General features: G+C 40.0%; 1 protein-coding gene across 1 annotated transcript; it reads right to left on the minus strand.

Moving 5' to 3' along the window:
• Positions 1 to 3565: 3565 nt before the first annotated feature.
• Positions 3566 to 49748, minus strand: FAM83B (family with sequence similarity 83 member B). The gene is made up of 4 exons (XM_068410611.1): positions 49305 to 49748; positions 16990 to 17154; positions 8500 to 8624; positions 3566 to 6395 (listed from the first exon to the last, which is right to left on the minus strand). The coding sequence occupies exons 1-4, from the start codon at positions 49746 to 49748 to the stop codon at positions 4046 to 4048; spliced, it is 3084 nt and encodes a 1027-aa protein (XP_068266712.1). The 3' UTR covers positions 3566 to 4045.
• Between the last annotated feature and the right edge of the window lie 22341 nt (positions 49749 to 72089).

Below are 72089 nucleotides of genomic sequence, written 5' to 3' on the forward strand. Positions count from 1 at the left end.
AAAAAAAAAATCTTTATCGTACAGCTTAGTGGAGCCATTTTATTTTTACATTGTCTTGCAACAGATTTTGGTGTTATTTTTCTTACGACTTCTTTTATAAATGACAACATTTCCTAATACATTTCCGAAAGCTAAAAAATGGTCAAACAGTTTTTTCTCTGAATAGTAATTTTTCACCTATGAATGCACAAACATCTATTGACTGATAAGCTGCTTTTTCTCTCAAGGTTTGTAACAAATACTACTACCTTCATGTATTAGACAGCTGGAAATTTAATTTTTCTTAATTTTTAATCTTTCTTTACATCTAGTTCATGTTTGCTGGCATGAATAAAGAGTGCAGTGCAAGCTGATTAATAAGAGAACAACCTACATTTTGCAATCTGAGAGGCAGTAAAAACTGTTTATTCCAAGGCTGAAGAAATGAAGCAACTGATTCACTGGGTATTATGACCGTAGGTAGGGGTGGTTTATTTACGACATGAATTGAATGGGCACCGTATGAGGTGCCTGTATCTCCCGGCTGCACTGCCCTCCGCTGATGATGGTGCTCCCAAGGGCCATGCTCAGCACTGCAGGACTCTGATCAGCGTTCGCACAGCCACCCTCCTGTATCTATTATGGTGCTAGTGGAGTTTTATTTAATATGGAAATGACATGTAATTTTTTATGGGTTTCACAACTCCCAAGCCATTTGGCCAAATGACCATCATGCACGGCAACAGCTACTATTTCACAGCCTTACAAAACTGGGAGTGCGTTGGGCGTGTGTAGGGTGCAACAAACTCTCAATGTGCAGAGCACATTTAGGGCACATTGAACGAAATGCGTCTCGGTGGAAAAGCAGAAAGATCAAGATAAGCTTTAGGAAAAGGAAGTTCAAAAATCTATTTTTCCCTCCAGAAACATGCATATCATTCTTTGCTGATGCAGTTATCTTTTTCCCCCATACTTTTCCTTTCTATTTTGTGAACAGCTGGATTCCCACAGAGACACGAGGCAAATCCAACAGGACTGGGTGAGCATTGTTTCCCACCTTTAAGACACAATTCTGAAGGGAGCAAAATAACAGTTGGTCCTTGCACCACCTGTGGAGCTCCCCAGTGCGTTCCCCCACCTCCAAAGCTGCAGTTGCAGGCAGGGCATTGGGCTGCTCTTCCCGTGGTGTCAAGCCCTGTGCCCCCCAACCAGCACTGGGTCTTGTAACATTTCTAAAATAGTGGTGTCAGTACATTAAGTGTCTGATCCTACTTCCACTGAGGTCCGTGGTGGTCTTCTGCCTTCATTTCAATTAACCTCGGATCAGGCCTTAATGTAGCAACATTCTTATGGGGGATCTCTGAGGAGAGATCTGAAAATGAAAAAAAAAAGCAAGTTCTACAGTGATTTTTTTTTTTTTTGCATTATTAAGTCCATAAGCAGGCTCTTCACTGAAGGCTCTTAATCTTCTGTGTAGGTACAAAATTGCAGTATATGTCTATAAACACAGATGACTTTGTAAATTAAAATATCTGCCTTCTCAGGGTTCTCTAATTAGCAATCTACTGTGAAAAATACAGTAAAATATTTCCAAACTGTATCAAAATAGATTTCCCAAAGTCTACTACAAAATGGAAAGCACTGTCACTTCAAGAGTTGCCCCAAGACCCTTGTTCTCCCTCTCCCAAACATAGTACTGCCTAAAAGTGTATGTCAGAGCTCATAAGAGTACAGGGAAAACTAATGATCCTCCTAAAAACTACTCGCACTGTTTTTAGCACCACCTGCATCTTGATTAAGTTCCTTTGCTGCAGTGTTAATTTACGTACCATCCTGAATAACTGTCTGCCCTGCTAAAAAATATTGATTTATAAAAAGTACAGTACTGCATTGCTGTTGGCTGCATAGCTGTGGAAGTATGTTCTGCCTATATTTAAAATATGCCTGGAGCACTAAGGAGACACTCCTTGCCTTGGGTCTGAAAATGCTACCTCTGTCGGGACAGAGTATTTCAGTATAAATGTTCATTTCGGAAAAATACCAACTATGGCATTTGAGCAAGGAGCAAACAAAGTGACCAGTATTCATCAAGAAATTAATAAAATCTCTTCCATCGTCACAGGTAAAGGGGAGACCTAAATACGCAGCAAAGGATTGAGATGTAAGGCTTTGCCACTTGCATAAATAAATAACATCCCCACAACGAAACAGTTATTGCTATGATGCATCAACCTAATAAGGTTGCCTGATAAACAGTTTGAACAAAAATCTGACACTGCTTCACTGAAATCACAGATAATAATTATGGTGAGTTCACAGGAGCTAGAGCAGATTCTGGGTGAGAAGTAGATTTCTGTATAAAATCTCTTCCCAGGGCCACAGGTAGAAGAGACAAATGAACTCGTTCCAGCTGGTACATGAAATGCCTTTTTGGTGTTTCTTTCTAAAGAATAAAGCCAAGACCTTCCTAGCGAGACTCCTCCATAGAATGCTGTAGGACTTTCAGGTCTAAGAGTGAAGTGGTCTCCTAAAACATGCTCCTGAAACATGAAGACCCTTTATAAGGATTATAAGCTTTCATTAATGAATTTTCCCAGTTTCTGAATTTCGAACAAAACTGTTGCAGAGCATCTTGCAGCTAAATGGTTATGGCATTCTCCTAAGAGACAAACTCCACATCCAGGAGGGCGTGAGCCAGCTGGATGTTCTGGCTGCACATTGCAGATGAGAAGTGGATGCCATGCTGCTGCCCAAACACTCTGCCTGTGTTTTTTGTAAGCACTAACCTGGCATAGGCACTTAGTATCAGGACATTTTTTGACTAAGAGGCTCGGATGAACAAAATGTGCCCCTAAGACTGCAGTTAGATGCCTAAATACCTTCATTAAGGTTAAACACTTGCTACTATCATCCTTCACTGATACTTTCTTTGGCTTAGGAGAGGTGCCTTATTGTTTGATGTAGTGACTTCTACGAATCTCATTTTTAGATGCCTAATTGCTCCCGGCCTTGTAATATTCATCCGGACATAAGGCAGCATTCCAGGGTTGAGCTTGCAATCTTCTTTGCCTAGTCTAAGCACTTGCAACATTATTTAAAAAATGAGGTTATTAAAGCCAGAGTTGCAAATATACCTGGCAACATTTAAAACAGACTGTTGCACGTGAAACTCAAAAACTTAACTGCAAAATGAAAGTCCATGGACAACTTTTTTTTTTTAAACACCAAACAGAAAAATGTAACCAAAAGCTATTTTTAGAATACATTACAGAATACTGGCATGTTATACAAATGTAATTAACCCACTGAAATTTAAACTAGTTGTAAATTATGCTCAAGGCACCTTTTTTATAAACAGTTTTTTTAACGTTCATCCCACATTCACACTAGTTTAACCATGTAAACACATCTGTGAAAGCTCAGATTAAGGTCACTTTAAGATCTGTGTGCCAAATACTTTAAAAAAATATCGTATTACACGGAAAATTCAATAAAGTAAGACAGATCCACCTCCTGCCCAAACAGTTCGATAGATGCTATGGGGTAAATTATTAACAAGATGAAGCCTAAAAGAGGTTTTCAAAACTTGGTTTAAAGATAAGTAACATGTAATGCATTAACATTTGTGTTTATCATTTGAAAGTGTTCATAAATGCTGAAAAAATGCAAGCCACTATTCCTTGTGCTATCTTATTTTTAATGGGCAAATCTTTGGAAATAGTATTACTTCAAGTTTAAAAACATCCTCCATCTTTTTTTCCCCACACTTAATCTTACAATATGCTAGTACGTACCTTCTTCACAAGGTAAATGTATAAAATTAATCTTACAATATAAACATTATAAACAACTCCCTTGAGACGTTGTCTGGATGCAGAATGTCAGTAAAGACTTAAGTATAACAATTCTAGGATAATTATGTAAAAATATGTACATTCATTCCAACGTCCTAGACCCAAGAGGAAACCCAAGTAAGCTTTACAAAAGTTGCCCATCAGTCTTGTCCAGTCAAGATTATGTCCAGCTTTGCTACTCTTGCTATGTTTCAACATAATCAGACAAAGTTTTACTTGCTTTTGTGTAGGAAGTTCCCAAACTTTTGCATAAATCCTCTCAGCTTATTTTCATTAGGCTGCAATGGATGGTACACAGTTGAGTTGTAGCTGACCATGTGATTACTCCTGCCATAATTATTCCCTAAGGTCTTGGTTTTGATATCTGAGAGATGTGAACTGCTGTTGGGTGCATTTCCGGCAGGTTGGTTAGCGTTTTCCATCTTACAGAATGGCTCAAAGCGGCTATAAACACGCCTTTCACTCAAACGAGGTCTTAGCTCCTCTTGGCGTTTTGAGCATGCCAGCTGTGGCGTCACTGAACTCGCTCTTTGAATAGCAGAAACAGGGGCACCTTCGGGGGTAGTATTTGTGGTAATTTCTTTTACGTCTTGATACTGAATCTGTTCTGTATTAAATCTTGGGGTAGATGCATCTCCTGCAGTTTCTATGAACTTACTTTCAAGGGGACACAAGAGAGGACACTTTCTATTGCTTTCATCAGATGGAGGTTTTTGAGGTTTTGGTGACTTTGGAGACTTTGTTGGGCTCCCAGTGACATCTTCTTTACTTCTGTTCAAGCTACCTTGAGAATTTGATGATGTGTTTCTCTTTCTCCTCGGGGAAGAATCTGTCTTATTCTCAGAAATCTTTGGGTTTTGATTCTCTTCTTCAGACACCAACGTGTCAGAACTACTACACATTCTGTAAAAGGCAGGACCTTTGTGTTTTGACAAGTTTTCCTTCTTGTCTGGTGTGAGATTAAGAAGTGACCGCAATTTCTGGGATCCTTTCTTTAGAAAACTTGGGGAATTCTTACTTTCTTTCTTTGATGCGCAATCCTTAATAGACTCCTCTTTGCTAGCTTCAGTGAGAGCAGCCATAGAGATTGCCTTGCTAGCAGTTGGGCTCTTTAGCTCTCCTTTGAGGTCCTTTTCCTCCTGTGGCAAGTGGTTGGTTACACTGTGCAAACTTTTAGAGCTCTTCAGCGTGTCTTCTGGAAGTTTCGGACTAACTGGCTGCTTAAGTCTATGCCTAGTCAATGTGCTGTAAACGTAACTGGATGCATGTTTGTTAGCACCAGGGTCTAATATGGACTTTGAATTAAACATGGGGAAACTTCTCCTTTTTAGTATATTTTCATTTTGAAGGTTCCTCAAATTTTCTGCATGTTTGTCTGCACACAGTGTTGTGTACAAGTAGAGAGATGAGTCGCCTGTTGCATTTGAATTTACACTAGGTTTTGTATTGTCTGCAATATGAATTCTGTGGTTTTTTGGTGCATCTGATTTAAGTGGGATGTTTGTGCTAAGCTCTTCTAAAATATTATCTGTTCCATTTTCCACACTTCGAGCATGATTAGATGTCCCTTTAGGTGTTGCACTTCCCTCTGACCCAATTATAGTTGAATTTGAAGAACTCGCACAGCTGCTTACTTCCTGCTGTTCAGGTAAAGTTGGCTGAAACACCAATGATGATCGTAAGCGAGAATGAGAATACAGCGCGTGAGCTTTAATATTTTCAGCTGTGTCATAGCCATCATATCTGTCACCCAAGGCCGACCCATTAGACTCTACTGGATAATCTGAATGATCATTCAAATATGACTTAATTCGCCAGTTACGTAGGAATGATTTCGTTGTGTGTTCGAGGGTCGGCATCCTTTGCTGCAGATGGCGGATATGATTATCTGTCCCATTAAAAGACCTCCGTACAATTGAATTTCTTTCTGCAAGATTTAACTTTGGTCGTGAAAACTGATCGGCAAAACTTTGCTGGGGTGTGTTGTAGTTATTTGTATATCCTCCTCGTAATGAAGAAACAATACTAAGGCTATCAGATGGCATTTTCCATGTATTTGATGGATTGTTGGCTCTATTAATAGCCCTGTTGAGCAATAGGTAAGGTGTCCTTTCTGACTTCTCCCCAGCGTAACTATGTCTCTTCCAGTGCTCATTTTTTTCACTAGGTTGATACTGCTGGATTGGATTTTGCATATTAAAACCTGGATGAAATGGTTGTTTATTGTAGGCTTGATTTCTCAAGCCATATTTATCTATTTCATTTACTGCATATCTTCCACGAGTTTTCCAACAAACAGCATCTATCTTGTGAACCTTGTCTTGTCTACCAAAAACGTTTCTTTGGCTAGAAACTGAAGCCAAGGAAGACACCGAGTGTTGGTATGTATCATTATCCCAGAGCGTCCTGCGACTGTTTACCCGCACTAATTCTGGGGCAAAAGAACTAGGAACAGAAGAACGAGCATACAGTGTCCTGAACTCTTCATCAAAGGATTCAACCAGCTGTCCTGTGATAACTTGAACCATACTGAGGTTGGTTTTTTCAAATGACCACATAAAGCTGAAAGAAGAACAAATGACCATTAGAAACGGTTCTTTTGAACTAAAGTATTACAGTGGCCCTTCTTGATAAGAAAGCTTTCACACAAACCTGAGTTTTGTACAAATAGTTTCTAAATAAATAAATAAATTGTGGTCATGATTCATGGAATTTGGATTTGGAAGGTCTAATCCAATACCAGTCGAACTCAGCTGGAGACTTTCCACTGCTTTCAGTGTGAGCAGAAATGAGTCTATAACTACTTAACTGCCCTTATAAAATGTGGATATTGCAAAAAAGTATTCACAAATGTAGAACAGTGGAGTACAAATACCTAATGGTGCAAAATTACCTCTACAAAGACTATGCCAGGATTGAATAGTCCCACTGTATTTACTTGAGTTAGAGAATGCTAATGTGTGGTTACGTTGTGAAAAAAATGCATTTGAAATAATATGCAGAACTGCTTCAACAGTTCTGAATGTACTTCACTCTAAACACATCTTCAAAAAGATGCACCTCAGAATTGTTAAAAAGTTTACATTTTCTGCTATGCACACCAGACTGGGTATGAACAGTTCTTTTAATTGCAATGATGACATTCTGATGAATGAATTTTTCCTCTTTTCTATTGTACTTAGAAAGGCTGAATACATGCTCAAAGGTAAGTAGCTATAGCTACTTTACAGCTACAAAAAGAGGTAAAACACATTAATATGTACCTTAAGGATGTTTCAACAAGACTAATACCATGATGTCGAAAGCATGTCATTTGTAGATCACAACAAAGAAAAAATCTGTTTTGCAATTCTATTTTCATGAAAAAAAAAAAGTGTTTTATTTGCATTCGCCTTCTGGATGTTAGAAAACAGGTCTGTTGTATTCATGTAAATAGTCTGCTGATTTCATTTTATTTGTTTTGTTAGTTTTGTATTTTTCAAGAAATAATAGTGTGCTGAGATTAAATCAAATCATGATGCATAAGTATTTTCTATTAATTTTCACAATTAAGAATAGTATATTTTGTAATGTTTGGAAAAAACCCTAAAATTTAAACTGAGTTCAGAGAGCAAGAATTCAGAAAGAGACATCTTTCCTGTTATAAGTCACTAGATTCTTTTACAAAGCAAGCTTAATTTCTACAGAAATTGATGATTCCAGCCCCTGTGGTGCTAGGTCTTAAAGCAGTGTTATTTTTCAAAATGAAAAGAGAAAATCTATCACATTCTCACAGACTCTAACACTGTGTGTAGATGTCAAAGCAGGCAGACTCTCCCTGGACTCTCTTACATTGATTCATTTATGAACTTGTCACTTACCTCACTACCATTTATATACATCAGTCTGAATTTGGGGCTGGCCAAGTCTCAGAGGAAATAAAAAGCCACATTTTCAACAGCTTACAGTGGTGGAAATCTATGACAGACAGTGGCTGTGGATCTGGCACCCAGGCACTATGCAGAAATTAATTCAGTAGGCCAAAGGAGAGAAGTGCAGCATGAAAAGAAGGAAAATATTTAATAATGTGTGAGATAACACTGTCCCTGCTTTAAGTTCATGTTTTTTCCAACTCTGCAAAGCTGTAAATTCTTCCAGCCTACGCTTTGCACACGTATACTGGAACTAAAATGGAAAGTAGAATAACGAAACATAGCCAAATATACACTATGTCAACTTAACTTGGACAGTTCTGAATTTGACCATGATATACTAGAGAGTGCCACAGAACAGGTCTATAACGTTAGCTTTAGAAGATTATTACAAGGAGGAATTATACAAGAGAGCTTATATTTTTGGCAGCCTTTTCTGGAGTGAATGTTAGATGAGAATAGTTCAGACAATATAAGACAAATCAGGATTTTAGTCTCTTATCAAGTTTTTAGCTGTAGCAAAAGCTATATCCTTTATCTCTTATTTGTGAAAAACTAACAAAGGACCTCAAAATTTGGCTCTGTATTAGCCTACCTAGCAACAATTATTTATGACAATTTGTTAAATTACAGAAAAGATAATCAAATTTGTCCATGGAGCTTCCTGGAAGAATTTTCAGAAATAGAAAAAAATTGTAATATGAGAGGTACTGAGATGACAGGTTTTCTACAGACACCTAAGTGACTGGTCTTACCTGTAAGAACCATATATGACTTTCTTACAGTCAACAAGAAGAAATTTTTGTTCCATTTTTCCATGAAATTTTGCTCCTGTTTTAGAATAGTAATCTTGTCCTTTTACTGTCCGCACCCTCATGTTCTGAAAAAGACAATTAAAATGTTTTAATTGGTATATACTACATTCCATATTTAGCATCTGGGGGTTTAAAAGTTAGAGGTACAGTAAGAGAAGAATCATATTAGTGCATATTAATAAACTCTGCAGGGAAGTAAACTCTGATCAGACTTGTCCCCTAGGGACCCAAAATGACAAGTTATTGCTTTGTCTTCAAAACTGATGAGATTTCCTAGGTCACAGAAACTGAAATTCTGCTTTTCCATAGCCACCACTCCCAGAAATTAGGTTCTGGCACAAGAAGTCTTCAACAAGAGAAAGAGGTTTTTGTACTGAAAAAAAAATTATTTTCAGCATCTGATGTGCAATATCTGAAAGATTTCCAAGCATATCAGCTAATCAGAAACAATACCTAAAGAGCCAGGATCACCTTTTTTTTTTTAAATGAACAAGGCTGTTTTATCTACAAACACAGATACCCCCCTCTGAGATGATCCATTGAACGATACCACCTGGCCCCAGAATCCCTTACAGTTTTACCATGGTGCAAAGCTGATTTCTTTCACCATGGGATCAATCACATTTCTAAATTCAGAGATGCTACCACAGCCTGCATAGGTAGCACAAACTCTACATGGCATTTAAGTTTATATTCCAAATTATATTCAGAAGCTTTGTGTTCTACTCGGGCAAACTCAGCAAATTGCACTGGGCAAATTTTCCATGATGGATCTCAAAAATGTGGTCAATTTTTCTCCCAGACGGTGGATGAAATAATTGATTCAGCTCAGTCAGTGTCTTTTTTCCTTTTTCTCTACTATCACTTGCTTTTTTAAGCTCCTAGAGATAAAATAATTGAAAAGAAGTGTTACAAAATGTTCTGGACTCTACTAATAATAATTTTTCAAAAGTACTTACATGGATGTAGAAAAAAATCAAAAAGCATTTATCAAAAATTGTTACAGTAAAGGTGCTTATTTGTAGAAAAAAAATTATACATTCAATGTAAATCAACCTACAGCATCTACCTCATGTGGCTGTGAGATACAAAATGCTTCGTAAGACACAAAAAACAGCTTGGAATATAGCTGTGAATGATCACAATATTTACTGTAGTTTCTAGCCTTGCAATATTTGTTCTAGCAATGCTAATTGTGGTAATTTACAAATGGGAGTGAAATCTGTAGTTTAGCAGTGGCAGTAAGAAAACAGAACCTATATGATTATTACATAGACTGTATATACAGAAACAGTGGAATGTAAGACTTGTGAATACAGAGGAACGGCTTGCTTCACGGGACTGCTACAAGAACAAGTTGAAAATCACAGCAGACGTGCTCTGTTCATGAAGCAAAATGGATCAGACTGTGTACAGTGTAAATTCATCAAAATCAGGGGAAAAAAAATGTTTAAACTTACAAAAGTATTTAGGACTCTAGTCTATAAAGTATGACTGAGCTTGCAATATTTTAATACCTAAAGTTACATAAACCTTTATTGTCTACGGGAGTACCTAAACATTTACCTAAAACATATAAAGTTCTAATAGACAGAGGTTGTAGGAGTTGTAATGATACAGTGTCTACTACAGTGCAATGAACCTTCTCTCTCCAAAGAGAAAATTTAAAAAGTTAGGAGAAAATATTCATGAAATGAAAGCACATTTCCAAATAACACATTTTCTAAATCACTATATATTTTACTGTAGCTATCTTAAAACTTTTATCAAAACAAAAATCAAATCAAAGAAGCAAGAGTTGCACTTAAAAGCTGCTAAGCTGGCAAATTATGGTTTGTCTCAAGCTATTCACGTTCTTTAAATTTTATGTATTAGGTGAGTTTTTACTTAGCATGTTTGTCAAGCTGTGTTTGAAAAAAATGCAATTTGGTTAAAATGTACAAAGACAGCATTTAAAAATGTGTGACCTGTCTTGCAAATGTGGTATAAACACAAAATAAAGTTTAACTGTCAACTTGGCATATCAAATTGATTAAATAAAAGAAGAATTATCTAGTAGTGCTGTAAAATTTTAAAAGGTACTTGGGGTCAGTGAAAATACAGGTGGCTGCTTAGGACTGTTTTCAGAAACAGGTAAAAAAGAACCAATAAAAATAACGACCCAATTTGCATTGTTGAAAGGGAGGTTAGCATTAGACGTCACTTTGCATCTCTAAATCCTAACCACCTTTGACTATCTAGCATTGTGTCCTTCCAGTTTTCTACACTTCGATTTTTAACCTGGAACATAGAATAAGAAAGTCAATTTTCCCAGTTTTCCAGTGCTGTTTTTTGTTGAACTTTTCAAAAACCAACTCCAGTGAAGAAAATTATTCTTTCTCCATCAAGTACTCAAGCTGAAAGTAATTAAATAAAAAGCTTTTCTTTGGAAGTTAAATAGGGTAGAAAAAGTAATTCCTTAAAAAGTACAAAAGAAAATACTGGAATTTACTTCATTCTAAAGATTATCACAATAGTAAATTTTTATTTACTATAAAATAAAATGTTGTGAATTAGTCACAAAATTTGAATTTACTTCAATGATTAAGTGTTTTACACAATTCTATATACCATTTAATTATATTTGTATGTCAGATTTATATTTAACTATACTAAATTGTATTTCTCTCATTATAATTTCAAACAGGTAACTTGAGAGGCAGCTTATACATTTTCAAATAACCATAAAAAGTAATGCTGGCCTAAAGACATGCCAGTTGAACACATCAAATCTTCCTGAGATAAGGCCTGATGGGTATCGGACAGAATATCACTTGGGAATCTGGAATGCTGGAGGCACAAGCAAAGTAATGGTTTGCAAATTACCATAATATATATAAAAAGCTTTGCCTTAGGTAGTCATAAGTTGAAATATAACTTCAAGTGGGCATATCTACAATCTACATTAAACTGCTGCTTTTTAAAACAATCGTAGTCACTGCTTCCCCTGCTCTCCTTTTTCTTTTCCTTCTTTTCTTCAGTATTATTCCTCCGTCCTGCTTCCTTAATCCTGCCAACTCTTTCCCTGTTTCAGTAGGTCATCCACTAACAGTAGGTCATCCACAGCTCATCTGGCATTCTTCAAACTCTCTAATTAGGTGCCAGGGATGCACACTCTAAATAATTGCCCAAAATACAGACAATATTTGAGGATATATAATGATAATGTGTTCCTCTTAGGATTAGAAGGAGTAAATATATACTTACTGAATTGCAAGCCACAGTTGGTATGAAATGCTGGGCTTCACCCTCCTACTTGGTTTCATCCTCAGGCTACAAGAATCCCCTGCCAACAGTGCTAACACTAGCACACCACTGACCACTGCAGAAGTGTTATGTGTCATTGTAGATAAAGAAATAATTTGTTTCTCAATCTTGAGAGGAAAATCATGGGCAAACCATAAACTACACATCATGAAAGATTCCAGCTAGCCTGATGGGACACACAAAAGCATGTACGATTGGCCGTAGCAAGTCAAACGGAAAGTCTGTCTGGTCATGAACCTGTTTTTGTCAGTGACTGCTACTGGATGCATACGGAAGAATAATTTCATCAAGAACTTGATGTTTAGGAGGTTATTTAAGCCAGACACAGGATCTTCTCCCTCCTCCAAGATCAGATTGTAGGACACTCAGGGACATTTAAAATATCCAGTGGCTGCAGTTTAAGGATGACCATCAGGGCTATTCAGTTAAATGACATCCAAATGATGAACAGGAAACAAGCTCTAACTTCTCTTTTTATGTATGACTGCGCCACTGTCTTCCCAGAGAGAGCCATGTAAGCATGATTTAAAACCTGGAAGTATAATTCAACATGACACATTTATTTTCATCAGGAAACCCTCCAATGTGATAGATAAGTACAGTGAATATACTGGTCTCATACATTTCACTTCAGCACTTTTTATTTGTAGAGTCTGTTTTTATCAGTGTTCAATTACTCACCCTGTACTTGCTGTCAAGGATATGCACAAAGAAGAAAATGGATGTCTACCTAATACTTAGCCTAACAGCTTTGAAGAAAAAAAAAGTCACATTTCTCATATTGTTCATCATTACTAATGTTATTTATTTTCCTGGGCCTCTCTTCTTACTAAGAGATAATAGTTGCTGTACAAATGCTAAGTAGTTTTCAAGTTCGCTTATATTCTGACTTTGAATCTGATCCAATGACCACTAAAGACAAAATCTCAATGACTTCACTGGAGTCTGGGGCCTGTACATGCCTATTTAATAACCAAATTTGACTTATACTTGGAAGTACTCGAAAACTTTTGATGATTTTGATAATAGTAGCAAGAAATAACAGGCTGCAGTCAGATCTCCAGAGCAGCTCCTGCTATGCATTTAAGCATGCACATCTGCGAGAAGACTTCACAAAAGCAAAGTAAAATCAATTCATTAGTGGTTCTATTTTCTCATTCCTGTAATTCATTAAAAATACTGAGAGGAGTATCAGATGATAAACAGTTCCTGCCAAATTGCTTTCAATATCCTCCTGTAGTAAGATGATTCTTCATTATTGCCAGAGAAGTAAAAATAGGTTTCTGCAGAGCATGGAGCCTGTGCCACATGCCTCACCTCATATCAAATAAAACATGAAGATCTGGCATCAGCTGAGGAGCTTAGTTGACTTCTTGGGCATTAAACAATATTGCCTACATTGGTTCTTTTTTTCTAATCCAAAATTAAGTTACTGCATTGAGCATTTTGGTGGCTCTGGGGATTGTTGTGTTAGTGCTGCATTCTGCAGTGCAAATCTATTTCATAGTTTACTGCAGCACCTGTCAGTAGCAGAAAAAAAAAGCATCTCTCAAAAAATTTAGCTATTAGTTTTTGAAATATCACCTGAAAAATGTCTGAATCTGTAATGGCTCTTCATCTTTCTATGCAAAGGAATTGCTGACTGAACAAGTCAGACCAGTGACAAAGTTAATCAAAAGAAGCTTAGGTAGAGAAGAGAAGAAAAAGAGAAACTCATTAATTACTGAGGAAAATTGTAGGACAGTCAGGAAACAGATAAATGAAACTGGAGAAAGAGAAATGGGAAAGTACAGGAAAGGAATTGTTTATTTGAGTTCCACTGCTGGTGTTACGGTGAACATTAAGTAAAAACCAACCCACAAGAAGAAATGCTGTAGGAAAGACTCAAAAAGCTCCTAGCAAACCCCTGATTTCTCTTTCTCCTATACAGAATTCACAAAGTAATCACAGAACATATAGTCTATCCATTTTTTCAGTTGTCTCTTTCAATAGAGGGAAACATGCCCTGATATGAAGTCAGACTACAGATGAGGAAAACTGCACAGACAGTGTAGATTTATGAATAAAATCCTCTTTTTTCCATACAGAAGACTACTGAATTGTAAATATGAACTAAAAAACACAGTTTTGCTCATCACTGCATCTCATTTTTTACTGATTCAAAGGAAGAGAAAAAGAGCCAGAGAAGGCATTGAGTCAGAAAAGCTTTACAGAAACTCCTCATCGTGAGTGCATGGCATGAGGAGCGTCTGCCACACACTTGCAAGACTGAACCAAATCATGTCAGAAAATAACAAGACCAATGATGCTGGTGCTTCGTCTTGAGGAAAAGAAATAGATCCATACATCTCTGTCCCCTTCTAGCTTTCACTGAACAGAAGGGGAAAACCGAAAGCCAAGAGTACAAAAAGTTGAAGATAGGGTGTTTTTTTGTGAACCTTCAGGCGACAGGAAAAAGGAAAAAAGAAAAAACTTAGCTCCTAAGTACTGACTGTTCTTTCATAGTCACCTATGCAGTTTCTCTTCATCCAAGAAAGGCACAGGAGAATTACTGTGGGAGTAGTAATCTGTTCTCGGAGCAACAGTCACTGGGAGTAGCATTTGGATGAGACGACCATTATTTTGAAGAGATTTATTACAAGCTAAACTGGAAGCCCAGCACACAACAGGATTACTGCTTAGCTCTTTGGCATATATTTTTCATTTTCTAATAAAACTTGAAGCATTCTAAGTAAACCTTGCAGAGTAAAGATGTATTTTATTTCTCCCATCATTACAAAACAGAAACATATAAACCAAAATGTCACTGGAGAGGCCAAGTCCAAACCTCTCCAATCCACACTAATCCATACAAAATCCACTCTAATGTATGCATATTAATTCTTTCAACCACAGTATAAATGTCTGTAGGTCTATAAAACCATATCAAAAGACAACCTCGAATCCACCCAAAAGAAGTTAAGCTTTTGAAATAGCTGTAGATACACATTGCACAGAATTAATTTGAAAATGCACACTATGGTATTTTTTGAGATATCACTTGAAATGCATGCTCCTAATTTCTTTTGTTTTGGGAAGATAAAGTGCATGCCATAAAAAGACATACACCATTTTTGGCAACCTCTATGGCATAGTTAACCCAAGTAATCAGCAAATGGTGGTATCTGAAGTTTGAGAGTATGGAAATATTGCCAAATACTGACTTCATGAAGGCAATTATGAACATTGTTTACAGAATGTCCTGGTTTGGCTGAAACCAGGCCAATTTTCCTTTCAGTGATTTTTACTTTCAGCTAGGTCCTTTCTAAGTAACTGCACTTTCTGAAACTAACTGCATGTTTTGCAGACAGTGTCTGCTTCCAGGACTGATAACGCTCAAAGTTTGTAGTTATCGCTGAGGCACCGGTAGGGATGTTATGCAGAAAGGCTCTTGCTGTACTTATTCCTAGAGAAACCAAGGTCACTGCTAAATTCCTCAGTGCTTACGAGTGGAGAGCCAAAGGGGGGTCGCACCTGCAGGGAGGAGCAGACAGGGCAGGTGACCCAAAATTGACCAACGAAGGTATTCCATCCCATACACGTCATTCTCAATACAAAGGGGGGGATCACGAGGGTCTCGCTCTCTTTCTGCTATGGCCGGTGTCTGAAGAGGACTCTGTCCATTTTCCTGCTGCCCCCGATCCCGATCTGTGCATCCCTGAATCCAGCTCTCGACCATTGCTAGGCCCAGCCTGGGCCTTCCCGGAGCCTGCCCTGCAGTGCCAGTGGTGACGTGGCTGACATCGGGGGAGCTCAATCTTGGCTTTGTATATATTTGTATATATTTGTACATATTTGATTATTCCAATATTATTATTATACTCTTTTTCATTATTATAGGTTTATTAAAACTGTTTTAACTTTCCAACCCGTAAGTCTCTCTCCCTTTTCCCTTTCCCTTTCCCTTCAGGGCGGGTGGAGGGTTAACAGAGAGCGTCTGCCACAGGTTTAATAGCCGGCCCAGCTTTAAACCATGACACAGAAACACAACATAGTTTTGATGTTTTCATTCCAAAAGTTCCCATAGCTCTGTATATTATGCCACCAGAGGGCAATCCCACACACTCATACACAAGAAACAAGCACGGAAAGTGGTGTGGGAATACTTTTAAGGACCTAAGTCAACACTCCAGAGCAAAAATTGGTATAAAATGCAGGTTTGCTCCAAAATTCTACCAAAAAGCCCTCTTTATCCTCACAAACACAGCACACCTCTATCTGATTTTTGGACTGGGTTCTTAAAAGAACTGAGCATCTATAGTATTTTTGCCTGGTGTGAACATGGCCTAACTAGCTACAGATACAAGGAATTGCAAATGGAACTACTTGGAAGTTCAGTGCTCAGAGCTTTGCAAAGAAACTCTGGCAACGTCCTTGGAACTTCTGCAGTGCTATCTACAGTACAGTAAATCTAAAAGTATTTATGAAGCATTTACTTCAGGTGAGTGCAGCTCACGGTTTGTATTCTAATCCCTGTTAAATATTAGGGCGGTACTGGACATCTTGTGAAAAATGTAAATGTTAGTCTTCTTGTTATCTTTCTTAGAGGATAAAATTACATATTTCACGTATAAAAGTAATATGCTCTAAGACACGATGCAGACAGACATGATAATATGGATTTTCAGGAAAACACTAATAATATAGAATCTTGGGCCTTTGAAGTATTTTAATACATAATAACTTTAAAGAAAAAGATCATAAAATGAAGTATGCAATTTATTAATTTACATAAGCTTTATGACTCTATCTGCAGGCTACTTTAAGAGAAAGTAAAAAGAAGCCTAGTTTTCCAAACATGCAGTATTCCTAAATACATCATAAAGGAAAATGATTTTATAAATAATATATGAAAAATTATGCAATTCTATCAAATGCTCTTGTTTTGACACATGAAAAAGAAAAAAATATTTCTAAAGAGAAAAACGTGTAGAGAAGGTTCTGCTGAGAGCTTACTTATTTATACCCAGTGTTAATTTGAAAAAGCAGTATTTGATAATCACTTTTTGAATAATAGTCCCTTTCCAGTGGGTTGCGCAGGAATGTGTAGTGAATGTTCGTGCACAGGAACACAGGAAGCCTTACCCTGAGCCTCTGAACTTGACAGCCTTGTTTCTCCGTCATTTTCAGAAAGTGACTGAAGTTTGACTCATCAAGCAGGAGATACACTGCAATCCCTCTAGCAGATGCCTCCACAATTTCTCTAAAAATATCCACATCTGTAAACATATCCATAACAATGGCAATGACCTGAATAAAACAGAAAACACACAAATTATTTTATTGTATAAACAGATATATAAAACTCTTCACTGAAGCTTGCACTGGGCAGCTAACACACTAGTATTTTTTACACACCAAAAAGTTCTAATATTTTCCATGTGATACCACTTAACCTGGGAGGCTTTTCAAGACCACTGGATCTTCTTTTTGAGAAGTCAGGTGATTGCTTGTGTGACATTTGTCACAAGTACCAAAATCTGGCAAAAAGTTGTCTCATGGGTGTGTGTAGCGATTGGTTATACGAGGAAAAGGAAATCCAGTGGAAGAGAAGGGAAGTGGAAACAGCAGTATGAATACAGTGGAAAAAATTAAACTGTCATAATATAACTGCAGTGTACATAAAAAAAAAGTTTCAGATAATATTTTTGTACAAGGGGCTTGTTCATCTTTTATCTACATTTGAAAGGAAAGACTGAAAACCACAGAAGTTTCTCTTGGCTCTAAGGACCTCATCACTTTCAGACTGCAGGTTCTGCTTGGTCTTGTTTCTAAGATACACAATGTTAACTGAACATGGCAACCCTATTTATTCATGTGTCTTCTTTCACTTATATCTGAGCAGAAATCTGCCAAGACAGATCAAGTGGGTTAGGTAAAAAGACCAAAGAAGAAAGTCTGTTCTCAAATAGTCCTGTTTCATTACATGTGTCCCCCTCCCTCTGAATTCCCTAATTTCTTCTTAACCTTTCCTTTAGTTCAGATCTTTTAGAAATAGGTGCTCATTACATTCAAGGATCTAGTTAAATGTAAGAGAGAAATCCTGAATGGATTCATTAGTGTACACTGACATGAATGCATGAAATAATCAAAATCAACAGTACAGACTTCAAAAATCATTCTATCATTTTCCTATGGCAGATATCTAAGATGATAATTTGTTTGCAGCATCTGTGGTTGCAAAGACTAATATATCAGAAACATACAGAAAAGAAAAAAAGAATAACAAAAATTAAAACCCAACACTGACTAGAATGGTTGTATGTATCTTTATGAAGAAGGGAGGAAAGAAATAAATACATACGCAAGCAGGCCAGTAAGTTGGTGGCATGAGAGAAATGCATGTGCACTACTGTGCATATATTTCACAACTTAGGAATGAACAGGAAAACCCTCTTTGTCTTCACTAGTAGAATTGTTCTTAAACCATTTAGATTATTAATTTTCAAGTTAATTCTGCAAAGCATCAGAGTAGTCTTGCAAGAAAAAGTAGCTTTCACTTCCAGAGTTGGAATAGGGATTACATTTTGAAACCTAAAGCTTGTGCTAGCTGAAAAATCCTCATCAGTTTTAAGGACATGTATGCAAAGCCACAGTTGTGATCTGACAACCAACTGGCCATCCATTTTTGCATACCCTGGAAACCAAAGATGACTCTTGTTGTACACTCCCATTAGCCTGCCCCTTCACTCTTAGCAACACTCAACGTAGTCAACAAAAACATAATTAGGCTCAATTGCTGGAGGAAGAAGAGTGCCAAATTTGAACAATGCATATGATACACATTCATAAGTAAAAAGACATTTACAGTGATAAAGTCCTTTCTGTATACTTATTCCTATAAATCAGACTAGTTGTTTGATCATAAACTATAGATTTTGATGCAGAAAGAGTAGATTCCATAAACATCATAGAATATTCTGGCTTTTAAATGTATTAAATTTCCTTTAATTTTTTTTTTTTTTTTTTTTTTTTTAATTCTATAATGTGTATCTACCATTAGTTAAAGCTGTGACAACAGCTGCAGGATTAGTTACTTGCTGCATCATTTTGAAAGCAAAGATTTCACTACTGTGCTTTTACTTTTTTTTTTTTTTTTTGCAATTGCACAGCTGATTTCCACCCTGATACTTAGAACAAGAAGCCACATAACAGTGAAATACAGCAAAGAAGAAGAAACTGATAAAATTCAAATTGCAGAAAACAGGTCAGAAAATTGCCTATTCCACAAATTCTGTTTCTTTTGGGCATAACAACTCTATCCTGTGTCAAGAAAATCCCCCAAGGCAGAACACTCCAGTGTCGTCCAGTAGGCTTCCTTACAAACTGCCATTTTCTTTCCAAAGCATATTTGTTTTCCAAAATGCAGAGGTCTTTTCAAAAGCAAGCACCAATGCTTTTATAGGAAATACAAAGGCCATCCAACCATGCAGGGGACACTGGATGGATGCAGCAGTTTTCTGCTGAAAGCACCAGAATTCTGGGAGAACTTTCCAAACCTTGAGAAACTGATAACCACCCTGATCAAAAATGACCCTCAGCTGGGAATAATTAAGCATTTTACACTTTCAAGGAGGAAAAAATAGTTGTTGGAGCAGATACTTGCTGTCCATAATATCAGATAACACTGATATTATGCATAGCAAGAGTGAACTACCACCACCTGATTTGGTATTAGATAGAAGAGCACATTTCAGTGATCAACTAAAACTGAACACAGTGCAGAAAACAATTTTTATACTAATTTTCTTCCCCTAAAATTACAGAATCACAGAATGTTAGGGATTGGAAGGGACCTCGAAAGATCATCTAGTCCAATCCCCCTGCCGGAGCAGGATTGCCTAGACCATATCACACAGGAACGCGTCCAGGCGGGTTTTGAATGTCTCCAGACAAGGAGACTCCACAACCTCTCTGGGCAGCCTCTTCCAGTGTTCGGTCACCCTCACCGTAAAGAAGTTTTTCCTCATATTTAAGTGGAACCTCCTGTGTTCCAGCTTGCACCCATTGCCCCTTGTCCTGTCAAGGGATGTCACTGAGAAGAGCCTGGCTCCATCCTCATGACACTTGCCCTTTACATATTTATAAACATTAATGAGGTCACCCCTCAGTCTCCTCTTCTCCAAGCTAAAGAGACCCAGCTCCCTCAGCCTCTCCTCATAAGGGAGATGTTCCACTCCCTTAATCATCTTTGTGGCTCTGCGCTGGACTCTCTCTAGCAGTTCCCTGTCCTTCTTGAACTGAGGGGCCCAGAACTGGACACAATATTCCAGATGCGGCCTCACCAGGGCAGAGTAGAGGGGGAGGAGAACCTCTCTTGACCTGCTAACCACACCCCTTCTAATACATCCCAGGATGCCATTGGCCTTCTTGGCCACAAGGGCACATTGATGGCTCATGGTCATCCTGCTGTCCACTAGGACCCCCAGGTCCCTTTCCCCTACGCTGCTCTCCAACAGGTCTGTCCCCAACTTGTACTCATACATGGGGTTGTTCTTGCCCAGATGCACGACTCTACACTTGCCCTTGTTATATTTCATTAAATTTCTCCCCGCCCAACTCTCCAGCCTGTCCAGGTCTCTCTGAATGGCTGCGCAGCCTTCCGGCGCATCAGCCACTCCTCCCAGTTTTGTGTCATCAGCGAACTTGCTGACAGTGCACTCTATTCCCTCATCCAAGTCATTAATGAATATATTGAATAGAACTGGTCCCAGTACCGACCCTTGAGGGACTCCGCTAGACACAGACCTCCAACTGGACTCTGTCCCATTGACCACCACTCTCTGGCTTCTTTCCTTCAGCCAGTTCACAATCCACCTCACTACCCGATCATCCAGACCACACTTCCTCAGTTTAGCTGCGAGGATGCTGTGGGAGACCATGTCAAACACTTTACTGAAATCAAGATAGACCACATCCACAGCTTTACCATCATCTATCCACCGGGTAACATCCTCATAAAAGGCTATCAAGTTGGTTGAGCATGACTTCCCCTTGGTGAAGCCATGCTGAGTGCCCCTAATGATCCCCCTGTCCTTGATGTGCCTAGAGACAGCACCAAGGACAAGTTGTTCCATCACCTTTCCGGGGATGGAGGTGAGGCTGACCGGTCTATAGTTACCCGGGTCCTCCTTCTTGCCCTTTTTGAAGACTGGAGTGACATTTGCTTTCCTCCAGTCCTCAGGCACTTCTCCCGTTGCCCACGACTTAGCAAAGATGATGGAGAGTGGCCTAGCAATGACTTCCGCCAGCTCCCTCAGCACCCGTGGGTGCATCCCATCAGGGCCCATGGATTTATGGACGTCCAGGTTGCTTAATTGGTCCCTGACCCAGCCCTCATCAACCAAGACAGATTCCTCCTCTATCCTGACTTCTTCTGAGGCCTCAGGGGTCCGGGGCTCCTCAGGACAGCCTCCAGCAGTATAGACAGAGGCAAAGAAGGCATTCAGTAACTCCGCCTTCTTTTTATCCTCTGTCTCCAGGGCCCCCATCTCATTCATCAGTGGGCCTACATTGCCTCTAGTGTTGGCTTTACCTGCAATGTATTTGAAGAAGCCCTTTCTGTTGTCCTTGACCTCTCTTGCAAGGTTTAATTGCAAGGAGGCCTTAGCTTTCCTAGTTGCCTCCCTACATCCTCTGACAACAGACTTATATTCCTCCCAAGTGGCCAGCCCCTCCTTCCATGATCTGTACACCCTCTTCTTCCACTTGAGTTTAGATTGTTGCTACTAATCTTTTCATCTCATCTTCCAATTCTTTTTTTAAAGTGGTGAAAGCTCGTAAGGTTAAAATTTGGGTTCAATAGCATCCTTACAGAAGAAGAAAATATGCTGAAGTCAGTAAGCACAAAATTACTCCAAATAAAGCCGACAGTTTTATCAATTTAAACGAAGGCACCAGTAGAGCCATATTCTGTTATTCTTACTACTGTCTTGACACTAAGACTATTGTTTGCAATAGAAAAGTAAAGCTTCACACACTACTACATCTTAGAAACATTTAAGTATAGGCAGAAAAGTATAATTTTGTTGAATAGCACTATTTTTATGCAAATATTTTGAAACGTATTTTTTTGATAAGCTGATGTATTTTATTTAATTTGCACAGTATTGAGTAAAGCAACATTTTTAAAACTCATTATCTGTAAACTATCAGATCATTTGAACACAAAGTTCTTTTCATTCTTTAGAAGTTTTTAATAATCTCCAAGTTCAGGAAATGACTCCTACATAAAATACTAGTGACAAGATTCATGGAAGACACACACACACATATTTTGAAGGTTAAAATAAACAGCTATAGCTGAAATTTCCTGCAAAATTATGCAGATTCTTGGAAAACAGGAGCTTAAGTACATGGTAACATGACACCACACTGGATATTATGAGACCGTAAATGTTTGGGCTCATTCACTCGCACTGTATTTGCTTGCACGGTTCTTACCTTCAGAAACTAACTCTATTCAAAGGCTTATATAGAAAGAAGTTGCCAATCCCAACAGTACAAATATATCTATCACTAAACATCTCCTGAGCATGTCCAGGGGGGTGCCACCAAGATCTTTCGAGCTGGAGCCCTTGCCCTATGAAGAGTATGTGAAGGAGCTGGGTTTGTTCAGTCTGGAGCAAAGGTGGCTTCAGGGAATCTTACAGCAGTCCCCAGTGCTTTACAGGGAAGGGCCTGAGGACACGAAGCCAGGTTATTCATAGTGGTGGCAGGACAAGAGACAATGGTCAAACTGAAGCAAGAGCAGTTGTGACTGGATATAGGGAAAACCCCTTATTCCCACAAGGACAGCCCAGCAGTAGAGCAGGTTACCCAGAGAGGTTGTCCAGTCACCATCCTTGGAGGTTTTCAAGACCCAACTGGATAAAGCCCTGAGCAACCTGGTCAGATCCTATCGCTAGCCCTGGTTTAAGCAGGAGGTTGGACTGGAGACCTCCTGAGGTCCCTTCCAACTGACCAAGTCTGTAATTCAATGATTCAGAGATCTCCACTCCCATCATTGTTAAAATCCAGGCAAATTTTGCCATGTTGGGTAGTACTTACACACTTTGCTGTGAGGCTTAAAGAAAACAGAGGATATTAATCTTCATAGCTCAGTCTTAGGACATCAAAATCAACCCTTTTAATGGGTGTGTACTGAAATTAAGGCATAAATGTGATGAAAGGCCTTTACTGCTAGTGCTCTGTAAGTCTATTTTGTGAACTACTGAGTTTCGTTATCCCAGTATCTTCATTCCTTTCATAAGCACTAATTATAATTTTTTTAAGTGATATCTTCCAGAGTGTGTCATTTAGCACTTCCTGTGCTATAAACATTAAAAAAGAGGAATCCTCTAATGCAACTGCTTCCTTAGGTCAGGCTTTACTAAAGAGACACCTACTGTGTCCAGTTCTGGGCCCCCCAGTTCAAGAAAGATAAGGAACTCCTGGAGAGTCCAGTGAAGGGCTACAAAGATGATCAGAGGACTGGAGCATCTCTCTTATGAGGAGAGGCTGAGAGAGCTGGGTCTGTTCAGCTTGGAGAAGAGAAGACTGAGAGGGGATCTTATCAATGCTTACAAATACCTTAGGGGTGGGTGTCAAGAGGAGGGGACCAGACTCTTCTCAGTGGTGCCCAGTGACAGGACAAGGGGCAATGGGCACAAACTGAAACATGGGAAGTTCCATCTGAATATGAGGAGGAACTTCGTTACTTTGAGGGTGGCAGAGCACTGGAACAGGCTGCCCAGGGAGGTTGTGGAGTCTCCTTCTCTGGAGATATTCAAAACCCGCCTGGACGCAACCCTGTGCAACATGCTCTAGGTGAACCTGCCTTGGCAGGGGGTTGGACTAGATGATCTCCAGAGGTCCCTTCCAACCCTTAACCATTCTGTGATTCTGTGATTATATCAATAACCTAGGAGGGAATAATGCTAAAGACCTACCCTACACTGTAAGAGTACTGATTTCTTGTAACCTACCTGAGGCTTACTTTGGACACGCTATGACAAAAATCCATATTGCTGTGCAGTGCTTTTGAATGCCACCACCCTTCCCCACCCCAAGACCAAAGAACCACATTTCAGATAGAAATGTTAACTTTATTTTCATTGACCTTTTCCCTGGTACTCCAGTCAAATTTCTTTTCACAGATCTCTGTTTTGGAGAAAATCTCCCTGTGGTACAGGCTCGGTGCTATATGTATCTGGCCTTTCTCAGAGAGCAGGCAGGTCATGATGCTTGCAACAGCACAGAAAGAAGATATGGTACTGTGTACCTTGCTGTTACAAGAGGCAGGGAGCAAATTGACTGGGTGGGTTTCAGGCTCCATAAAAGAAAGACAGACAAATTTTGTGATCAATGCAGATAGCCTTCCCACTAATAAGCTATATAATATGTCCCACAAATTATTGTAGGGTTTTTTAATTATGTTATGCTGACGTTTATGGTTGAGGGTCTGGACCCAGTTTATGCTTGCTGCAATACGTATTAGCAGCATCCTAATAAATCATCTGCTATCCATACTTTATGGCACTGTTGCTAACACCAGGTGCTTCTAAGATGATAGTTCATTAATTTCATATTGATTTTCAAAATTAAACACAGCTCTGAAATGCTTTGCAGAACACACCCTTCTATTTCAAAACATACTTTGAAATCATTGTGAGTTGCACCTGAATATCTCAGGTCACCTTTGGGCTGGCTGAATTGCTGAGTTCTCACATAGCAACTGTAGCACATGAGAAGTCTTGATATTAAGTGCCCAAGAGCACTATAATGGGGGAAGCCCTCTATAAACAGCGTCTAGATACAACAATACAAATAGTAATCAAATATGTGACTATGATGCATTCTCCTACAATTACTGTAGTAATGTAATGGAACAAACACTCAATGATTTACACTTATGCAACTTCCATGAAGTTAATGTCACTACTTCTACTATATTATCACCAAAATTGGCTCCCTGAGATCATATTTAATTTATTTAACTCGGCTCTGCATTTAGAGAGCAATAGGCCATAACAATACAGCGTACTTTGAAATGTTCTTCCATTATTGTATTCTTTAAAAGCAATTTAATTAACTACAGGGTGAAGTCTGGCACTCCACTATAACAGGCAGCTACACTACCTCAGAGGAAGCTCTCCTGACTCTCACTATCCTCTTTTCCCTCCTCCTGCTCCAAAAGAACGTTTCCACCATCAATTCTGAGGGCACACAACGTGTACACCTCAGAATTGAATACATCTTCTGTTCTGATCACCAAGCCTCAGTTTATCATGTCACATACCACCTACACAACGTAAGCATTTTAAGGTGAAAACTAAGTTTAAATGGAATAAAAATGAACTTCAACACGTACATTAGCAGTCTTCAATAACCTCAACAGCTTCTCTCTGTAACAGGATGTTAGACATGCTCAACATTAATGAAATAAGAAGAGAGTCACTGTCCAGAAAATAAAAGGTAAACTAAAATTCTGGAAATCTCCTGCAAAACGATATGGAAAAACCAATGCAAAATAGTCTCAGAAAATTATGAATGTAGGCAACCACATAAAGCACTATATAAATATTTTAACTGTGTTTAACTGTGTAGTTAAACCGCATGGCAAAGTCCCATCTGTTCTGTCCAAGACGTGTAAGAAAGATGTGTGGTAGGGGAACTTTCTAGCTATCAGCAACGGGGAAAAATGTTCTGAATCTGGAAGCAAAGAACGATATGGCAGTGAAAACAGCAGCTCTGAAGAAAGATGTGATTTAACTTTGAAATACAATGGGAAAAGCCATTTTTTACAATGTACCATCTTCTAATAACTACCTGACAATTCTGCCTTTTGCACAATTTGGCAACTCTTGTGCACCTTACCATGTCTATAAAAAAGCAGATTAGAAGATCAGGATTAGCACTTCTACAAATGAAACTAAAACCAACACAAGACAAAAGTTCTCTGAAGTGAAGTAAGATTGTTTTCTCTGAAAGGTGAATGTACAGTAACCTTCTGTATTGCCTTTCACAAAGCTATTGCAGGCTGAGCTAGCAAGTCATACATGTACCATCTTAAAATGACACCTTCAGCGTTACGTCTTCAAATTCACGCAATCGGGAATTTTACAGGTGAGTATCTTGCAAAACGTATGGGAGTGAGCTACATTAATTCTATAAACGTGATCTGTATCTATGGGTTCGGTAGTTGTTATTCTGGCTGAAGGATTAGTAAGAAAGCTTGAGCTGACCGAATTACAGGAGACACCACCTCGCTGCGGCCCGCAGCAGAGGTGATAATTCCTCTGAAGCTTTACTTCCGCACATGCAGAATCGAGTTTCAGCAAGCCACAGTGATGAAGGAGGGAAGGGGATAATCTGGGGGTTCTTCATGGGGATTTTCCAAGAAGCATTTATAAACCTAACCCTTGGAAAAAAGGATCTGCAAAGAAACAGCTGCTGCCCAGCGACGAGCACACCATAGACACGGAAAGATCTACCCAAATCTGCAAAGATTTAATCATACATGATTAAAGCAACAAGCATTCACAATGTTCAATTTTAACACTTTCCTTTCTGCTTGCAATGCTCCCATCAACAACTAAACTGCTTTGGTACTTAACAAGCAAGCTGTGTTCTGTCACTGCGAACAGAAGTGGGCAGAAGTCCTACAGAGAAGCACATAAGGCAGCACAGAAAATCCCTGGCATGATGGAGGGAACGTGTTTGGGAGCCTACTCTGCCCTTTCTTCTCTCGCCGTTGATGTCGTTGCTCTATTCTCAGTGCCATGTGGGCTGCGGCTGGTTGGGTAGCAGGATTTTAATATTTGTGTTTAGCTCTTCAGAATGTTCTTATTCAGTTGTTATTTTGAGAAGCTGCCAAGCTTTTCCTGAGGAAAGCAAACAGAAAGGAAATGCCAGGATTTTCTGACAGCCTACGACTCAGCTATACCAGAATGGAAATTCATGACAAAAATAAAAGGTACTTCTCTAGCCTCTGGCTTTCTCTATGATGAATTTCAAAGACTTGCTGCTTCAGTAATAATTTTTTATTTAAAAGAGTATTAACAGCTTTAATATGTGGGTTCTCACTGGATCCCTTAATATTTAGGGAATGTTCAGACTACTTGAATTAATACTACAATACTTTTTATTTTAAATTTGTTTTTAAATAGAAGTACTCATTTATTCATGTGTGCATTACTTAGTGACTGCCCAAAACAAACAATGTGCAACCATGTGATAAGCCCTAAGTTTTTCTTTCAAAAGTGCCAATAATAATTATCACTAAAGTCTTAATAAATTTCACTTTTTGATTTGCTGTGCAGGATTGGAAACCTCATACAACAACCTCAGAGAGCAGTCTCAGTTTTGAGACTTCTGCCAAATAATTGGAGTACTAGTAAGAGCAGTAAATGCTCCCGGCTAGCTTCTACCTGGCCAAGGGAAGTATGAGGTGACTACCATACAGTTAAGAACTCTTTCAATACTTGAAACTATGAATGGCTGCCATGCCTTGCCATACACAACTAGGAACATGGTAAAAGCCATCTTAAACTCTGGGGGGAAAAAATGCAAAGGGACAAAAACATTTTAAAAAATGTACTAAAATTGTCCATTCAAATTGCTCATGCTTACAAATATTCTTCATGCCAAAGTAAACTAGACTGGACTCCAACACTTCTGAGGGCTCTTTCTGAGATTTCCTTCAAGAAATCTTAAAATAATGTGCTTCTTATCAAAGAGTCAAAGTAAATGTCTGAGATTTCAGCTAACCTGGATAACAGTTTAACAGTTCTTGAAAAGATTTTGTGGTTTTTGCCACCTTTAAGAAACCCTGGTGGGGTTTCTCAGAATGGGAATGGAATGAAGTTCCGAGTCAGTCTGCCTTCTCACTGCTCCACTCAGTTTCCTCAAGAATCCGGTAAAAACACATTGTCAACACTCAACCCCACTTCCTGAGACTTTACATATTTAAAAACACTAGACAATGTATAGAAAACCACAATATTAATGAACAAGTACAGGCTATAGACTCTAAACTATAAAAACCAGCAACATTTCTTTAAAGCAGACAACTTTGTTGGCATTTGTTAATTAGACACTTGGAAACAATGAGAGATTCTAGATTCTCTTAGTCAAAGGCAGATTTATGGGAAGAAAAGATGATTCAGACCCACTTTTCTAGACTGGGAAGAATAATTTTGCTTTTAAGTTTGCTTATGCAAGAGCTGTGCACTGTTTGTCATCTTTGAGACCTTAATGGTAAACACGTGTTTCTGAAATGAAATAAAATGGGAAGAGCTGAATATCTAATTTTCATATTTTATAAATAAATGACATATTTAAAATATTCTGCACAGGGTTCAATGCTGCTGCTAGTATATACATATTTCAGACAAAAAAATCCCAATAAAACATAACTATATTGTTCAATTATACAATACTGCCTGAAATCCCTTGTTACTTGCAGGAATGAATACGTACTACAGATACATAGAGCACATAAGAAAAGAATCAAAAAAGAAAGGCAGGGACTTAAGACAGAGGTGGAAACAGTGCTTCCATAGTTAGACCCTGGAAAATAATGGAGGTAGATGAAAATAAGTGTTTCAAAAGCAGGAAACACTTATTTTCCGTGTTTCTAAGCACAGGAAGATTTTGGTGGATCCAAGTCAGCCCACAAACCTGATGTGTTTCAGAGTTGCTTATGATTCGGAAAGGCAGACTTTTGAATGCCTATATACAGTATGTTAACCACAGTCCACAAAGATGGCCTATCAATGATTTTTAGTATGTGGAAAAATAAAAACATACAGTTGTGGAGGACTTAAAAGCAATGTACTGGTAAGTCCATGAAGGAAACCAATACCAGGGTGACCCTGCAGCAAGTAACAGAACTTCATGAGAAGATTATTATTTTCTAACATAAAAGACAATGCATCCAAGAGAAAACAAATCTATTTTGGATGGCAGTGCCCAATTAAAAAAAATATTCAATTGCCAGATTTCAAATTAGTGGAAGCCTACAGACTAATGAGCATGATGTGATTATACTTAATACTGAGAAACAAGCTCTAATTATATCATTAGTTGTTGGAGGTTAGTCCTCTATAGACACTCAAAACTTCTTCTTCCAAAAGGTATATTTCATAATGCTAAGGAACACTGCTAGTGAAAGTGTGTCAGAGGTAAACGTACAAGAAAAAGACGAATAAAAAATTGGAAGTCCCTGCAGAGGACATTGTTAGATGTTCACAGAACCTCAACTGAGACTAGAACCAATTCTGGTTAAAAACTTCCCCTAGTTCATGGTATAGCAAAGGTAATGCCAAACTGGAAAAAGCAGTCCTCAGTAGAGGCTCCTGTTAGTACTTGGAAAGAAGTGGGATGATTTCCTTGTCTTATAAGGTTAAGAAGGAACATTACAGTCCATTGCAATACAGTAATATATTTTACAATAATTGCCATTAGCAGACCTGGACAGTTTACACCTAAGACAGCGAAGGAATTCCCTTGCTCTGCTGTTGGTCATTTTTAATTAAACTTTGAGTATCAGGGAAATAGCACTCATGCTCCATATTCAAAACAATCTTGATGACCAAGTTAGTTGCTCAGTCTGTCTTCTGAAAGGAAAACCAACACAAAAGTCAATGAATACAGAAATAAAGGCTAATCATATATTTACAGAAAGGTAAGTGGGGAAAAAGCATCTGTTCAAATATTGCTTATTTTGTCCTTTTTCAAGATTACAGCTTTTGTATTCAGCTTCATACATGTGACTAAGAGTCAGTAATAGACATGTGAGGTATACACACTTAAGGACTGGTTAATGGACGGATATTTAAAGCGGTTGTCCTGTGAAATCATTTTGATTGTGTGTGAGTATTTCTAGCAGCTTGTAGGATTCAATGATATTAGAGATTTACATACTGCTGTCACAAAAGTGCAACCAAAACCACTATAATGTACAGATTATTATGGTTCCTCCTTCCCTTCTCTCACTGCCTTCCCTTTCCTTCCCCATTCCCTCCTTCCTTCCCTCTCTCCTCCCTCCTTTCCTTCTCCCCCTTTACTCCCTTAATTCTTTCTTTCTTCCTTCCTGTCCCTCCCTCCCTCTTTCAAGAACTTTAAACTCAGTTAAATTTGAGATTGAGAAAAAAAATCTGATTTTGGATACTGAATGTGGGCTTAAAATGGGTTCCTATGCATTTTATGCAAACTTTAAAATACATCACTTTTTATTGCACATTTTACATCCATATCGTTACAATATTCACAATAAAGCTTTTGCTTCCTGCTACAAATGCTATTTACTTCACTGCCACTAATTTCAAACCCTATAGATGTACCTAATTCTGTTTAAGGAGCTCACTTCAAGCAGTAATACGGTTAGGGTAAACCAGAAAAACACAGAATCCAGGCTGTCTGAAATTACTGGTCACAGGTCAGTGATGGGTCAGTATGAAGGAAAGCCAACAATCCTCCTGTAGAGGATGAATAATAATAGGTTTCCTCAGGGTTTAACTCTGATGAATTCTCTGTCCATTTTATGTATATCTTTAAAATTTTTCCAGTTCAGCTACGTGACATAGTAAAATGCATTTATAAGTAAAAATATCATGCCTGGACAAATACCTGTAGCAACATTTATGTTGCTAAAAAAAGCAACAGCAATGATGACAGATCACTATTCTGCAATATATATTACAGACATGATGTATGCCTGCATATGTCCATATGGCACATAATTACAACTGAGCGCCAGGTAAACAACCCAACCAGACGATTTATTTTTTTAAACATGGTGCCACTTGAGCAGGAACCTTCCCTGATACTCAGGAGAAGCGGATTACACCACCTGCTTATAGAGAAGCTACAGTTAATGGTGCAACATGTTGCTAATGACTGTGTGCTGGCAGGCTGCATTTCCATTTCACCTATTTTAAAGACTGGTTGTGAAACTAATTAATTAATTATTGTCTGCAAATCAAGTTGAGATCCTCAGGTGAAATCCATTATGCCGGCATGCTAGATTATTTATTACAGATTAGATGAAAAAGGAAAAAATAATTGCGTGCTAGTCTGAAAGCATCAGCAGAATTTCCTAAAGATAAGAAAAGATTAATTTAGTTAATAAGTAATTATGTGCAGCTTTACAGGAAGAAAACAAATTCAAATTTTTTATGCACATTACCATATGGAGCAAGACATCTGAAATAGTAGGGAAGCAATTAAAAAAACCCTGCTCAAACCTCCTGTGAGGCAAACTGAAATGAAGCAGATGAGTAATTCTACAATTCTTGTAGACCCCAGTGGAGAGGATAGTGAATTGGAACTAAATAAGGTAGTAAACAAAAATTTAATTGCTGGATCAAGTGAAGCACTTTAAAAAGAGAGGAATTACAAGTACAATTTTTACTAGTTGAAAGAGTGATAGTTTCAGTAGCAATATTACACCTTAAAATATTGTATTTTTAAAAAATTATTTCAATTTTGAAACCCTCTAAAAGCTTTTTAAGAGAAACCTGACAGTTCTTGCTCAAAGGTGAATCTTCCACAGATAGCGTGGCACTTGAGGGAGTAGCAAGTCAATGGGTAAGAAAGGAAATTAATAGAAACAACTTTTAAAAATTAAAAGAAACATTTCTTTATTTCTTTCTGCCAAGTTTTTGCTAAACTGATCTTTTAAGTCTCTATGTGAGCTGAATTTTGAATAACTATCTCTGTCAGACAACAATAAGCCAGACAGCTTTAGAACGATCTTGGTGACACTTTATTTTTTGGTACGTGCAATTAGCATTGGCTTTCACTGATCTGCATACAGCTCCTCAACAAGGCCACAGGAGAAGTGTTAATTCAGCATTTGCAATTTGATACTGCAATTATGCAAAATCACAGGGAAGGTTATTTGGTCTTTGCGATAAAGTCAGATCAGATAATCATAATGGTCCATCTTCAATATCTACTAGTCTTTCCATTTAAGTGTAAAAGTTTATTTTTAATGTTTAAAAGTTTTAATATTTATTCAGTGCATTCACAATATTTTCTTAAACCAGAGTCCTAGGCCACCTCCAGGATGAGCACACATACAGCTGGGCTGCAGGACAGAGTTCTGTGATCCAGACTCTATCGCTTCAGCCATAGACGGGCATGGTCATCCTGCGCTCACGATCTGCTCCTCTCATTTTTCTCATCCTCACAAGGATAATGCGAAGTGCTTATTCATGACTGAATAAAATGAACAGTTATTCAAAGAAATGAATTATCAATGTGCAAGTAACTGAACTCTTTATGTTCAATTGAGCTAGTGACCAACAAGATAAGTTAATGGGGTTTTATTAATGGGTAGAAGAGAAATATGCTATCACGAGTCTGCCGTTGTACAACTTCATGTATGTGAGATCATTCTGCTTTCTAAAAAATATTCCTCCTGATGAGCATTGCATGCCAGTTCACACCTCCCTCCCCCCCTCACTTGGGCATTAATAATCAGAGATCTAATCATGAAGCATGCTGAACACCTGCAAGAAATGCAAAGCTCCCACCAGGGCAAGGGGGTTTCTTCCAAAACATCACAGCAGGCACCTGGATTTAAGAACGGAGGAAGAAAACCAGTCTCAGGGGCACGTACTGCAGCTCTTCAGTAGCTTGCTTTGAGAGATCTGCTGCCTGTTTGTGCCAGTGAGGCCCTTGCAGCCACAAAACATTCCCATGCTGAACAGATGTATACCTCAGGGGTATATATGCTAGCAAACATGAGGGGTAGAGAAGAAAACTAACTTGTTTTGCCATCGAAAACAGAACCTGTCTCATCGTACGGAACAAAAGGCAGAAACACCACTGACCAAACCACCCATGGACTTATGTTAAGCCACATTCTGTTGGAAAATTGGCTCTTGAAAAATGTGCCAAGCATGCTAATAGCTTAATATACTATATGACTTGAGTTGCTTGAAATAAGGATGGAGATGAGAACCTGCCATACCTCTGTGGAGGAGAGGTGAACATTTTATTCGAAGAACACTTTGGAAAATAACTGCTTTTTGATGCAAACTAGTGCCCTTCAAATAAACATTTGTTCTTATGAAGTACCTCTCTGATCTTAGGAAAGATCTTCCCTTGAGTAACCTGCCCACTCCAAATTCACGCCAATGAGGCTCTCTGTACTAGACTGCTATGCATCCTGTGCATGTGTGCATACGCAGAAACCATGCTTTCTGTAACAGTTTGTACGTGTGCGTGTAGAGGATCGCACACACATACATGCACACTGACCGAAAAAGAAATATTTGCCTCTTTCCTTTAGATAAAAAAAAATCCAAACCCGCACTGTATTGACAAAAGTGTGGAAAAAACAGCACTTGTTTTGTATCCTTTTTTCTTGCTCACTTAAAAATGTGTACATGTTTTGCTGTTCTTCAGAGTCTTTCCTTTTAATTCTGAACCTGCTCTCAGATGTCGGTGCAGTCCACACTCATGAGAGAGGTGAGGTGAAGCTGTCAGGAAGGAATTTTTCAGGGAGTTTATAATTTTTGGTTAACTGTGACCAGTAGTTGGTAATTTAAAGATACTCCAGTCTCTTATCAGTCATAAAAAATATAATATACATCATCTTAATTGACATGGGAACAATTTTTACAATGAAACAAGAGTCAGGTATGCAACAGGTAAGACCTTCATGACATTACATCAGTGACTGAGCATTCACTGAAATGCAACCTAAAGCAGAAACAGTGCTTCGTGTGAACAATAAAGAAGATATTTTCTTGTTTCTCACAGCTGCATAAAGAAATACTGTGAAGTAACAGCAGAACATGGGCAGACAATGGTGAAGCAAACAACATTCTTCTTCGTATTTGGATATGACTGAAATATTTCTGCTGGAATGCTCTAAAGCAAACAAACAATCTTGTGGACAAGAAAAACCACACAAATATAAAGTTTTAAACCATTAGAAGTACCTGAGAAGGTGGATTCCACCTTAAGCCCTTAAAACTGTGTTCACTACCCCTAGTACACAAGTACCCCAAACTACATGTGTCTTCACAAATAACTCTGAGCTACTATTCACACCTATAGATGAGAAGTCTGTGTCCTACGAGGAATTTGTATACAAGTCTCTCAAGCCCTAGACCAATGCTTTTAATCACAAGACTTTTATATTGAGCAAAAATAAAAGGATACGAAGAATAATTTTTTTTTTTTTTAAAGGATGTAAAAGGTCTTTGAAATGATACAAAAGTATGGAACTAGAAAAATATGTGAATCACTCCAAAAAAGGATTTTAGCTAGTTCTAGAAGATATTAGCATAGAAATATATTTTAATAAACTAATGTTATTTATGGCCTTCCAAATAATCCATGGCATAACTATAAAAATTAAAACTTACTGAAGTCTGCTACTTCTCTGTCATAAAAGAGTCAGAAAAATTACCAGAAAAAAAAGCAGCTTTTTGAACTCCTCTTAAATTACTTACAATAACACTTAAGTAACTATGGAAAGCCTTTTAATATGTAAAGCATAAACCATTTCATAAATGTGTGAATAACATTATTAGATCTATTTTTATCTGGGAAACTGAAAATATATAGGGTGTGTGCATGTGTGTGTCACACCGCTGTTCTCTGCAGGGACATCTCAGTCAGCCCATTGCTAATTAGTTTTGTGACTGGAAACAGTCTAGTCACACTAACGTGATGCTCTGGGAAGGTGAAAACAACCTGCTCCTTGTGAATCTCCTCGCTGTACTTTATCTGGCACGGGAACAAATCCTGAGAGGCTAAGGGCTTGTATTTACAGACACCGAGCACCCCAAAGTCCCTGTGAAAGCAATCCCTGCAGCTACGCAGCAGCCCGAGCCTCACCTCGCCCTCCAGTCCTGCATTTATAATTCTCTGCACCTTCTTTTGTGATGAGATACACAAGCAGAAAGCCCAAGGCCTGGGCTTGCAAAATGGATTTCTTCAAGCAAATGCCATCATTTAGAGAAAAGCGATTGTACAAAAATAAAAATCTGATCTCCTGAGCGAGTATTAATTAATTACCCAGAAGTGCTGACTGCAAGGCTAGCACCCAAGCGTTTTAAGGTCAGATTTATTCTTAGTATCAGCTCTTTGAAGATGCAACAGCGTCAGGCTTGTGTTGTGCAGGGAGTCAGATTTCATTATCATAATGGTCCCTCCTGGCATCAAAATCTGTGAATGTCTTAGTTTTATCAACCTCAGCAGATATTGCAGTCTGGTAATGGCTGCAAAGATGAATAGGGAGGCCCCCCAAATCTGATAACAAGCTATGAGTTTTTAAAGGATACAAATATTGATTATTGTTTACCCAGTTATTTTCCAAAATAACTTTCAATAAAATAATTTAGAAAACTACATCTCAAAAGGAAAGCAATGACAAGGCCCATGAAGAGGACACGTGAACACAGAACAACCAGCAGAATACAATCAAGAAGTAAAGAAGACTGATTTATAAAAAAAAATAGTATTCAGTAAAATATCAGAATCAAAGATAATCTTGGAGGGGAGAGATCGTGGCTACATAAACGAGCTCAAAACTAAAGCCTTGCTGCTGGGATTTTGAGGGGAATGAACCTGCAGTGCAGGGAGCCTCACTGGATGCGGTGCCAAAGGTTCAGTCTCCTGAAAATCCCAGGCACAAAGCACCCAAAAGCATGCCTAAAAACAACCAAGAAAGCAAAAAGTGCAAATGAAACACTGAGGAACATTTGGCAACTTGAAAACAAATGAAACATTTAATTTGAGATTTTCTTGGGTTTGTGGTTTTAAGCAAATTTGAGAAAGGAAAGAAAAAGAGGGTATAGTTTATTAACATTAAAATCCTTCCTGGACAAGCTGCTGACCTTCAAGAGCCAACCCTGACTTTGAAATCAGTTAAAAATGTTCTAAGTAAAATGCCATTCTCAATTTTCCTAATGCATTAATTTAGGCGAATATGTTAATAATCACCATGAAAGAATTTTCACACACATCATATTCATAGGTGTTCTGCATTTCAGCCTGTGTGGTGCAATATTTACTGTGGCAGCTGCTGACAGTAAGCTTTTCAATGAAATTCCAGTGTGTGTGTTTATTTATTTATATAAATATCATGTAACCTGTTTACACAGATCATTTGAAAATTGTTTAGTGTCACTTTTTTCCTTTTTTATAAATAAACAGATTTCTGCTATTGGGTTTATATAGTTTACAGTCATAAGATTGACCAAGCAAGTTGCTTTACATTTTACTATTTCAGGCTAAAATCCCATCCAGAGCCACAGATAAGCAATTTAAAAACAAAATCAGAACAGATCAATGCCTGTTACTTACATCGCAATTGCTACGGACTTTATTCATAGCTATTCAAAAATCAATATATTATAATGGGAAAATACAATTTGGTGTATTTTTACTGTAATTCAACACTATAGGATTTAGAGAGAATGGAAGACTAGTTCAGAAAAAAAATTAAAGTCCTGGATTATTTTTAATTTATATGTTACTATACTTACCATATTTTTTAAATTGTCCTCTCTAGAGAAATAACTCAAAGCCTGGTCCAAGCGATTTTTTTGCATAATTTCCAAATTTTCAAACAGGAGAATATTTAGCATAATTATCAGTAACATCTCAACCGTTAGGACAGCAATGCCTCCAACAGGCATCAAAAAGGTGCCTAAACTTTGTGACACACTTAACGTTCAACCCAGACTGGCCAAAGAATGTGCCAAGATTTGGATCTATTAACCAAGGAAAAACTTAAACCTAGGTCCATTTCTTTCTGCATTCATTAAGCTATGAAACCCCACACAAACTGTATGAAAACAAGCAGCTTTGAGTAAGTTCCATTTGTTTTTTTAAAACTAGAAACTCTATATGAACATTAGGGTGAACTGAAATGCAGCCAACAATGTTATCATTACTTCTGAGTATCTTTAATACAAGACAGAGAGATTTCTGTATTTGGAATTAAAATGCCACAACATTTTGTTTCTTATTCAGTGTAGTATTTTCACATGATATAATGCTATAAAACTGTGTTGCTAGAACATTTCAGTCAATGTACTTTGCTGGAAATCCCCCCAGAATCTTTAAACTTCTAGTTGTTTGTGTTCTTAAACTAATTACATTTTATGGAAAAAAGTCTGTCAAAGATAATCTTTTAATTCTGATTTCAGATACACTACTCAGCTTGGTAACTTCAATGCCTGCACTTAAGTACTATTATTACAAATTTCAGCAATTCGATCCTTCCTGTTTTCTAAATATCTTTATTTTTGTCATGCATAGTATACTACGTTAAAAATAGACAGCTGGCTTATGCTCTAGAGAGTAATAGATAAAACTGAAATGCTTTCTTCTTTTACTTTATATCTCAAGAGGAACTACTTTGTATAATTAAGTGTAGCAAGTCACCTCCTCAGACAGTATAAGCAATATCTCTCCATGGAATTTAGCAGATTATGAAATTCTGATCCCTAGGATTATTTGAGCCACCACTAACAAAATACAAAATAAGTACACACAATTTTGTATCAGCATAGTGTCATAATTGTCCATGAAACTATTTCTCAAAGTGTTTTGGCTTTTTTTTTCCTAAATTTAAGAATATGCAGCATGTAAAAAAAAAAAAATCCATAAGATAATTTGGACAGTTCTACCATAACTAAATTCCAGATGTTCACTTCTTATCATTTTTTCTTTCATTTTTCTGGCTTGCATGCCAGCATGCATGAAAAAGTGCACGTGTGCTTTTAATATCTATTTTGCAATCATTTAAAAAGCCTTAGAGTACAAACTGAGAAATTTCTCTATGGAATTTTCCTTGCACTGTACATGAGCTCAGTAAGCATGTGTGATGTGGCAGAAGATAATGAAGCCTCTATCCCCAGTACAAACTCTTTAAGGTTTGCTAGCAGGAGACTCAATCATTTTGGTTGAGGCCATTTATACGAAGTTAGAGAACAAAAATATTCTTTGATAGACATTCTACATCAGCAAAAACTATTCTTGCTCTTTATGCATCAACATGATGAATTAGTCTTGCTCTTGAATTTATTTTTAAGGGACCACCCTATCTTCTATAACATTCATCTGTGCGTCCATTCCTTTGAGTTAGACTTCTGTGGGATCTGGGCCTGCACGTGCATGCTGGGATCAGTAAAGGAGAACTGAGTGGTGGAATAGCATCTGGTGAAGGGAAAACTCTCCACCAGTGTCAGTGCCTTGCCTGGGTTTCAGATATTCAGTTATTCAATGCAGTTTTTATTTAGAATAAAAAAAAATACAGCAGTCTGCTTGAACATGTTATTCTTTTTTTTAGTTGCTCACAGTGAATACAATCAAGTGAAGATATTTGCTCAATTCGTACTACAAGGGTACTGTGGCATGATTTAAGAGAAAGAGATTATTTAAATACTTAAAATCAGATTCTTAATGATACATGGTCAGATCCCTAGGCGTCAATCCTGCAAACACATATGCATGTTAAGCTAATTGAACCTCTCATGTACAGATATTAAAGTATTTAAAACCTCTCAGGATCAGGGATCTGATTTTGTTTCAAGAAGAAAAAAAAGTATCTTTTTGAACAAGTATTATTTTTTCTTCTCTCTGCCCTTTACCAAATACCTATAAAATTTCTTCTCAAGTTTTATTAGATGTATTGTTTGACAAAATGAGATTAAAATCAATTGTGTATGCAAGCAGTTTTTGTAATTAAACAGGCTATTGTAATTTCTGATACACAAATGCTCTACCTCTAAACTTCATCCTTGTTGCCAAAAACTTCAATTTATTGCAAAATAAAACAGAGGGTAAATAAGACAGTCCTATTCAGAAAATATACCTCCTCTAATATTTAATCTATTAGATCTACAATTGAAAATAAAGATCACAAACCTGCCAATAAAATTGAGTGATCTGACTAGCAATTCAAAATCACTGCTGTATTTCTAACATCATGACTGTGTTTTACCACTTCTTACTGGCAGAGACAGGATGGCGAAAAGACTCAAATGCCTTACTGCAAGCACTTGCTTCAGGTGTGCTGACCGGCATCCTCCAAGGCATCCACCTTTCTTTACTGACCTAAGAGAGAGCTCACATTCCCATGTCACACCAGGAACTGCATTTAAGAAAGATGTCAAAAGTACCTAGAGCAGGCAGTCAATACTCACCTCTGGCTGAGGTGCACGATGAAAGGAGAAAAGGCCGAGGAGAGAGGGTTGTCCAAGAGGAAGAGCTGAAGTGGTGGGGTGAAGAGGGAGGAGGAGGGAAGAGGCACTGCAACTGAAATGTACAGGTTTCCTATAAGCACGGTCACTTCAGGGAGCGAGAGAAGAAATGCCTGCATACTGCAGACACTGAATGACTTTCTTGCCTTACTTCCATCCATTTGATACCGATTCTCATGGAGTTACTTCTGCTTTATACACAACAGCACGAAGCAGAGCCCAGCTGAATTGAACATTGGTCCATCTGCATTTGTCTTAAGCTGCCCCCTTCCACATGATGCTCTAAGACTTAAGTAATCCAAAGTTGCTAGCATTTTCACCCTGGGTGCTGGCTCCAGAGTGTTATGGTCCCTCAGGAGGTCTAAACAGTGTTTAGTTGCTGCACTGGTTTCTAAAGCAATCGAAAGGACTAGCAGAGATCCCTGCTCCTCTGACATGCCTCTTTCCCAAGTCCCACGAACAGCACGTCTCTTCCTTCCTTTTTATTCCTCCAAAAGCACTTGGAGCCCTAGCTTTGCAAGGCACTCACGTTTACACAGAAGAGTTTCCTGGGCTCTCAAGAGCTCATTGCAAAGACACTGTTTAACTCCTCTGAACTTCAAGTCAAAGTACTGAGCCCTTCCTCGGGACAGAAATCCTGTAACAGGAGATTGCAATCCTGTATCGCAGCACTTCAGATCTGGACTGCACTTCCATCATTAAATTTGACTTATGCATAAGAAATCAAATCATCTGGTTAATTAGATTTCTGGCACAAGTGTCTTACTGTCAGTCCATAAGCCTAGAAATGATGAACAAAATAGATAATGATAACTATTTCAGCTACCGCAAAAGTAACTATTTCAGCATTATTTAATTCCAGTCAGTCACATATTATGTCAGCCTCGTGATCATACAGAGCTAAGACATGAAATAAGGTGATAGCAAATACAAAAAACAAATAGAAGAATGGATCATAATTCCCAGTTTCATCTCTACAGTTAGTTTTCTCATTTCAAAAGTATCTCCTTTGAGCAAAATAATATAGTTTTTGTTACTTTGTAAACCAGCTTTCTGTAGACTCATAACAGTACATACTAGTGTAGGGGCCGGATCCATTGATGGTTGATATTTTTAGGCCCATCGTCACCAAAGACAGGTTATGGATCTCTATCAAACAGACACTGTGCAGCCACATACACCTGCCTATTATTTAAAAGAAACCCACACCCCTGACAGTGACTTTTCAGGCAATTATTGCATGCCTGTGCTAATCCACTATTAGGCAGTGCCAAGAAATTATCAGAACAGCAGATCGCTTCAGATATTATTGTGCTCTGTCATGCTGGATGAAGATCTGGTTGCTTTGACAGGCGGTTTCCCCCTGGCATTTGAGGGAAATCAGATTTGCTGGTTGACACTGTCACTTCTGTTCGCTGCCTCTGATGTCTCTGAGCAGGAGGCACAGCTCGCTAGCAGTGAATTCTGCACAGCTTAAATAAGGCTGTCCCTTGGTGGGCATTTCTTGAGAAAGGTCCCACGGAGAGCCAGCAGACACTTCCTCTTTTTCTGTGCTGGTTATTTCACGTCATCCTCACTTTTATTTCTGGCTTATTGAGCATCAAAAGCCTAGCAGGAAAACACTAACTACAATACCTTCTGTGGGCTGATGCCACTCAGATTCACCTGAATTAGAAGGTGATGTCTAGTGCTTTACCTAGTGCTTAAGCCATAAAGGGAGCTTATTGAGCTGAAGTGCAGCCTGCTTGGCAAAGAGGGCCTGCAGCTCCAGGAAAAAGCATGAAAATAAGGTTGAGATGTTTGAATTGAAGGCACACCCATTTGGCCACCTGAACGCACAATCCTGTGCTACTGTTCAAGCCCGACTGCTAGTGGATGAAGCAGATATCAAAGTTTTCTTTTCATCTCTAAGAGATACGGTGCATAACTTCTCATATTATCCTATCGCCCAGCTTCATCTCTTACAGCAGGATTGCTGGCAGAAGTGAAAAGGCCTGAGGAGATCTGGGGCTGCAGTTAGCCAAAACCCCTAGATAAAAGATGCACCACAGAACTTTTCTGAAGGCAGCTACATGCCCACACACCTTGCTGGGAAGAGCAAGGGTCACTGTAGGCCCTGGTTTGGAGGAATCTGTTCTGGTTCCCTCACATCTTACATCTTCTGGGCAGTCAGTGCAAGCACTCCAGACCAAGAGACAGAACTGCTTAAAATAATCCGCTCTTAGCTAAGGTATGAGAACACCCTGTGTATATCTTGAAGATACACCCTCTTTATCTGAAGATAAGAAAGGACTTTATGCTTTTACAAATATTTTTGAAAAGTAAGCACTACAAAGCCACAGTCGTATACGAATGCAAACTTTTTTTGAGAAGTACTGATGTTCCTCAGAAATTAGTTTTCATAACTATAACACCAAATGCATGACTATGATTTTTTATCAACTAAAACCACAGAGACAAGAAAATAAAAACTTGTTATCTGGCCTCTACTTGCTCTGAGTACTGTTTGCTAACATATAATACTCTCAGGCTTTTGGTTCATAATTGTATCTCTTTTTTAATTGTGATATATATTAATTTAATGCTTTTGTGGCTCAGTATTCTCATCTATAAAACTGCACACGCTTTGGTCATGTTCTTTGATAACTAAGGATAAAGAAGAGCATAAAAATTCTGAACCTACTGTTTATACTGCAGTAGTGGTATGTCTCTACTGCTGGCACCAATCAGGAAGACTAAGATGCCAGTAAACTGTATGATATACAGACATGCATCAAAACATAATGATGTTTACAGTTTAAGAAAACAAACACCCAGGATATGGGAAAAGATGTCAAAGCCAAGGAAAGCAGAGATGGCTAGTTTAGTTGTTTCTACTTCTACATTTATAATGCAAATAACACTACTGCAAATTCAACTGGCTTACTGATCAGTGGACTGTATACCTAAAAATTATTAACTTTGTCGGTCAAGCAAGCCATAGCTTTATCTTGCAATCTTTTATTTTGAACAGCTCTATTGAGGTGAGTCATTTTATGGATGTCTGCAGATCCTACTATAAAGTAGCAAGCTTAACGCCAGTTACACCCCATTACTGTTGTGATGGCCACAGCTTCTTTCCTCTCTAAAGTAGGATAGGATTTTTAAGAGTAAAAGCTCTCCGAGGTCTCAGGCATGCTGGCAGCATTTTTGAAAATGTGGACTTTAACTTTTATTGTACAGAATAGCACCTCTTTATTAGAAAATGTTTATAGACATACTTTATCAACAGGCTAAACAGAAAGGCGTGATCACACTGGTATCAATGGAAAGGTCTGCACTTCTTTTAGAGAGGTAAATACTAAAGTGTACTTTGACTCCTCTATCACCTGCGCTGGAATACCTGCAGTACTCCTCGGGGAAAATAACACAGCGTTAAGCAAATTGTTCTGAAATAATTACAAGTGAAGTAGATACTTGTGCTCAGATCTGATATACGAGGAAACTTAATACACATAACACAGTGACATTCAATCCCACTCCTTCCAAAAGGGAGAATGGGAACACCTGAACTGGCAGCTCTCCTTGGATTTTTGTGCTTTTTGTTTTGCTCCATGTCAGGAGTTCTCCACTTTCCATGTAGTTTCTATCATACTGTATTACACAAACACTGCTGCAGTGTTGCAGGTATCTGTATACAAAGCTATGCTCATTTAAAGTTCTGTCATAGATAGTATAATATTTTAGTTTCCAAATTCTGATACATAACAAACAAATTTAAAGTTTAAAATCACCCAAAATGTGTCCCCCAGCCCTCAGAGCACCACTGGCTGTGTTGGAAAGCTACTAGAGATCAAAAGCTATGCTAAAACTGCAAGAGATCAAAAAAGGCCCATGGCAACATTAATATGAATATGAATATGCTTAAGCCTATAGTTCTTCGGGCAAGATTGTTCTCTGGCTGAAAAAAAATAGGAAAATTCAGATCTCTTGAGGATAGGAACTGAGCAGAACAAAACCAGTACTCCAACGTTGTCAGGTAGGGGTTTTTTTACAAGCAAGAAAAAGAGAGACAAAACCCAAATGCACTGGATTGGGCACAGAAAAGTGCATTCTGCCTGGGCAAAATTATTTTAAATCAACTGTTTTGTATTTATAGCATATTTATAGCATATAGTCACTTCAGCATATTGTAGTACAAAGTTATTGTTGAATATGATAAAGAACATTTTAATCTACTAAATGTGCAAAAAGCATAAATGACTTTTTAATAGCACTTTTGTTTTAACTGACAAAGGTTTATGCCAATGAGAGAAAAGGTTTTAATGAAAAGATATCGCTACAAAGGTTATGTGTACGCTTACTTCTTATATATATGTGAATAAGACACACATTAATAAAGAAACACAGCCATCTGCAAGATACAGCCTTTAATTTTCCCTATTATATCTTTAAATCCATCATGGATGTGTGATATTTTGATAGCGCATTAGCACAGTTGTGACATTAAAATAGCAATACCTATAAATCAGTTAATTACACCTTTTAATATAAAATATGAGTATCAAAGACATCTAAATAGTCTTGCAAACCTTTGACCTGATAGAAACCTGTGAGTAAAAAAACACCGCAACTGATTAAAAATTATTTTATCAGGTTCCCACTCCCCAGGCTAGCCCTAGTCTCTGCTTGCTTTTCAGTTTTAGGTCCTTCGTACCTAGTGGGGAGGACTACTAGGAAAAATTGTGGGTATTATGTGTAGAGCAACTGTGTATAAGAAATACATTTCTCACAAGTCCCAGGCTTTCCAGATTATAAAAGTCCTTGCAGACGTGTCCCATGGAAGGCAGTCCTCTCTGTCTGCATTGTAAGTGCACCGCTGTGACTGCTCTGGGACTGCCCTTATGCAGAGGGAGTGGGATGGCAGGGGGAGAAGGGGACAGGCAAGTAAAACTTTGCGAGGACTCCAAAGGCAAATCCAAGCATATAAAATGCCTGAAATAATTACGTGTTGTGAGCAGATGACAAAAAATTGATACCGAGTCACACAATAATGGCACCAAGAGCAAGGCACATGTCCTCTTCCAACACATGGCATGTGCCCTGTGTCATTAGAAAAGCTGAAACATGACCTCACTCTCTCTAACAAATCTATCAAAAGCTAAAAATCGTGTTTTGCCTGGAAACTATACACGACTGCCATGCTGGTTTTAAACTAACAGGGTCATTTAACAGAAGGTGAGTAGAAGTGAATGATGAATGTACCCTTCAGCACAGCAGCTGAACCAAAAAGCACCTGCTGAAATCCTTGTGTGGTAGAATATTTTGGCAGGGAAAATATTGCCTACACATCTTCAGCTGAGAACTGAGTCTTTCTGTGTGTTACTCTCAGCTTAAAAGATATTTGTTGTTTATCAGACACTCTACAGATCATACAGAAAACTTTGCAGTGGGATGACTATTGCATTTATCTATTCTCTCTCCCTGAATTCAGCAGATTGCTCTAGCTTTTATGAACGAACTCTCTTCTGCTTGGACTGCTGAAATTAATGAGCTAAGATAAGCACTGCCACAAACACGATTCATTATCGTTGTCCCAGTCTATGTTCAAATTATATTTAAAATAGTTGCCAAAGAGTATTGTTGAGAAAGTAAAAAAAGATTGCTCAATACACCTATATTCTACAAGTTTTTTTCTGTATAGAAACATCACTCGCAGGTAAAGAATTTTATTTTCTTTCATACTAGACTGAAGCCAGAACTAGATCATTATTACTGTATTATACACAACTAAATGAGATCAATAGCGAATAATCATTTTTTTCTGTAGTGCACAACCTCTCACTCTTGCCTGAAACAAAACAAAACAAAATGGAAAAAAAACCCACCCAAACTAGAAGAAAATATTTTCCTTTTTATATGATTGTAAAATGAGTCAACTGTTTTTGTTTATTTGTCTAGGTCCACTGCTCTAGAAGACAACACAGGCATCAGATTTTGTACGTAACTCTCACGAGAATTCAAAGAAAGCCCTTTTTGACTTACAAAAGGTCTACCTACAGTGGGTCCGGCAAGACTTAATAACAAATTACACTTGTTTACAGCATAACTTAATTCTTTCCCAAGGGTCCAAGTTTTGCAACTCCTTCTCACATTAAAAAGCCCAATCATGAGTAATTCAGCAAAAACAACTCCCTTTTTTGAGTTTCCAGAATCATGATACACTAACCATCTAAATTTCTAGTTAAGCTTCTAAAAACAAGTAAGATTTTAAAAAGTCTCACAACTATCACTGATTTTACGAACCCAGGTTTAAGACTGCTAGTTTATTTGAATAAAATAAAATCAGTGAAAAGTATTGCATATTTATCAAATAGCGTCCGACTTCTTACATTCCATCAGAAATTCCCTAAAGTACGTCAGGGAAGTCTTTCAGTGTTTTCTGGCTTGTGGTGCAAACAAGCAATCCTTGGGTTGTCTAAACAACATAGTTCTTTAAAAAACAGGTTTGAATTCTCTCCAGGAAGAGCTGATCCTTATTTGGATATCAACCTAAAAGACTCAGAGCTATGCATTCTCTCTAAAACTATGTAGGAATGTCTCCGTGGTGGAGAGAGGAATCCAGTTAATGAAGTAAGAGAAAAACACACGGCCAGAAGGACCCTTTTGTGCTCTGTCCTGTTCTTTCCCTGTTGCCTCACCCTGTCAGTCACGCCTGAGAAGATGGTATGAGCTGTTCCTTGCACAAATGTACAAGCCTGTATCGATGGTTTTGAGGCAACTCTTATGAAAAGTCATACAGGGAGAGGACACTTCATTACTGAAGTCTTTGTGTTACTTTATAGTAAAAGAAGGAAGTTTCACGTTAACCTGATACAGATGAGTAATCATCCTGATACTGTCTCTCAGATGAATAACCTTCTCAGAAAAAACTGCTAAACATTATCAGTTGTGGTTCAGACAGCCCAGCTGGGATGAGTCAGGCTGTAGGAGCACCTCAGCCTTCAGAGAAGCTGGAAACCTGCCAGTGATTAAAGGTAAAAGCCTCCAAAACACACAAGAAATAAGGCTACTGGCTTGTTTGCAAAAGTCTGTCCATCATTAAGGTCAGGCAGACCTTGCAGTGCTTTTTTCCCCACATGGTTATATCAACATCTGAAAAAGACTTATGTCTCCCCAGTTGACAGAGTCATGCCAAACAGCCTCCTTGTATGAACACAGGTTATGTTGACAGAGGAAGGTGGCTGGCAAGCTGTATCATTTGGAGATGAGGTCTAGATACACCAACAGTAAATCCATTTTCTTGATATATTAGGTTTGACCTAAGGCACTCTGCTAACATCACACCTATCCCACAGAAGTGCTATAGTATAGACTGTAATGTAATGCCATCCTATTTACGATACAGTTCCCCTACTCTAACATAAATTAAGAAACATGTATCACAAGCATGGATTCATCTCCTTAAAATGGTTATCTAATTTTTCTACGATTTAATAATATTGATCCTTTTCTGTAAAAAAACCCTCCATTATTATATTGACTGTACTTACCATGATTTGCTTAAGACAAATTTCATAGTCACTGTTTTTAGTCTAGTGTAGCATAGCCTTACAAATGATTTTCCTCTTCAGTGAGGAAAAATCACTGTCAGCAAGCAAGTTGCTTAATGTTGTTTACAACATGTCTTCTTAAGGTCAAAATTAACATATGTAATGATCATTTTAATGACTGACACTGTGATGCATCAAGCATGAAAGAGGTCAAGAGTAGGTCTACCAATAATGTCATCTTTTCCTTATATATCTCCAAATATTCAAAAGAATCTAGGTTTCGATTAGCTCAGTCTCCTTTATGAGGCTAGTATATACATATAAATATATATCGAATGGGTTCCTTCACGGGTTGAATCAGTGCAGAAACATTCTCTGCCTTGCTCTTGTAGGAGCTGGCTTCCTGCTGCACTGAGTGTTCAGGGAGCCCAGGGAAATCAGTGCCTGAACTTGGGCACTCAGGTTTGGTGCTTAAAGTTTGGTGGTATGAATATGCCTGCGTCCAAACAGTCTGTTTATTTTCCCACAGAAGTTTGCTGAAATTCCCATAGATTTTGCTTAGAGCTGTATTGGTTTAATGCAATTTGGTGAAGAACTTGTTTATTCTTTACAGGTCTCTGTTTTTCATGTGTAACCTTTTCCTGTTTCCTTTGAATATTCTCACATGACTACACATCTCCACTACTACATAACAAAGAACCTGTTTAATATATTTTTATAAGTGACTTAGAAGAAGTAGGTTAGCCTGTTTACAAAGTGTTTGCCTGCTGTAAGCGTGTTTTAGATACCTTACTTTACCTTCCTTAGAAATACTTTAAACTTTTCTATGCATCTGCAGACAGAAGAGGCTGAACAACACTATGTCTTTTAGATTTAATTGCTGCTTCCTGAAGCGACCAACCCATACCACTGTATCAAAAGCGTTATGGTTGTTGCTGTTGAGGTTGTGCTGATCAACTAAACAAACCTTTCAGCTGTCAGATTTGACAGTGACATATACATAACATTCTCTTTATAAACTGGAAGCACAACAAGCGCATCAGAGAGCCAATATACTATGCACTCAACCTTTTTCTCAAGACGAGTAAGAATCACACCTAGTTTTTCTCCATAGCGGCATTCAGAGGAGGCATACTCCTTAAAATTGGGTTTAACAAGGCAGCATCACCACCTAAGAGAGCTGTCGGAAAGGGACTGGATTGCATGCAGCCAGCCCACTAGGCACAAAAAGCGTGGCAACTGACTGGAAAGAGCCTTTCTTCATGGCATTTCAAGACCTTGTAGCAAAACTGAACCAGTCTTGGCAACAGAGGTAACTGTATTTTTGTGGTTTCCCTCACAGCGGACACATTGGTAGGTCAGGAGCTGCAGCTGAAAAAGACCACGGAGTATCTTGGGCAAGTCACGGTCAAGCCTCACTACATACAAAAGCAGAAAACACCAAATCTCACTACGAAAAGGACAAAGACAGAAGTAATTAATTCTATGCTTTCTTGAGCATACAGTCATTCTAGTCTGTAAACTGCAGGATAAAAGGCCTAGTGATATCTCTATTATGGCAACAAATTATATGCTTTATCTAAATAGAGGAGAGACATCATAAAAAGACGTCGTCCTTCCCTTCCCCGCCCTTTTTAGTCCACTTCTATTGCACACGTTTACATGTACATTTCAGCCACTGACGTGTTTACAGATGCACTTGAGCTAGAGCCTGTCCTACTCATTTAAAGCCCATAGAGTCATGCAGAATCCAGTTTATTTCACAGGGAAGAAAGGGGAGTGTGACATACTTGCTAGGAATACTTCTGAAACTGTGTCACATCTGTTTAAAGAGGTAACGTTGCCCAGGGTCAAACAGATCTGCATCCCAATATTTTTTTTGGTGTTTTTTTAAAATTGACACTGGAAAGCAAAAGGTGGTTTGTACATACAGCACCCTGTCACTGAGGTGTAAGCTGGGTGTGCCTTAGGAAACTCAAGATGCAAATGCCCCTAAGTGGAGACAAGCACATTTGGAGAAGTGTCCACATTTCTTATAAACTAGTCATTAGTCAGAAATGAAGGTAAGGTACCCAACTAAAATTTATTTCCTTGTTGCCTAAACTTCATTTTTTTTTCCCTCTGAGCTCTCTTTAATACTTTCTGACTAATTTCTGCAAGGACAGCACGCAAAATCACAAAACCTGAGACTCTCAAGGTACACTAGTCAGATGTACACCAAGGTGTTATTTTCATATAACAGTTGGCTACCATGCCAAACCAATATGTGTTCCCACTCACACAAGAGAGAAACCTTAGGATATATACTAAAGTTAGATAGAATTGTATCACTTGAGGTATATTCAACTGAGGTCAAAGAAAAGGTGTGCTGATTATCTACAAACTTCTCACAGACTGGTCAGTATTACAGTAAAATTGTAATTACGCTTCATTAATCCCTCCAATTAATCCCTGATCCCTTGTAAATAAGGTTAATACCATTGGTATATGCGATACCAAGGGACCGATCTCATTCTGGGAAAACCTTTCTGTTTGAATTATTAGCAGCCAGACTGTTTTTTTCCTGCCAGAAGAAAAAAAAAGCCTCTAGTAAAATGCCAACTAGATTATTATTGCCACATTTTTTCCCAATAATGTTTTTCCTGTTTACCTTTCTTGCATCTCGTATCATCTTCCGAATAGTTTCCTTTATGGTGTAAGGCTGTGCTCGTGGTGGATGAAAAAGCAGATCAATACTCGTACCACCAGAAATTCCAGGCATCAGGTAGGGCCAACCTAAGTCAAGATTTGGAGCTTCCACATCTGATTCAATGGGCCAGTAGGTTCCCGAGGAAGAGGTGTCGTCAATGGCATGGTTAGAGGAATAAATTGTGTTTTGGGGAAGTTTGTGAACATTGTTCAAAATATAATCAATTTCCTCATCCGCTAGGAACTCTGAGCATCTCTCTTTGGAAAGAAATTCTTTGTAGGCTTCTAAACCTCCTTCAATCAGAGCATCAATAGCTACTCGGTACCATTCCTTGTAATGAGGTTCAATATAGTTGTCTGATCTGCATTCATCATGTAAGGATGATAGCAAAGATGAACTTTCCATTTTCACATATATTTTGTATGAAGTCTCTTAAACTTCCATGTGTGAGCTGATGAAATGTATCTGTGAAGAGAGAAAAGTAAGAAAACAATGAGAATATTTCTAGAGATCTCTGACACGCACACAGATATTATTCAAAATACTTTTCTGGTAATGTTGCTCTAAGTTTTCCTAGCACCTTCCAAGAATTTAAAAACATTTTGAAAAGGCTCAGAATTAATATTGCCAAATGAACATAAAAGAGGTAGCTAAAGAGCTTATTCTATATAAGGCAAAACTAAACACATAATTAAGTGATTTGATAAGGTTCTTATATTAAAAGCTACAGCAGAGCTCGTAATACACTGAAGATCTGTACCAGTAACACCAATACATACCCAATACATGTTCCAATATGCTACCATAGGTTGGGTTTCAAAACTCTATAACAAATGACAGAGTAGTGTTCAGAGAAACACTTCAGAAACCAATTATATTTCCTACTTTTTGATGCATTAATCTTTCTCTGCATTCCTTTTCTCTGGCTTCCTTGAAACAACAGTCATTCAGGTCCTTCTCCTTATCTGTCTGTTCTCCCATGCTGATCTAATCCATTTGTTGCTCCCAAGCAGGACCAGCCTATCTCATTTCAGTGAGTTATGAGGAACTCCAGAAAGATTTCTCCTCCCACATCTGGGATCGAACTCTGAATCAGCAATCTGATGTCTAGTTTCCACTCTGCTCATTCCTTCTGCCAAAAGGAGCGGCTGCTTTAATCTTACTTTTTTTTTTTCCAAAACATTAATAATAAGTTATTTACTGCTGATGATTTATAAATTCATTCTTACCATCTTTTTATTTCATTTAACTAGGGCTGAGAGGGTTGGTGCCTGCTGCGACAATTTGGGATTTGAGGTAGAGAGAGGACAAATGGCCAATGTTGCTTCCTTCACATTTGTGCAACCCTATGGGACCCCAGCAACTCCACCACTCACCTAAAACCTAAACTGCAATGAACTGCTGCACTGGGCAGGTAAGTCACAAAAAAAATAAAGGGGAGGGGGGAGATTTTCATGAGAGTGAGCATGGCCATGTAAAATAGGAAGGTGATTCATGGTAGCACTGTTTCCTCTTTCAGGGCTAGGGCATGAAACTTAAGAGAAAGACAGCAGAAGTAGGAAGGACATCCAACCAAGGAACAATAGTTACAAAAAGCATATACAAAGTATAGCTTGAAAGTTAACACTGGGTTTCCCTACAAGCCTGATTAATAGTATAGCAAGGAATAGCTGTATGGAGTTCTGATTTCATTTACTGGCATATAAATGTAACGCAAGTCTCTCTTCACATCAAGATCCTTCAGATATTTTTGCAAACAGTGCATTTGCTTTCCACCGTCTTCTGGGAACAGTTTAAATCTTCCCGCAAGGAAACATAAATTAGCTACATTAACCTAAAGGAATGAAAATCAAAATCTCTATACACTACTGATACTCCAAAATCCAATTAAATGTTCAATTAAACCAAGATTTCTGAGGAACTTGGGAAGTCTGAGGTTAAAAAAAAAGACCAAGAAAGAAAAATCCAGATCTGAGGCTGGCATCAGCATGTCATATGAAATAATTCAATTTGAATCCTGTGTCTCAGCCAAGTAGCAGGGTAGATCTTCCCAGATAGGACTGCTTTCGAGCCTGGGGGAAAGGAGTGTTTCTCGCTGCTTCCAGAATAGCTCTTTGTGGTGAACTGGAAAGCAGCAAGCGAAAGGGATCCGACTGCTCTCCCCTGATCAAGAATTACATGTATTCCTGTGACAGATATCCAGGGCTTCATTCTACACTGCTCTCATAGGCAGAAATCAAACACTATAAAATAGGAGTGGTACCATTTCACTTTGGCCAGATGCAGATACAGCCTGTGGTGTAAGGCGAGGCAGAACGAAGCACGCCTACAGACAAGACAGACCGATCCAAAGGTCAAACTCGTACAATATTGTAAAATTAAAATTTTCTCATTGCTGTTCCACAGAAGCCAATCATCTGGAACAGGTGTTCAAGACATTTTAGATGAAGAATGAAAAAACACCCCGAGTACAAAATGCAGAGCTACTCGGCTGAGTTGTTCTGAAGAGTCTGAACAGTAGTACAGGTGACTACTGAGAATCTAGTACACCCTCTTGTAGGGCCCTCCAGGACAAGTAACTCTCTAAACACTGTAGTAAAACAGTTGTATTATGACTTTTAAGACTAAATCCTATTTTACGAAGGCAAATTAAAGATATTTCTAAAATTCTTATTACTTTTGAATGAATATACTTCTAAAATAGGAATTTTGCCACTGATCTCATATATACAGTTGAGAAAGACGTAAGTGTTTATTTCAAAAGCTTGTCTAAATGCCTTTTTTATTCTCACTCTTTCCTTTGAAAATAATATACGGGAACAGGACTATACTTAATATGTGAAGTTGTGCAATATAAAATATTGAATGTTATGAACAAATAAAAGGCAAAAAATGATTGCATGCGTGTGCTGGCTCACGTGTGTTTTGTTTGGTCTTTTCTTGTAATAGTATAGTATATAGTTTGACTTTTCATTGAAAACAATGAATTAATTAATTGTGGCATAGGTCAAATGCAGTAACTTATGCTCAGACTTATGCTGAAAGCAGGGTATAAATACACCATAACCTTGGAAAGGTGAGACTTCTAGTGCAGTGTGTTCCAAACAAGAATAGTTATTTTACAGTGAACACCTTTGATGTTGATCTTTGATTTACAAGTGCTGTTTATAAAAGAACCTTAAAGCAGTGCACACTTATTTAAGAAAGTAAATGTAAAATCTGTCAGCATGGAAATAAATCACAGACCAGATGAGACAAATGAAAAATTCTAATTCTGGTTTTTGGAATTAAGGACATCAGCATGTGATATATTCATGAGAAGAAACAAAAGAAAACTCCCAAATTAAAATGATGGCTTCAGGTATATTTGACAAAAGCTCTAGATGTCTTGACACAGATATTTTCCTCCTTAGAAGGTAAGAGCTATTTTGTAGGAAATGTACCTATGAAAACAATATAATTTTGGATAGAGAGGCACAGATGTAGACAAAATTCTAAAACTTTTTGGTGTCTTCTTCAACTGTGTATAATGATTTCTGCATAATCAACTTGATTCTTCAAAGATCCTCCTCAGGTCAACAATTCTATTAGCAAGGTTGTGCAGAATTAGGCCCATCTCTGGAGGCTTCCAGAGCTTTATCAGACTTCATGTACATGATTACAAATTTCACCAGCACTAGGAAAGCTGTTGTTCTTCCTCTGAGAAACAACCTTGGCTGTTAATCCCAGCCCAATGTATCAGCCATCTTCTCTGCTTGGACAGAGGGATCAATTACTTAAAACTTTTTTATTAAGTGCCATTAATGGGCTTAAAGTGAATTTAAACTCCAATGCAGCTGCTAAAACTGAATCTTTTGCTAAAGAACACAAATTCTGAATCCTGCACTGATGTGATCATCATGTCCTTCTGCTGACAACACACTCGGACCTGTCCAAGTGCCATTATCAGGAACCCAGCAAGAAGAGAGTTTTTTCTTCGAAAGAAACGTAAATGTGCCTTTTTTGCAGAAAGATACGGAGTATCCCAGTTTCCACAAAAGCAGCAGATGACAAATGCCCACTCAAGAAAATTATGCAACATTCTGTGGTGGTTCCAGGAGCACAGTCCTCCAGGCTAGAGCTAAAGACGAGCAACTTCCCTGCCTTACTAATATTCTCAGGATTTGAAAAATTTCCTATTCAGCAACTTTGGGGAGGAGCTCTAACCTCAGGCTTGTACAGCCGGTCCTTGGCCAGGCCCTGGCCATGGTGCTCTCCTAGGGAGGTCCTTATGTCTTTTCCAAAGGAAAGGTTATTGCTTTCACAGTTTCTGTATAAAGTTTCAACCTTGCCACCTCAGTGAAGGGACATTTAAACCACAGGAACCTCTCATCGCAGACCCCTCTCCCTCAGGTAGGATGTGTATGGTTTTTTGGGGCATCCACCTGAGCACTTCTGACCCGCGGCTCTGCTGAGGAGCCTCCCCACCACTCAAGGGCCTGGTGTGACCAGCCTTTAACAGAACAAACAGGCGTTTTACGACAGCTGCCGGCCACCAACCTTTGTATTAAGGAATTGTATCGAGAACAAATAATAATTACCCACACGAAGCAATGACAGGCAATTATTTAATTATTAACGAAATTACAGTATTTTCCGTGGATGCAAAGGGCATTGAATTCAAGCGAAAAACAACACCGCTAGAGTTCCCGCTTCTCTCTTTCTTCTTTTTTTTTTTTTTTTTTTAAACCAGAAAGTTAACTTTTCAAGCAAAACGGAGGCACCCGGCTGGCAGCGCCACGTGCTCGGGCACGCCTCAGCCTTGAGGACACCGCACGCCCGTCACCCCCGGCCACGGCGGGGCCGCAGCGCCCCGCAGCCCGCGGCACCACGTCCCCGCGGGCCGCCCCCCCCGCCCGGCCCTTCTCCCGCCGCCGCCGCGCCCCCGCCGCTCGGCGCCGGCTCCCCTCAGGTGCCTGCGGCGGGAGCCGCGCTGCCGCCCCTTCCATTTCGCGATCCCCCGTTTCAAACGCCCCGCGGCGCCCGGCGGGCTGTTGGCGGGGCGGGGGGCGGCCGCCCACCCCCCCACCCCCCCGCAGCGCGGGGCTGGCGGGGGCACAGCCTGCCCCTGCCCGTCCCGGCGGGGGGAGGGGGCACAAGGGAAACCCACTTACTTCGCCGGTGCCCCGCGGGGGGGTCTCGCCTCCGGAGAGCGGCGGGGTGGCTCGACCCGGCTGGGTGCGATCGCGGCGGCGAGTCAAGGCGGCGCAGGGCTCATCGCAGGTACTTCCCGTCGCTCTCAGGCGCGGTGGGTGTGGAAACCAGTTACAACATGTCAGGACGGTGTCGCACCAAACCCGCCGCCTTGGGAGCGGGGCAAGGACTTGTCTGAACTGGGGAAGCCCGGCCCTCGCGCGGAGCGAAGGGCAGCGCTTTCCCAGGGGCGCGGCGGGGCCCCCCGCCCCATCCCATCCCGGCCCGCCCTGCCCGCCCCATCCCGGCCCGCCCTGCCCTGCCTGCCGGGCGGGCCGGCAGCCGCGGGCGGCCGCGGTCCCGCGGGGCAGGGGCCTGTCCAAGCCGCGCACAGGGGCAGCCCCGCGGGGGGCACCTGGGAGCGGGGTGTGCGTGGGAGACAAAGCAGACGTTGGCTTGAAGAAAAAATAAACGCGTCAGCCTCGAGTCCCGGTTTCCAGGTTAACTCCGGGGGAGCAAGTCACGGCAAGGGAGCGATACCCGTTCGAGACCTTTAAATTGGGCTGTGTGGATGAGCCCCCACTCCATAGCTCAGTTGATTTAAAATGCTCTTCTTTTGCTCGTAATGTCTCAGGTTAGAGAAAGGGACCTGAAGGCAGAGCCCCCCATCCTTGCTGCGGTGCCGGCCGGGCCTTCCTGCAGCCAGAGCGTCATCCTCCTCTTCCCGCAGGCTGGGCACGCCAACGTGGCCACCCCCTGTTTGGAAACGTGTGGGAGCCCTCTCCGAAAGGCTCTTCCAAAACACGATCATCTTTTTAGCAGGATTATGCAACCGCCAACAGATCAGCACGTCACATGCGTGCATGACTTAAGCACACCAAGGCTTAAGCGCACCGAATTTCCTTTCTCATTTTAAGTTAATGGCAATAGTTAGAAAACTTTTTATAGGCTTTGGCCATGTCATACCCTGTGGTTCGTAACTGCAGGCAGCTTTTTCGTGAGCCATTTAAGACAATGTAGTGTAACCCTGACAATTATGCTTTATCAGCAATAATTCATGCAGTCTGGCTTTAAGCACAAACTTTTTTCTAACCTTTACTGCCCAATAGTAAGTGCAGGGTATATCCTACTTCTGAAGTTAAGCATCGTTATACTGTGACTTTTTGATGATGGTTCTCTGAGGAAAAAAAAGTAAAAATACACAATATCTGTACAATATACATATATAAATGTGTAAGTCTGGTGGCCACTAGGCAGTGACTTTTTCTGTACAGTTAATTCAGGTAATGGTATGCACAAGAGGAAATAGTTTGTGTCAATATACTCATGGACTGCCCTTTACAGACATAGGATCATCTGAATTAAATGATTAGACTCTTCTCACACCCGAAAAAGAATTTCCCTGGTTTTGATGAAAAACAAAGGGCAAAAACTGCTGTAAAAACAAACAAACTTTTAAAATATACTTAGTACTTTATAGTTAGATAGTACACAGCGCTTTTTATCCTATGAAAATGTGTGGTCAGGAAGGAGAATGTGTTTCTGTGGAAACTTGTCCATAAAAAGGTGGGGCCATGTAAATTTTTGAAACAGCAGATCTATTTTCTAAAATTATTTTTGAAAGGGTAGGAAGGTAGACGGATGATCACAAAAGCACTTTTGACCTTGACTGAATTGGTTGGACTTTTATTACATAAAATTTACAAGTATTACTGGGTCTTTCTTTCAGAGAAGTCAGTGTTTGAGTACCGGCTTAGCATAAACAGAAAGCTGTAATAAGACTGGTAATAGCTTTCTAAATAAGGAAATCTGCATGAAAAAAGGACCTAGTTTTTTTTTGTTACATTAGTATCTGTACAAGAAAAGGTTTTTTTCAGTGCTTTTACAGCGGGAAACCGATTTAATACTGACATCTTCAGCAACATGCACGCATGCATGCAATACAAATGAACAATACAGTATAAAATAGCAACAATATCAGTAATAATAAGGCATTATTATTGCTGTTGTTACTAAGGTGAACGATGGGCTCTTTAAATAGCCAGTACACCATGCCATCTTTAAAATTAATGGGTAAACAGAGCGATGAGAAGAGGTGAAGAAAACTTAAACAGATCTTTTTAAATACTGAGAAAGCCCTTGCACAGAATATAGAAAAAGGGAATGGCAAATGCTGTTGGAGATTCTTCCACACAGTTGGGGGCTGCCTAAGTTTATCAACTGAAGCCCTCCAGTAACTATACCAGACCAGACATTTCATAAAACCTAGCTTGGATAACATGTTTTGGAAAACAGCTATCCATAGTGAACTGTCAAAATAAAGAATGTTTGTACTCTGCAGGTAGCAAACTTCTGGGTCTTGCAGCCACAGGAGGCAGTGGAAGCAGACAGTATGAGCAAGCTCAATAAGCTGTAAGACAAATTCTTAATAGGTATAAAACTGGATTCTAAAAGGATGAGGCAGGGATATGCCCTTCAGCATCCTTAGTCCTGGAGTTGTTGAGCTCAGCAGTTCGAGGGGAATGGACTGCAGAAACTGGCCAGGCTCTCATTTGCCTAAACAGCCTTTCCTTTTGCTGTTGGAAGCGTAACATTGGACAAGACCAGTTGAGGCATCTTATTGATTGACACAGTCTCCCACAGCATCCTTGCAGCTAAACTGAGGAAGTGTGGTCTGGATGATCGGGTAGTGAGGTGGATTGTGAACTAGCTGAAGGAACGAACCCAGAGAGTGGTGGTCAATGGGACAGAGTCCAGTTGGAGGCCTGTATCTAGTGGAGTCCCTCAAGGGTCGGTACTGGGACCAGTACTATTCAATATATTCATTAATGACTTGGATGAGGGAATAGAGTGCACTGTCAGCAAGTTCGCTGATGACACTGTCCTGGTTTGGCCTAAACCAGGCCGATTTTCCTTTCAGTGATTTTTACTTTCAGCTAAGTCTCCTCTAAGTAACTGCACTTTCTGAAACTAACTACATGTTTTGCAGACAGTGTCTGCTTCCAGGACTGATAACGCTCGAAGTTTGTAGTTATCGCTGAGGCACCGGTAGGGATGTTGTGCAGAAAGGCTCTTTCTGTACTTAGTCTTAGAGAAACCAAGGTCACTGCTGAATTCCTCACTGCTTATGAGTGAAGAGCTGAAGGGGGGTCGCAGCTGCAGGGGGGAGCGGACAGGGCAGGTGACCCAAAATTGACCAACGAGGGTATTCCATCCCATACACGTCATTCTCGGTATAAAGCGGGGGGATCACGAGGGTCTCGCGCTTGCTCTCTTGCTCTTTTCTGCTATGGCCGGTGTCCAAGGAGGACTCCGTCTGTTTTCCTGCTGCCCCCGATCCCGATCCGTGGATCCCTGAATCCAGCTCTCGACCGTCGCTAGGCCCAGCCTGGGCCTTCCCGGAGCCTGCCCTGTAGTGCCGGTGGTGACGTTGCCGACATCGGGGGAGCTCGATCTTGGTTTTGTATATATATTTGTATATATTTGATTATTCCAATATTATTATTATACTCTTTTTCATTATTATAGGTTTATTAAAACTGTTTTAACTTTCCAACCCGTAAGTCTCTCTCCCTTTTCCCTTTCCCTTTCCCTTCGGGTGGGGGGGGAGGGTTAACAGAGAGTGTCTGCTGCAGGTTTAATAGCCAGCCCAGCTTTAAACCGTGACAGATTTATTGGCGCCTGAACAGGGGCTCGAGAGAAGCTCCAACAGGTTCCTCTGATAAGTCGAATCCCAGCTCCGGCGGGAGGAGACCCGGAGAGCTCAGCTGAGAGAGTATCAGATTTCTTCCTTTGAGATTTACGAGGGGTTGGAAATTAAAACAGATAGCGAAGATGCTGATGTCATTTTTGAACGCTGTGTTATCTCATCTCTTTATAAAGCCTTTTACAGAGTTAAGTGTAATGATACCTTACTTGCCGTGTGCACTGTTTGTTACTGTTTATGTGCAGTTTATCACTGCTGGGCACTGGTCAATGTGCATTGTTTTGTTATGGCGTTTCATACTGATTTATGTCGTGATAAACTGGGCTGTTACTATTCTGACCGCGGTAGCAGCGATTTTATCTGCGGACTCCGGGTGTCCTTTAGCTGATTGTGTTAATGATTACACTTCCAATTTTACTTCGGGAAATAGTACCTTCTCCTTTTCTGCCAAGCTGATTCCTCTAGATTTTGTGAAATTCGGATGGTGCTGTCTAGGTGGCATGTTTTTATTTTCGGTTGTCCTGAATGTGTTTCTGATGTGGGATAAGATTAAATATCGGTGCAGGGACAGTTGTAGGTGTTATGCAGCCACCTCAGATCCTACAGCATGTGCTGCCGCTACAGCTCGCACTGCAGCTGCTACACCCCCCAAGATGGCCACTGCAGCTACTCAGACTCTAACGAGTCTCAGCACTCCCACGACAGCCACTGCATCTACTCAGACCCCAGCATCTATTGAATCTGTACCAATTGCTCCTGTAACCAGGAAGAAATACCAAAAGAAATCAGCTCATGAAGAGGAGGATGATGACTCAGAGCCTTCTAAGGCAGAGCCATCACGTGACCCAGGTGAGGGCCCTTCTCAGGCAGAGTCAGGGCCCGACACAGATGGGGATTCTCTTGATCGTCATTTTAAAGCAGACCCATCACAGAAGAAAGGTCGTTCTAAAGCAGAACTATCACAGGAGGAGGACTCGGACGTAGAGATAACCTACCACTCCTTATCCCTGAAGGACCTGAGAAATATAAGGAAAGATTTCAGCCGTTATGATGGTGAGCCAATTATTACCTGGCTGCTCCGATGCTGGGATAATGGGGCGGATAGCATGCAATTAGATAGTAGAGAAGCCAGACAGTTGGGATCCCTGTCCAGAGATGGTGGTATTGATAAGGCGCTTGCAAGAAAGTCAAACACTATCAGTCTCTGGAGGCGACTCTTGTCAGCTGTAAAGAGCAGGTATCCCTATAAAGATGATGTTATGAGCCACCTGAGCAAATGGACCACTATAGAAAAAGGTATTAACTACCTTAGAGAACTAGCTGTGCAAGAGATCATTTATAGACACCCACGGGAAATTGTAGATCCTGTAGAACCTGATGAAGTGGAATGCAACCGATCCATGTTCCGGAAGGTTGTGAAGAATGCTCCACCAACACATACCCATACATTGTCAATATTAGTCTGGGGAGAAGATGCTATGGCACGTTCTACTGTGGGCGAAATGGCTAACTGTATGCGACAGTATGAAGATAGTATTTCTTCCCCACTGCAGACCCGCATCTCGGCTGTGGAAAAACTGACTAAGGAAGACAAGGACTCATTTAAACAACTGTCAGACAAACTGTCCAGGATAGAGAATAAACTTGACTCTCTACCTACACAGGCCCGCGTTGCAGCCGTTAAGAGAAAACGCCCTCCTACAGGACCAGCTCAAAGGAAACGGAACACATCACGAGGTATCCTGTGGTTTGCCCTGCGTGGTTATGGGGAGGACATGAACAGATGGCATGGACAACCTACCAGTACCCTACAGGCACAAGTACGTGAGTTGCAAGCTAAAAGAAATACCAGAGAGAATTTTTCTAGGAGGATGGCTGCTCCAGTTACCAGTGAGCAGGACCCCAGTCAGGGTAGATGGGCCTCAAATTCCTTTTTCCCAAGAGTGAATAGGGGAAATGAAGGTCCAGTCCCCGTGAGCAGCACGAATCCATTTCTTAATTAGGGGGGCCCTGCCTCCAGCCAGGTGGAGGAAAGGGACAACCGAGTTTATTGGACTGTGTGGATTCGATGGCCTGGCACATCAAAACCACAAAGGTATCGAGCCTTGGTAGACACTGGTGCACAGTGCACCCTAATGCCATCGGATCATAAAGGGGCAGAACCTATCAGTATTTCAGGAGTAACAGGAGGATCTCAAGTGTTATCTGTATTGGAGGCCGAAGTGAGCCTAACTAAAAATGAATGGAAAAAGCACCCCATTGTGACTGGCCCAGATGCTCCGTGCATCCTTGGCATAGACTACCTCAAGAGAGGGTATTTTAAGGACCCAAAAGGGTATAGATGGGCCTTTGGTATAGCAGCTGTAGAGACTGAGGACATTAAACAGCTGTCTACCTTGCCTGGCCTCTCAGAGAATCCTTCTGTTGTGGGGTTGCTGAAGGTTGAAGAACAACAGGTGCCAATTGCTACTACCACGGTGCACCGACGACAATATCGCACCAATCGAGACTCCCTGATCCCCATTCATAAACTGATTAGACAATTAGAAAATCAAGGAGTGATTAGTAAGACTCGCTCACCCTTTAATAGTCCTATATGGCCAGTGCGAAAGTCTGATGGAGAATGGAGATTAACTGTGGACTATTGTGGCCTAAATGAAGTTACGCCACCGCTGAGTGCTGCTGTGCCAGACATGCTAGAACTTCAATACGAACTGGAGTCAAAGGCAGCCAAGTGGTACGCCACTATAGACATTGCTAATGCATTTTTCTCTATTCCTTTGGCACCAAAGTGCAGGCCACAGTTTGCTTTTACCTGGAGAGGTATCCAGTATACCTGGAATCGACTGCCCCAGGGGTGGAAACACAGTCCTACTATTTGCCATGGACTGATCCAGACTGCACTAGAAAAGGGTGGAGCTCCAGAACATTTGCAATACATTGATGACATTGTGTGGGGTGATACAGCAGCAGAAGTTTTTGACAAAGGGGAGAAAATAATCCAAATTCTTCTGCAAGCTGGTTTTGCCATAAAAAGAGGCAAGGTCAAGGGACCTGCCCGGGAGATCCAGTTTTTAGGGATTAAATGGCAAGATGGGCGTCGCCAGATCCCGATAGAGGTGATCAACAAAATAACAGCTATGTCCCCACCAACTAACAAAAAGGAAACACAAGCCTTCTTAGGTGTTGTGGGTTTCTGGAGAATGCATATTCCAGATTACAGCCAGATTGTACGCCCTCTTTATCAAGTGACCAGAAAGAAGAATGATTTTCAGTGGGGCCCTGAACAACGACAGGCTTTTGAACAGATTAAACAAGAGATTGTGCATGCAGTAGCCCTTGGACCAGTCCGTACGGGACAAGATGTTAAAAATGTGCTCTACACCTCAGCTGGGGACAATGGTCCTACCTGGAGCCTCTGGCAGAAAGTACCAGGGGAGACTCGAGGTCGAGCCCTAGGATTTTGGAGTCGAGGATACAAGGGCTCCGAGGCCAATTACACCCCAACTGAAAAAGAGATACTGGCAGCATATGAAGGAGTTAGAGCTGCCTCAGAGGTAATTGGTACTGAGGGACAGCTTCTCCTGGCACCCCGATTACCAGTACTAGGCTGGATGTTCAAGGGTAAGGTTCCTACTACTCATCATGCAACTGATGCTACATGGAGTAAATGGATTGCATTAATTACACAGAGGGCTTGAATAGGAAACCCTAATCGCCCAGGAATCTTAGAAGTGATCATGGACTGGCCAGAAGGCAAAGACTTCGGAATGCCACCAGAAAAGGAGGTGACATGTGCTGAAGAAGCCCCACCATATAATGAACTACCAGAGGATGAGAAGCAGTATGTCCTGTTCACCGATGGATCCTGCTGTCTTGTAGGAAAGCATCGGAAGTGGAAAGCTGCTGTATGGAGTCCCATATGACGAGTCACGGAAGCCACAGAAGGACAAGGTGAATCAAGTCAATTTGCAGAGGTAAAAGCCATCCAGCTGGCTCTAGACATTGCTGAACGAGAAAAGTGGCCAAGACTGTATCTTTATACTGACTCATAGATGGTGGCAAATGCCTTGTGGGGGTGGTTAAAGCAGTGGAAGCGAAGCAACTGGCAGCGTAAAGGGAAACCTATTTGGGCTGCTGAACTGTGGCAAGATATTGCTACTCGGCTAGAGAAACTAGTCGTGAAGGTACGTCATGTAGATGCTCACGTACCTAAAAGTCGGGCAACTGAGGAACATCGAAACAACCAACAAGCAGATCAGGCTGCTAAAGTGTTCCAAATAGATTTGGACTGGGAACATAAAGGTGAACTATTTTTAGCTCGGTGGGCTCATGACACTTCAGGTCATCAAGGGAGAGATGCAACATACAGATGGGCTCGTGACCGAGGGGTGGACTTAACCATGGACTCTATTGCACAGGTTATCCATGATTGTGAAACATGCGCCGCAATTAAGCAAGCCAAACGGTTAAAACCTTTGTGGTATGGGGGGCGGTGGTTGAAATATAAATATAGGGAGGCCTGGCAAATTGACTATATCACGCTCCCTCAAACCCACCAGGGTAAACATTATGTGCTTACCATGGTGGAGGCAACCACCGGATGGCTGGAAACATACGCTGTGCCCCATGCCACTGCCCGGAACACTATTCTGGGCCTCGAAAAGCAAATCTTGTGGCGACATGGCACACCAGAGAGAATTGAGTCGGACAATGGGACTCATTTCAAAAACAGTCTCATAGATAACTGGGCCAAAGAGCATGGCATCGAATGGGTATATCATATCCCCTATCATGCACCAGCCTCTGGGAAAATTGAACGATACAATGGGCTGTTAAAAACTACCCTGAAAGCAATGGGGGGTGGAACCTTTAAAAACTGGGATAAGCATTTGGCAGAAGCTGCCTGGTTAGTTAACACCAGAGGATCTATCAACCGAGCTGGCCCTGCTCAGTCAGACCTTTTACATACAGTAGAAGGGGATAAAGTCCCTGTGGTGCATGAAAGGAATCTGTTGGGAAAAACTGTCTGGGTTCTTCCTGTAAAGGGCAAAGGTAAACCCATTCATGGGATTGCTTTTGCTCAAGGACCTGGATGTACTTGGTGGGTGATGCTGCAGGATGGTGGAGTCCGATGTGTCCCTGAAGGTGATCTGATCTTGGGTGAGAATACTTAATTCTGAACCGCATGTTGTTAATTGCTGCATAATACTAACAGTGTTCATAAGTGTCTTTCAGGTTGAAGCAGTGGTGATGGGAATGGAGCTAGCTGCAAGTGGCGTCCAGTAACCTCCTCGAGACTGACATCTTTAACCTGCAACCTGTGGGCACAAACTGTGACAAAACTCATACCATCTCTCCTACCCTGGGAGACTCCTAGCCAGATGGAAACCCACAATCCTGAACTAAATGAACTTGATGAACTTTTTTTCTGTATAGAGATGAATCATAAACTAATGTTATCTGTATATATTTTAAAATGAAAAGTTAGTGGTGATCTGAGTATGACGTGAATGGTATGGAATAAGGGGTGGAATGTCCTGGTTTGGCCTAAACCAGGCCGATTTTCCTTTCAGTGATTTTTACTTTCAGCTAAGTCTCCTCTAAGTAACTGCACTTTCTGAAACTAACTACATGTTTTGCAGACAGTGTCTGCTTCCAGGACTGATAACGCTCGAAGTTTGTAGTTATCGCTGAGGCACCGGTAGGGATGTTGTGCAGAAAGGCTCTTTCTGTACTTAGTCTTAGAGAAACCAAGGTCACTGCTGAATTCCTCACTGCTTATGAGTGAAGAGCTGAAGGGGGGTCGCAGCTGCAGGGGGGAGCGGACAGGGCAGGTGACCCAAAATTGACCAACGAGGGTATTCCATCCCATACACATCATTCTCGGTATAAAGCGGGGGGATCACGAGGGTCTCGCGCTTGCTCTCTTGCTCTTTTCTGCTATGGCCGGTGTCCAGGGAGGACTCCGACTGTTTTCCTGCTGCCCCCGATCCCGATCTGTGCATCCCTGAATCCAGCTCTCGACCGTCGCTAGGCCCAGCCTGGGCCTTCCCGGAGCCTGCCCTGCAGTGCCGGTGGTGACATTGCCGACGTCGGGGGAGCTCGATCTTGGTTTTGTATATATATTTGTATATATTTGATTATTCCAATATTATTATTATACTCTTTTTCATTATTATAGGTTTATTAAAACTGTTTTAACTTTCCAACCCGTAAGTCTCTCTCCCTTTTCCCTTTCCCTTTCCCTTCGGGTGGGGGGGGAGGGTTAACAGAGAGTGTCTGCTGCAGGTTTAATAGCCAGCCCAGCTTTAAACTGTGACAGACACCAAACTGGGAGGAGTGTCTGACACACCAGAAGGCTGTGCTGCCATTCAGAGAGACCTAGACAGGCTGGAGAGTTGGGCGGGGAGAAATTTAATGAAATATAACAAGGGCAAGTGTAGAGTCGTGCATCTGGGCAAGAACAACCCCACGTACCAGTACAAGCTGGGGACAGACCTGTTGGAGAGCAGCGTAGGGGAAAGGGACCTGGGGGTCCTAGTGGACAGCAGGATGACCATGAGCCAGCAATGTGCCCTTGTGGCCAAGAAGGCCAATGGCATCCTGGGGTGTATTAGAAGGGGTGCTGTTAGCAGGTCAAGAGAGGTTCTCCTCCCCCTCTACTCTGCCCTGGTGAGGCCGCATCTGGAATATTGTGTCCAGTTCTGGGCCCCTCAGTTCAAGAAGGACAGGGAACTGCTAGAGAGAGTCCAGCGCAGAGCCACAAAGATGATTAAGGGAGTGGAACATCTCCCTTATGAGGAGAGGTTGAGGGAGCTGGGTCTCTTTAGCTTGGAGAAGAGGAGACTGAGGGGTGACCTCATTAATGTTTATAAATATGTAAAGGGCAAGTGTCATGAGGATGGAGCCAGGCTCTTCTCAGTGACATCCCTTGACAGGACAAGGGGCAATGGGTGCAAGCTGGAACACAGGAGGTTCCACATAAATATGAGGAAAAACTTCTTTACAGTGAGGGTAACTGAACACTGGAAGAGGCTGCCCAGAGAGGTTGTGGAGTCTCCTTCTCTGGAGACATTCAAAACCCGCCTGGACGCGTTCCTGTGTGATATGATCTAGGTAATTCTGCTCCGGCAGGGGGATTGGACCTTCCAGTCCCTAACATTCTGTGATTCTGTGATTCTGTAAATCGTTTTACTGGCATCCCACTGACTCATGAGGCCTCAAAACTACAAAAAAAAGTTCTTACTGTAGACATAGCTTGTTCATGGGAAAAAAGAATTAACTCCATATGTTTGATACCACCATCTTGAAAATTTAATCAGAAAGAACACTGATTGTCTTAAGTGATCTGGGTACTCAGATGATGGTTCTAATGGAGGACCATCTCTGTGACTTCCATCAGTTTCTAGGTGTCAGTTCTGAGACTTTTTTTTGTGTTGACAGATCATCTTGCCATGTACAGGTCTAGCTGAATGCAAGCAGAAATAAAAGTTTGTTATCACATATACAATGACACCCGTCCATAAGTTTATGATATGAATAATTATTAAGGATAAATATTTATATGAATGATACTTATGTTCCTACTGCATGCTTACTAAGATTTAATTTAGATTTACTAAAGGGGACATTGATTTGGAAGCAGTGGATTTTTATACAATTCATGACATCTATGAGTTCAGCTTTATTAGATTTTAAATAGATTAAGAAAGTACAGTCCTGAAGATTCATACTATTTACAAATCAAAGACTAGCTTATCTAAAGCATGAGCACAGAGACTTCGCACACTAATCTTAAAGTTAGAGGAAATGTGCTATTACTGATGCGGATATAAAAGGAGCTGCTCTGCATTTATACAAAGCTTGACGAGTACTGATACAAAACCCTCACCTTTCATAAAGTAGCAGAGAGAAAAATGACACAGAAAAGTACAAATTAATATGTAAAAACAGGTGTCCTACTCTCAGTACATGCTTTTTCAAATTAAGTAATCATAACCTACTCTATTTGGCATCATTTTCTTAAATCAGGGGTACATTAATTTGGTCATAGTGACATAATGCAGATACCTGGCAATGTCCAAACACCAATTAGTTTACCAATTACACCCACAGCTTCTGTCAAGAAATGGCCAGTAGTTGAAATACAAAGAATTAAAGTCAAGATCTTTTACTGAGAGAGGGTTCCTAACCCATATATGGTGGCCTGGGTATATATGCTATATACTATATGGTACATTTTTGTCCTAGGTCAGGTCCTGTGCCAAAGCCTTGTGCAAACCTACTGAAATGACTTCAGGAAGTTCAATTGTGAAGAGAATCTGAGGGTTTCCTATAAGGAATTTATGGTAAGAGATGAATAAAATTATGCAAAACATCTTATTTTTGAGACAAGTAAATAAATAAAAATCCACCAGTCTTTATTTTCTGTCCCCAATATAGATAGCTGAGAGGTAGGGTAAAAGAGCAGGATGAGAGGGATGATCGGAAGTGAAGAACAGCTGCCATCTGAGGAAGAACCACACAGACTGTGACTCTTCAGGTTGGGAATGGAGTTGGTGACTGAGGCTTCCTGATGTGGTTTGTCACATAACGTGTAGCTCCGCTGTAAAATAGGACTGAATACAGAGAAGAAAGCTCCTCTGAGGTCTGCTCTGATATGAAGACAACACCTCTGTCTCAGGAGGTTCTGAGACAAGAAGTTCCAAACTGATGGAGGATGACAAAGTATTATCCACCCCTATGCTTCGTTCCGCTCCTTTTCCTCTTTACCGCATGTCTATATGTGCTGCTAGTCATTGAAGGGCAGATAAAGGGCTACACAGACCTTTGCTTTGACTTCATACAGCTGTTCTTGTATTCCTGCAGAGCATGCTAAGGCCGATGTATAAAAAAGGGGGAGGAGTACAGTTCCCTTACTGCAGATTAACTTCCTTGTCTATGAGTCAGAGAGGTAGCTCCCCTTGATCTTCTTACAGGCTCCTAGACCTCTGTGTGTGCCCTTAGACATGGTTCCACCTCTGCCCCTGGGGAAGGAGGGCTGCGCAGCTAGCAGCAGGTAGCCCAGTTTCTCTGTTTTCTTCAAGGCTTGTCAAGTTTTTTAGTTAAACAGTTAGATATCTTCTTCAAGCTTACCTAAACCCTAATGTTTTCTGAGGTCTTCTGAGATTTCAGGCACAATCTTAGAATAAATCTTTTTGCCCAGGTGGTATCCATGTGGTTGTTGTAACTTCCAGAATACATACTTCAGGCTGACTCTTGGAACTTTTTTTTTCTCTTGCCCTTTAACATCCACCTTTGCCTTACTTTGGAAATAGTACTTATTGTACTATTACTACTACAAGCAGGCAGTAATACAAAATTGACCAGAAAATAAAGCAAAAAAAATAAATACATCCATTTTTTTCCAGTTGGTTGGAAACCTCTCTCATATCTTGCTGTCCATTTGCTCACTTTCCCAGGAAACTAAACTTTCTGGAGTATCTTCCTTACTGGGCTTAGCGTGTCCTTCTCATTGCATCTTCCCAACGGCTGGTGCACTGCTGGAGTTTGAATGACAAAATCTTAACCATCTATTTTGTGATCCATATTCAGGGCTTAAGGCTTTAGAGATTAGGGATGAACATGCTTGTCTCTTGAAGCTAGACATACTTTGGGGTAATGCAGAGAGGAATAATGAAAATTTTATACTAATTTAGTAAAAGGTAAACCTACGGAGAACTTTTTATAGTATACATTTTTAATATTATAGAAACTATTATATACAACTTCACATTGTGTATAAGAAAGAATCAAATCATTAAAAGCTAGCCTTAGACCTGGGATATACCAGTTGGACCAAGATTTTGAGTACCTCAAATTCCAGTTTGCTATTGATACATTAGTAATAGAATATCTCTCTTCCTTTTTCTCTTTAGTACAGGTTCCACGAGTCTTCAGCTCCCCATAGGAAGTGAGAATAACTCCCTTATGGAATGGCGAGCTGTCTGCTGTTGTTTGATCTTAATGTTTAATGAACAGCAGATCCAAATCCTGCATTAGGCCATGGCCAGGAACGCGAAACAAGTACACTGGATTTGTGTAGACTCTTGCTACAGAGCTGTAAGGATCTTCTAGTCGAAAGGAGAATTCACAGCTCCTAGGTTGCTTCTGACTGAGAATAAAAGGTGAGTCCTGTAAATAAATGCATAGAAAGAGAAAAATGAAATAGGGATAGAGGGAACAAATTGTTGCTCGATTTGCACATGGTTTATTTTCAAAGCTATAACCACTTTGACAGGCCTGTGTTGGCACTTACAAGGACCTGCTTTTGGCCTAGTATTCACCTCTCTGCTTGGAGGTGAGGTTGGCAAAAGGATGAAAGGTCTTTTATCTCCTTCCAATCCCAGAAGCGCCTGAAGCTAGTTTTCTTCCCAGTGCTTGTTACAGTGCTTGGAGCCTTCAATGTTACCCTAGTGTTTGCTTGGGTGCTTGTGGTCCTAATGAGCTTTGTAAACCCAAGCCCATCTTTCTTGTAACCTTTTTCTAATGCTAAAATTCAGGAAGGATTAAAGGTTTCACAGTGCCTTTGGGAAGTTTCTGGCCATCAATAGTAACACTGGCAGAAGCAGAAGGGAAAAACAAACCAGGGAATAAGGCAGCCTATATCAGACCACATAGAAGTCTCAACAGCATAGAAAGTTATGTTAATGTTCCAAAGTATCAACATCATTGTAAGTCTGAATGCAGCTGCTAGAAACGTCAGGCTTATTCGTTTCTGGGTAGATTCACAAACTACCTGTGAAGTTATAGCCAAGGAAGTTATTATCAACGGTGTAAGCGGTAAACAAGTTCCAAAAATATTCCATCCTCAAAGACAAGGCTTTCTTTACTGTCCACATACCTGTCCAGAAAACAAATGGCTTATGATTAAGGACTGTTTATTGGCTGAATGACACAAAACAAATGGTGGAGTTCACGCATGAGCTCGGCAAATGCTTTCCCATGAATTTGGTGCTTTACGATCAGTGTGAAGTTGTTAACTTATATGTACAATTAATGAAACAACCATCGTTTACTCTGCATTTATCAAGCTGTTTTCAGAATTAATGTAGAAGTAGTGTTACTGTAACTGTAATAAAACTAAGGATATCAATGATACAGATTTTTAAGTAGAGGTAATGTCTTTCATCAAATCAGCTAATACTGTTGTGAAAAGTAGACAAGCTTATGGATACTGAAGCTTCTCCAAGTCTGAAACAGACGCAGCAAACTTCAAGTACAAATTGTGAGCTATTACTCTGAGTTGAATTGGAGATGTTTCAAGTACAGAAGAGAAATAGCTATATTAGTAGCTACACTAGGTCCATCTCATTCAACATCATGTGTCTGACGGTCAGTGGTTAGAACAAAATATTTGAGCAAGTTTGTAGTCTCCTGTCTTCAGCTGCTAGCTCTTTCAGAGGCATATGTGAGTTGGGGATGATGGATAAAGTGCGCTGAAAACCTGAACGTAACTGAAATCCCAAGTAGAGAAAATACAGAGTCACTTGTTTCAATATGTTTTTAAAAACCCTTGCTATGAGGTTGTAGGAGGAAGGAGATACATTGTGATGGCACTTAGGCAGTGGTCTCCATGACAATGAGACAACAAGACACAGCAATCACAAGTTGCAGCAAGGGAAATTCTAATTGGGCACCGAAAAAATTCCTCTCTGTGAGGGTGATTAAGCACTGGGATGTGCTTCCTGGGCAGCCTGTGGAATCTGCCTCTGTGGAGATTTTCAAAACGTGACTGGACAAGGCCTTCGCCATCATCTTTTAATTTTTCAGTTAGACTGGCTTAAAGCAGGAGGTTGGACTAGATGACTTCCAGAAACCCTTTCCAACCTAGTTTTTCCATGATACTGTGATTCTATACTTATTCTCCTTCCAGTAACAGCTGTAATTCTGACAGAGTTTACTCCATCACGAGAATGGTAAAGTCCTCACCAGAGTTTCACTAAAAGGCAATTTTCCTTTATGCTTCTCTGCTGTGTGTTACATTATAGTTCCCAATCTTTAACTGGAATTACCTGGTGATAATCGAAATTTTGGTTTTACAAGCTTAAGGGTTTTATATTATCAGCACATAAGAGCACTGTAGAAGTTACCTCTAGGAAACAGGGGTTTGCCAGTTTGTAAGAGAAGCAACAGAGAAAAAATGAGAAGTAATAGCTTGAGATTATGAAATAATGTTATTACCTGATTGTGCCTACTAATATTATCAGCAATGGAATGGCTAATTTCTCTGATACTTGAATTGGCTTTGGAGTTAAAACAGCAAGAGTAATGGAGACTGTTCACTCCCAACACTGTGTCATGGTTTAACCCCAGCTGGCAACTAAGCCCCACCCAGCCACTTGCTCACCCCCCCTCAGCGGGATGGGGGAGAGAATCAGAAGGGTAAAAGTGAGAAAACTCGTGGGTTGAGATAAAGACAGTTTAATAGGTAAAGCAAAAGCCACACACACAAGCAAAGCAAAACAAGTTATTCATTCACTGCTTCTCATTGGCAAGCAGGTGTTCAGCCATCTCCAGGACAGCAGGGCTCCATCACACGTAACGGTGACTTGGGAAGACAAACACCATCACTCCGAACGTCCCCCCCTTCCTTCTTCTTCCCACAGCTTTATATGCTGAGCATGACGTCATGGTATGGAATATCCCTTTGGTCAGTTGGGGTCAGCTGTTCCAGCTGTGTTCCCTCCCAGTTTCTTGTGCACCCCCAGCCTACTCACTGGTGGGGTGGTGTGAGAAGCAGAAAAGGCCTTGACTTTGTGTAAGCCCTGCTCAGCAGTAAAGAAAACACCCCTTTGTTGTCGACACTGTTTTCAGGACAATCCAAAACATAGCCCCATAGTAGCTACTATGAAGAAAATGAACTCTATCCCAGCCAAAACCAGCACACACTGGAGTCTTCAGTTAGCTGCTAGTGTCCCTAAGGTCTATCCTGAAATTCTGAAGCCCAGAAATATGCATTATTTTTAAACACAAGCTTAGATCTGAAACCATAATTCCACGATGCTCTGTGGATTCCTTATGTATGGAGTATACATCATTATCACTTATGAAACTTCAAGTAAAGCAAACCAAATACTGTGAGATTTTACTGGTGAAATTGGACCATCTCATGTCAGAGAAAAATTTTATATCAAATGTTTATAAACAAGCTGAAAAGTTTCTGTACGTTATCAATAACATTGATATGGCTGCAAGAGATTGTGTTGTGCATCAAACCTTGAAATAATCCAACACTTTGAGTCCTCTATGATATTTGATGGTTAATCTGAAATAGTCAAGTTCCTAAGCATATCTTGGGCAAAACATACTCATAAATTCAAATGTTTGTGGATTCACTCCATTCCCTTCAGCTATCTGAAATGAAAAATTGTTAAGTTGTGTGATAAAGGCCCAGAGGTGGATTTGAGCTATTATTTTGAGCTTACCAATTATGAGACATCATGTGTTTGCAATTCATTTTGATCAAACAAATACATTAACATTTAAATGGCAATCCTAATCTGACTTGTACTTAATTAGTAAATGAATAAGGGTAGTTCAACTCAGGACAAAAAATACATAGACTAAGGAGTAATTCAGTAAAAATGACTGGGATATGAACATGGAAATTGGCACTTGCGCTTGCCAAGAATTAAACTTGTTTTAAAATTGAATCATTTATACATGGAAAAAAAAGTGTTTTGAAGCTAGAAAATATCTAAAGTTCAGTCATGCTGAACTATAAATGTATGGCAAGCTAGAATGAAGCAGGCTATCATAAAAATGTAAGGCAGCATAAAAACCATCTCCAAATGAAGTAAATGCTATCCTTTCATTTTTATCAA

The sequence above is a fragment of the Nyctibius grandis genome, chromosome 1 (assembly GCF_013368605.1).
Source record: "Nyctibius grandis isolate bNycGra1 chromosome 1, bNycGra1.pri, whole genome shotgun sequence".
NCBI lineage: Eukaryota > Metazoa > Chordata > Aves > Nyctibiiformes > Nyctibiidae > Nyctibius > Nyctibius grandis.

Bases quoted from the DNA above. Each gene is read 5' to 3' on its own strand.
- FAM83B (XM_068410611.1), bottom strand. From the start codon at position 49,748: ATGGAAAGTTCATCTTTGCTATCATCCTTACATGATGAATGCAGATCA. The intron at 17,155-49,304 runs GTAAACAGGAAA...TGTTTTATTCAG, and splicing joins TGATACGAGATGCAAGAAAG to GTCATTGCCATTGTTATGGA. The intron at 8,625-16,989 runs GTAAGGCTTCCT...TGTCTTTTTCAG, and splicing joins GTCAAGTTCAGAGGCTCAGG to AACATGAGGGTGCGGACAGT.